Consider the following 72089-nt stretch of genomic DNA (forward strand, 5'->3'; position numbering starts at 1 on the left):
ATGGTACAGTGTCTTGCAATAGGCTGAATGGTGTCTCTGTCACAGCCACTCCCCTATAACTATCAATTTTCACTCAATTGTGGGGGGCGCCAAATCGCACAATATGCCAATTTCAACATAATGTTGCTTTAATTAAAAGCATAAGAAAAATATTCCACTAATCAGTTAGTTTAAGGATGCACATCGCTTCTACTTTCTCTAATGCTTGCCTTTACCAGGGTTGGGAGGGCCACTTTAAAATTGTATTCCAATACAGTTACTAATTACCTATGAAAAAATATAGTCAGTAATGTAATCCAAGTTTCACAATATCAAAGTAATGTAACTTTATTACTTTCAGTTACTTTTGGATTATCTCAATACCAAACATATGCAAAGAAAAACAAGAGGAAAAAAAAATCAATGTTGATTGGTTTGTATTTATATTGTCTTCCGTAGGAATACACACTTGTGTATTTGGTTTCATTGTCGCAATGCTGATATTGAGGTACTTGTTCAAAAATATTGAGATATTTGATTTTGTCACCTGTACTTTTGAGGAGATTTCAAAATGTCAAGATATATAATGTGTTTTGCTATATAGCCTAAAAATATTAAAATATTATTTCAATGCCATATCACCCAACCAGAAAATGGTGAATGATTATCATCACGGTTTCCTAAAGCCCAAGGTATTCAATTCACTATCAAAAAAGCCAAAGAAGCAATAGAAAAGCAGCAAATTGGTATTTTTGCTTAGAGAATTACTTAATCCTCACTTAACGAAATAATCCACTGACAAATTAATCAACTCTGTTTCATCTCTAATTATTAGTTTCAATCCAGGAGGTTACAGTGAGTCATCTCCGAACCATCTTCCTTTTGTCTTGGCCCCACACTTCAGAACCACTGATTCAGAACCCCTGCTGATTTAGCATCACAGCACTGCTCATGTTGTTAGTAGTATGATTACAATGTACTGCTCAACAATGCAATAACCACTCAGCAGGATTACAGCACGTATCACTTTCAGCGATGCACACAAACAGCCCAGTTAACTGGCGGCATGAGCAGCCGGGCCAAGAGTGTACATTTCCTCCAATTGGCCCTAAAATACCGACAGATAATAGGCTGTGGCGGTTGGAGCAGAAAGCCTTCCAACTGTTCCATATTTAGGCAGAGTAAGACATCTATCTCTAGAGGGCTATTCTAGTCGAGGCCATAGGAGCAATGAGTCAGAGACTGCCCTGAGATCTGACAAGCCAGTCGTCCACTACTGGTTTTCTCCTTTCCTGAGCACAGATCTAATCAGGTAGCAAAGTAACTGCGTAAGTCCTCTCGCATGGTCTGAACCTCTAATAGGGTTGAATGATATCGCTGGCGAGTTTCACACATTAAGAGAGGTGAACTGAGCTGATAGCTCCAGTCGATGGTGGAAGACGCACAGAGCCGGGGTTATTCTTTGAGGGACGGGAAAGGGTAGGAGGAAGGATGTGTTAACACATGACCGAGTGCTTTAGGTGGATGAGGAAGACGGGTAAGGATCTGGCCTCATTATTTCAATACGGGAGAGAGATGTCGTCTAGCGCAGGAAGGGGCCTTTTGAATTAGGTTAAACTCGGCACACAAAGTGGGGTTGAGACGAGGAATGTGAATCATCGCCGCGTTAGGAAAACGGTGCTGTGAAATTCAACAGCTCCGCTTTCATTGAAACTTAATATTATTATTGCTGAATTAAGATTTGTTTTGGTTTCCCTCACAGCTTAAGCCACAAGAGTGACAATTTATTTATGCAGGAAGGTTGGTTGTCTCTGTGCACACAATAAGCACCACCTTCTGTTTATCTACGAGGCTCTCTGACACAGACCTTTACCTTGCTATGCATAAATTAACTAAATAAAGGACTGGATCCCGGGATGTGCAAATTCTTTAGGAAACGCTTGTTAAAACGGTTCTGGGGAAATCAGCCCTTAGGTTCTACGTGCCCACTAAACTGAATTAATTGCACAAGTGTTGAAGTTAGACTCTCTAATAACCCTTGACGATGGAAATAGAGACTTCAGTAACAAGCAGTTACACTTGTTCCAAAACTGATTATATGCCTGCTTGTATTAATATTCAAGTGTGTATGTGTGTCTGTTACTGTCTGTCTGCAGCGGATCACGTTGTCTGCCAAGGTTTATTTTCATTATCTTGAGGTTTCATTTTGCTCACACACGATGTTTAACATATACGATCCCTTATTTTAATCGCAGGCTGGTTCCATAACACGGTTAGATAATGTTTTTGGAGCCAACTAAATCTAAGCCAAATATTATGTTACATTAACAGCTCTAAACAAAGAAAGTCAGCCTGGGGTCAATCAGGCAGAACAATCCGTATTAGCCCAGCCATTGTAACTTGCACCCTGTTTTCCCTCCACCAAGGAGCTTTGTCTTTCTTGTGCATCATAACAAGTGAAATGAATCAGTGACCTAATTAAAGGAGGACAAACAGACAGACAGACAGACAGACAGACAGACCCACAGTCAGCAGAATGCTCGATTGCTGCTGTTGCACATTATGTATCTTCAGATGCTTCATCAGCGCTGTGTGGGTGTCATTTCTTAATGTGGCCCATGATGCTCTTTGACACAACTCGCGTTCACGGTGTGAGCACTGACAAACACCCTGTTGTTCTCTGGAGGAGCTACCCGAGGCCTGTCAGAAAAGTAAACCAAAAACATCCACTCTGGCTGGTGTTAGTTTGGACAGGAAAAACACAAATACCATTGAAGCTCCATTTTTCTCCACTGTTGAAACTAGATAAACAACTTGTCAGATACCTACAGCCAACAACCGCAGGATTTGGACAACAGAACTCAAGTTTTTCTTCCTTTTGCAAACATTTAAAACAAATTATCCACTTGGCATGCAAATGCAACTGAGGAACTGTAGGATCACTTAGACACAAACAGATGCACTGATGACAGATGATTTAGTGATATTCATCTCATCCACAAAAATAGCAATCTCCTTGGAGATGAGCCTAAGTTGTTGGGTTTTTTTTGTTGTTTTTTAAACAGATGCTGCCAAAATGGCAGCCAAGCAAATCTATGTCAAATTTCTCCCACTGTACACGTATAGACACCGTCCCACGCTGACCATTTCTCCACCTGCTTCGTGGATTTCCTTGTAGACTCTTTTCTTAACTGCAGCACTGACATGTGAGTCAACATAATGTCAACCACTCCAACCTATAGAGCCTACATCCACTCGTTGTATCACAATGAGCACTGACATCAACACGGGAGCTCGCACACAATCTCTCTGCTGATAGCCATTTGGATATTGAGAGTAGTGATTCAAAAGGGGCCAGTTCTCAGCCACCCAGGCAGCCACAGGCAGCAGGGGCGCTTTGATTGTCAGATATCTGCATGGACCACTTATGATTAAGCATATAGCTCATCATCAGTATGGAGGCAGGAGAGGATTATTTGCTGTTTCAAAGAGGAGACTGAGTGCACTCTGTACAGTCGCACAGGAGTGTGCTCTCTTCCAGTTTAGGTCAACAATCGAATATTGTGCAACCTTCAGTAGTTGTCAGCAGAAGATCAAGGTCATGTGCCTCCTCAGTAAATAAGAGCCACAGCTTTCACTCATGAATCCGCATGATTGACGTATCCTGGGGGTGCACTGGCCTGCTGGATGCTCCTTTTTCTCTCAGAGTAGCTGGATTTACTGTGGATTTTCAGACTGCGGCTGACAAACCGGTGAGCACAGCAGCAACCAAATAAGCGAACTGCATTCCAATATACTCAAATGACAGCCACATAAAATAGGACTTTAAAAAAAAAAAAAAAGGAGCCGAGGAGGTGAACACTTAGTCTAATCTGTCATTCATCACGCCAAAGCATGCGATTAGTAATTGCGCCCTGCAGTGAGGCAGATACACGCGGCAACAGAATAATAATCATGTGTACACCTTGGCCGAGGAGCCGTCATGGGATAATGCGATTGCATTGATTATTCGCCGGAGAGGTAATAGGTATCATTGCTTATTACTTCGCCTCAGCGACATCTCGCATCCGAGCGACGCCCATCCAGCCACAAGTCGCCGGACCGTCTCCTGCACAAACACGGCAACTATATCACATTTGAGCCCGCTCGTCCACTAAGGGCCAGTCTTTTTCCGCGCCCCGTAAGTACAATGATCGCAGGCCACATTCCCATGGGCATCCGTGAGAGCCGAAGTCGGCGCTGCCTTACGGCTCCCGGAGCAGGTCACAGGTTGACATGCAGCAAAGAGGTTTGTCTGCGAACTAAAAATAAAAAATAAAAAAAATCAACATCACATGTCAAAGCGATAAAGAGCGGATCCTTACCGTATCACGAGTCGCAGCCGCGGTATAGGGCGCATATACACATCCAGCGCACAGATGAGTCAGGAATAACCTTTTCTGCCCTCTTTCATACAGTCCTCCCCCCTCCTCCTCCTCCAACAACGCAAGATCTCGGATAGAAATATATTCTTCCCAGTCGATGAATGATTTCACCGCCTCGGCTCCGGGTTTGTTGCAGGTTAATTCTTTTTGCAGCTGCCGCGGCTGCAGAGAAGCGACGTGGGCATAAACGACCGAAAGAAGGGATGGAGATAAAGCTGAAGGGTGTAATAAACCAAATAGCTTCGTGCTTAGTATCCCGATCAGCGCACACACGAGAGGATGTATCGCGTCCGTCCAAATGCACTAAGTCCAGTGAAGTGCTGGAGGAGGACAGAGGCGTCTCTCTCTCTCTCTCTCTCTCTCTCTCTCTCTCTCTCTCTCTCTCTCTCTCGCGCGCGCGCTCTCTCTCTCCCTATCCGTCTGTCTGTATCCCTGCCTCCCTCCCTCCCTCTCTCTCCCTCTCTCTCTCTCTCTCTCTCTCTCTCTCTCTCTCTCTCTCTTTATCTTTCCCGGCTGCCTTTATGTTCTTACTGACTTCTGCTCAAGTCCACAGACGCAGAGCGCAGCGGAGTAGAGGACCGTGGTCAACACACACGCGCGCGCGCGCACACACACACACACACACAAGCGCACACACAGAGAGAGAGAGAGAGAGAGAGAGAGAGAGAGAGTGAGAGAGAGAAGGGTCAGAAATGACAAACCAATTTGGAGGCGCGGTGGATGCTCGGTTGATCGAGCGCAGCCCGGCGAGAGGAGCGTTGTGCGTCGCAGGCGGGCGGGGAGCCGAGGGTGGGTGGGTGGGTGGATGGGAGGAGGAGGTGGTGGTGGTGTTGGTGGTGGAGGAGGAGGAGGAGGAGGCGGGGAGGGGGTGATGATTCCTGCCTGGGGGATGCAGAGACAGAGGGAAGGAGAGAGCGAGGGAGAGATGAAGAAGTGGGGGTGTCTGGTGGAAAACGCGGAGCTGGATCTGGATCTCCGAAATGTCTGGACCGAGGGCTCCACCTGCCGTGTGAAAACAGGGGCTCCCAAACTTCTCACGCCGAGGACGGCACAGAGACCCCGGTAGAAATCCACCGGACATGACTTTGACTCAAGAGCACCCAACTGAGAGGCTGTTGGGAGACATGACTTGGTGTGTGATTGCATAATTTTGCCTTTGGGTGACAACTGCAATATGTACAGTTGGTACGGTTCCATCCAATGTCACATTCCCAGCTGAATACAGAGGAAGAACAAGGCTCATAAAGACTTCACTGAATGACTCATATGCTCCCTGGACGAGAGTCTGGGATTTAGAAAGCCCAGTGATGGAATGTAACTGAGTACATTTACTCAAGCACTGTACTTAAATGCAATTTTGAGGTACTTGTAGCCTTCTTTACTTGAGTATTTCCTTTATCTGCTTCTCTCCACCCCACTACATTTTTAATGGCTTAGTTGCTTTGCAATTGCATGCTGCATCAGAGCCAAAGTAGCGCATTTTCAAATAAATCTGGTTCGTTTTATAAACAGTTGGATTAAAAAAAGAAAAGAAAAAAAACTGATTCCAAAAATCTGGATCCAATCGGCCAGGCTGGTGATCGGTCAAACCCGTAGACCGGATGTGGGCCTAAATATATTCCATATGTTTTTAAAGTATTTATTTGCAGCATCTTACTTTGGTTGAAATTTTTTTTTTTTTCTTAGTTCGAAGGTGTAAAAAAGAAAACGAACAGTTAATAAAAGCTTTCAAAAAATAAATATATTTAATATCAGATGCTGTAAGACTTTTAATTAGTTTATATTCAAGTAAGTTTGTGTGGGTAACTTTCACTTTAACCAGAGGGGTAGGCCTATGTTAACACAATGTCATTACTTTCACTCAAGTATGACTTTCGGGTGCTTTTTACAACACTGAGAAAACCAGACATTAAATGTGGACCGTAAAACAGTTCCTGCTAAAGGGGTCCTGTGGGGAAGTGGTTCTCAAGGACCCCTAATCCTGCATAAATTAGAGCACAGACCTCCATTTTATAAGATTATGTCCCAGGGTCCCGCATCCGATGAGAGTTTTATGCTTTTTAGATGTTTTATTATGGAAATGTATCAAATCCATGACCAAAAAAGTCCCACATTCTGTCATTGTGTTATATATGGATATAGTGAAAATTGCTGGGAACCCACAGGAACCCCATCGAGGACGCATGTGGGTTTCCGGACCCTATTTTAAGAACAGCCGCAATATGGGTCTACTGGGCAAAGCTAAAAATGAGAAAATGCCAAATTCACAGCAGCAATAAGCTGGAAATGCTTTTAGGGAAAAATGAGGTCTAAATGGCCAATGGAAATTAGCCTTTTAACAGATCTGACGACCCATTTTTCCATGATATGATTTCTTATAATATTCCCACATTATTTGAAACATCCTCAAAGGGTCCCTGTAGGATAGCTAAACAAGTCCGGGGTTTACTTGGCTGTCACCACAATATCCCCAAGATTTATCTGCAGTGTCCCAGTGGAATGCATTACAGGATTACTGTAGGCTACTTCTTTTTCATTAGGGATGAGCCCTCTGTGCCTGAAGATCAGAGGGTGACATGCGCACTGCGCGGAGCGCTCACAAGCCGCGCGGACACAATGCTGGAAAATAAAGCGCACAGCTTGCTTCTTGATATCTTGTCGTCTCTCTCTCTTTCCACAAGCTGTGATGACTTGTCCCGTCAGGAAAGTGTCGTCCTCGGAGTTCGGTGCTGCTAAATTCACCCTGCGGACCGGTGGAGGCGGTGCTGGTTGTGCTGTGCTTGGAGTGGGGACCTGTTGATAGCCCACCGGCGCTGCAATGGAGGTGAGATGAGGCTTTCAGCAACAAGCGATACTGGACTGTCCATGATGTCCGCCTGTTCGTCACAGTGATAGGTCTAATGCGCCCGGGTCACTTTTAAAGAAATTAAACAGACCGTTTGGTGGATTACATATCAAATTAGGAGCTAATTGGTCTGCGTAATTGCTGTAAATCATTCGTGTGTAATGATTTTTTTTTTTTTATTATTCTGAAGCCGTCAGTGTCGCTTTAATATCAACAGGTATAAGATATAGATTTCATTAGGCTGCCGTGAAGGGCATATAAATACTGCGATACCCCGTATGCCTATCAATGGGCCTTAATTACATTTAAGATGAGACGTTGTCATTTCCAGCCCATCGTTTTGCAAATCAAATCATGTCATTGGTATCGTGCTTTGATGCTATACAGGCTTCCCCTCAAGTCAGAATGGTCGGGAGGCCATGTGTCGCTGTTAATTAGCATCACTGGCTGATAAAGCCTTTTGGAGAAGATTTAAATCCTGCTAAAGAGCATTAGTGCACAAGCAAGGCGCTTGCAAACAAGCATGGCCTTGTGAGGGGATGTAGAGGTAAAATGATACATGTTACTGAGCATATGTAAAATACACATTGGTACAGTAGGGTAATAAAAGTGTAATTATGATAAACACAGATCAACAGTGGACTGCCAACTTTCACAAATGCTCAGCCACAAAAATGAAAATAGACCATGTGCATAAGTGTCATGTTACAGCAGTAAACGTTGTTGTTGATGTTGTACACGTTGCAGGTGCCAAACAGAGAACAATGACATTTAACTGAGACAGAAAGCAACAAAGAAACAATTCATCGGAACAATCTGTCAGGCTACGATGGAGATCATGGGTAAGTGATTTGCAGATGTAGAGGGCTGTTTAAAGCCAAACATGTTCCAGTATCCTCAGTGAGACTCGCCGTCAGAGGCTTACAATTAAGGTGTCAGGTATGGCGGCTGCGGGCAGACAGGAGGGAATAGTCACATGTGCAGGTGGCACAGGACTCAGAGTCTGGTCGGTAGTCAAAACTTTGTGGTGAAGAGTTTACAGGGTCTTAACCTTCTGCCACATACAATTACTGCATTTGTGGCTTGTGCTCATTAGCCGCTGCTCACACACAGACACCAAAAAACAAGGGCAACATGACCTGATGCAACATTTCAGTTGTTGTCTTTGTTTTTATAGTGCTGCAGAAGGGATGGCACGTCCTTCTTTTGCACTATTTAAATGTTCCTTGATGAAGTTGTCTAATAAAGGGAACATTTTGCTGCACACAAGTGACCCCGAATTTTTTAAACTTTGCCAGGTGAGGTGACAGCATTTGGAAAAACTTTGGAACTGAAAGAACTCACTCTCAGCAGGGTTATTCTTTCAGAATAATTTCCTGTCCACTCAAAACTCCAAAATGTGTTTATTAATAGTTATCACACTGTGGATCAGTGCTGACAGAGGATGTCATAATGGATCCTAGAGACAGATGTTGTATTTTAACGGTCCCTATTAAAGGAGCACTATGTAGTTTGGGGAAGAAATTTTAATCCCAACAGAAAGATCTTCACTGACTGTTTTTTTATGCCCAAACAAACTGAATAAACAAAACTGACCTTAAAGAACAACACTATTTCATACTGTGTTACTTTGTTTATATGTGGCGGACCCTGCCACCTTTCTAGCTTCAAACAGTGTTCTGGGGATCTTATTTTCCTCTGAGAACAGCTTGTTTATTTAGTTACGGAAAAAAATATACATATTTCTGAGTTTGCATCATCCCTCAGTAATGTAAATATTAAAACTCTGAGTTTGAATTTCATCTCCCCAATATACATATCGCCCCTTTAAGTATTGACATTTCATAGCTTATTATAAAAAAAAGTCTGGGTTTGTGTCAGGGTCACACAGCAGCTGCTTGAACACACTTAACAGGAAGAAATCCTGTGCCTGAGTGACACAAATGATATACAATTCCTCTGCAGATACTCAGCGTGCCTTGGAGGCTGTGGAGAGGCTGCAAGCCAAACTGAAGGAGAGAGGAGAGGCCCCCACGCAGGAGAAACTCTCCCTGCTAAAGACTGTCCTGCAGAGCCCCCTGTTCCACCATATACTCAGCTTACAGCAAGCTCAGCGGAAGCCCCCAGCGAAGGTACAGCGTGAGCATGTGGGCGTTTGGTGTATAGTGAATGGTGGGGAAGGAGCCGGAATCGTTCCCAAAATACTGAATGCAGGAACCAAACTGGATGAGTAATCAGCTTACCTAAGCTTACCACTAAAGCCCCGAGAAAGAGAGAGAGGGAGAGGGAGAGAGGATGGGGGGTGGGGGGGTGGGGTGGGGGGAGAGAAGTGGCTATATCATGTGGAGGAGTTTGCAGAAGTCATATGTAACCTTGTTATAAGTTTTGAGCCGATGTGTGGGATGTGGTCACCAAGCAATGTTCATTTGCACAAATCCGCTTCATCATGTGCAGTATACGGCGCACATGTTGGTATATGACGTTTGTTCCACCATCAAGGTATTTAACTTGTTTGTCAGCGTTAATCATCACGGCTTTGTAGTTGTCTGTTGCGGTCTACTGTAATAGGCTAATGCTATAAGCGCCACAGATCTACACACACAAGCATTATTACATTAGCTTTGTGTGTGGGAGCCTGTAGCCATTTGGCATCTCTGCGCTCCAGGAAACGCGGCACTGGATTATGTCAGAGGCTTCTGGATTCTTAGTGGGACAGGCATCGACACAGTTTTTATGAGATCAAGTTCTGGTTGTAAAATTCACAGGTTTTTATATAGATAAAGCGCTGAGAATAATAAGTGCGACTCAAAGGAGTGCGACGTTGCTTATTAGTATTTTGTTAGTGCTCTGTCTTTTGTTCTGTTACTGCTGTTTCAACAGGTGTCGAAGTTGCTGGAATGGAATATAGATCAGAAATCTTCTGAAACTCCTTTTTTTAACTTTGAAACAGCAAACCTAAAAGACAAGAAGGGAACGGTTTTGTGGTTATGTGGTATTGAACGGAAGCGTTTATCTCAGATCCTCGTGTTCCTGCTCTCCTATCTTTTCCTGCTCTGCTCCGTTTTAAAGCTATCTTTTTCTACTATTTTTTCTTTCGGCTAACACACATTTACCCTCCCTCCCCCTCCTCCCTCCTCCCTCCCACATCTTTCTTCATTGTCTCACAATGCCCTCCTTTCTCAATTTCTTTATCCTTTCTATTTCCCTCCATCGCTCTCCCACCCTCATCCCATTCCTCTCTGTCTCCATATCTCCTTTCTTCAATTAATGCCTCCACCTCTCTATCAATCCACTCTCCCCATCTCTTTATCGCCCCCATCCATTTCTTACTCCCTTCGCTTGGATCCCTCAATCCTTCTCCGACTCATCTCCTGTCTCTCTTTATCCCACTCTCTCTTTTATATGCGTCCTCGCCATTTTTACACCTTTATCCTCCTCTTCTTCTTCCCCTCAGTCCTACCAGGGGAAGGGCATTTCCAAATCCGTGTCCATGAACTGTGGCCCCTGCCAGGGCATGCCGCTGGGCCTGAGCCACAGCGACTCCTACACATGGGCCATCGAGAACCGAAGGCCCAGCACCGCCCAATCCGCCAACAGGGACGGCAGCGCTTGTTCCCTGGGCTCGCCGGATCTGTCCTACTCAGACATGTACACAGACAACTGCATTCACACCGAATCACAAGTATGTATAATATCCATCGCAAATGTGAGATCACTTAGGATGAGTTTAGTAATAGGGAGCAATTTATTCTTAAAGCGCTCCGTCTATGAACAGACCAAATATATTTTCTTTTCAATTGTAAAATGTAACACACCGCCGTTCAAAATGTCACATTTTACATTTGAGAATATTACACTGCATTATAAAACTCAGGCACAGGTAGATATAACATCGTCTGAGGGTTTCAGCTGATCGTATCAGGTTTGCTTTTGTTTTACACATGACATTTATTTTTTAGTACTGCACTCCCCCTCGAATCTCCCGCACCATGTCGATGGGGAGAAACCTGTCTGCTATTGCTCATGAGGTACAGTAAGCTCACATGTGACGTGTAACCGTAGAGCTGGTAAATGTGTGTCTGTGGGTGTAGGCTGGATCATACCCATTGTTATTTAACAGCTCAATAACAATAGATTTTCTCTCTCTCCTCCTTTTCTGTCTCCCTCTCTGTTCTCCTGACCTCTGCCATGTTAGAGGCGTCATGTGGAGATGATAGAGCTGACCAATGATGGGAAAGGGCTCGGTTTTGGCATCATAGGAGGCCGGAGCACAGGAGTCATGGTCAAGACCATCCTTCCTGGTGGAGCTGCCGGACAGGTAAATACACCCGCCAATCAATCATAAAGCCAAACCTTAACTAGCCAATTAAAGTTATAACTCAACACGCTTTCTTGTCGAGCATTACTGTACATGAAAAGATCATTACTGCTGTCATTTCTGTCCAGCAAATACAAAACCGCTGACATGTTTTGATTAGCTTAGCATAATCTAAACCTGGAAGTGGGGGAAACAGCTACCCTGGCTCTACAAAATACACCTATCAGTACATCTAAAGCTGAAGAACTAAAGACCGAAGTGTGGAAACGAGAAATTGTGTACCCACTAAATGTTTTTGTTGAAATGTGCCTCTGTAGGATAAGCGCCTGCGTAGCGGAGATCAAATCCTGCGTATTGGAGATACAGATCTGGCAGGCATGAGCAGCGAGCAGGTGGCACAGGTGAGGTATCATTTAAACAAATGTATAAAAGTAGATGATGAGCTGAAGCTGATCCACTGTTAGACCACAGGTGATTCCACAGAAAAGCTCAGGGAAGCAGATATGTGGTCCACCTCTATGTTAGTCTTGTTACCTGCCCCACCTCTATTAAAGAGCAGTGTACAGCCACTTTCCTGAGCCTGAACCATCCGGGAATGTTTCCCACACAGCTGATGAAACCTTCCAAATGGTACTAATCTACTGTCTCTTCAGAGCAGCTGTCTCTTTTTATGTTATTTATTTATAACTTGTCAAACGCTATCGCATTTCATCCGTTCAAAAATGACCACCTGGCCCAGGTTCTGCGAAATGCTGGTAGCAAGGTGAAACTGCTCATCGCCAGGGATATCATCAAGGACAACCACGTTTCCTCACCTGTACTCAGTCAGGACAGCTTGGACGACAAGGTGTGTGTGTGTGTGTGTGAGCATATGCTTAAAGCATAACAGCACATAATTAACGTCAAATGCAAACTTTATGTAAAATAATTGGCTAATCAGTGCCTTTAAATGTTGAAATCAGTGTCCTCTTAACCTTAAAGATAAACATTGTTTTTTTTTCTGTGTGTGTTTTTTCCAGCTCGGTGACTTGAATGATGACTATGAGTTCAGCGTGCAGTTCACTAAAAACAGTCGTGGCCTGGGATTCAGCATCTCAAGCTACATAGGTGACCTAAACTCAGGTAATAATATCTAGTTGAAGTTAAAAAATGAGCTAAAGATCATTAACGGTGCAGTATGTTAGAATTGGCAATCAAATTCGTACTTAAAACAAAGCATATCACCAAAGTAACCACTAACTGCTGCTAACTGTAGCTACACTTAGCTAGTTAGCTCAGTTAGCCGTGCAGCGGTAGCAGTTTGAACTGGGAGCTTGGGGACCAGGGGAGTGTTAGTGTTTACACCGCTAGCACAGGAACTTTGGACCGGGCTGGGGTTAGCTAGTTAGCATGCTAACTTCAGTAAATATCTGTGGAACACAATACATAGACATAATGTCAAAACTGCTATTTGTTCACATTCTGTTGACAATATTAGTTAATTTTAGGATGTTTTCAACTACAATGCTCTGTGAGAATTGTAGTTGAAAACATCCTAAAATTAACTAATATTGTTTAATTTTTATTGTTAATATTATGATTTAATACCTTTTATGTAAGGCATTATGTGAGTTTAGAGCGACAATACAATCAATGCAAACTTTTCCTTTGATTTATCTTGCTGTCTTCAGTCTACAGTGCTGGTGTGATAGTGAAGAGCATAGTGAAAGGCAGCACTGTCGATCAAGATGGGCGCATCCATATTGGAGACATCATCCTGTCTGTGAGTTCCACTTAAAACACAACAGATGGCTTTTTTTATTTTTTTTACTGCATTTCCTGATGACAAATACCTTGTTGTTGTCTCGAATATAGTCTCAGCTGAATCTTAACGATTTCAGCATCCTTAAATCTGCCCAGTTTGCAACTTTTAGTAGTTCCCTCCATGCCAATTAGGGTCTTTTTTTAGCTGATGAGGTGGAATTCTCCTGTCCATCTCTTTATCATCATGTTCCAATCTAGCTCTTTTTAAATTTTTGATTACTATTGATTCATTTTTTATTTAACTGCCCTTGCAATACGTCAAGACCATCCACTTCATCCACAGAAACAAAATGTTTCTGTCTCCATTTTCTCTACTCACTACTTTTACATGTCCCTCAGGTGGACGGGGTGAGCCTGCAGGGCTGCAGTGAGCAGCGAGCCATGGAAGTGCTGAGGAGGACAGGTCCCCTGGTCAGACTGAAGCTGCTGAGGAAGGCTGTCCGACTGAGTCACATCCTGCCCCCAGTTCCCCCTCTGCAGCCCCTCCGTCACTCCCACAGCTTCCACGAGGGCAATCCATACAGAGTGGGCCTCAACAAGATTCAAGAGACAGGTGCTTTGTGCTGAGAGAGGGGGACGTATTGACTCAGTGGTAGCATAAGAGGACTGGTTTTGAAGGAGCTGAGCAGGGGGAGAACATGTCATTTGGCAGAATGCACTAAAATAAACTTATAGGAATTATGCAACCAATCATCCAGGTACTACCTGCACTGTCTAGTTAAATCATGACCGAGTTACCTTTATGAGACATATTTTTGTGCTTCTTTTGGCCTCTTGCATGTTGTCATCTCTCAAATGCTCGTTGGGAATTTGTACACGTTATCTTTTTTGTTTGTATGTGTGATCGGATCCCGGCATGTGTGCTCAAATGTGTTTCCTCGTCTCTCCCAGGAATCTGCTCTCTGCGCGAAATCTCCCGGCGTGCAGCATACGCCAGCAGACGACCCCGACACGATTCCAGAAACGGTAAGCTCCCCTTCCCATGCTGCACTGCAGTCTGGAACTGGATCATGGGTCTTAGTCTGATATGCTGATTGGGCTCAGGGAAAAGCAATGTGGCAGCGAAGCACACTCTTTGATGGGAGTCTATTTATAGTGTCATGCAGTCATGTGTTTATCCAACTCATTCAGCTCATTCCAGATGATTTGTCTCTCGCTCCGCCTCTATATATGGCTTTATTTAGATGAGGATTTCAGGGCTTGATTAGAGAGCGCAGCCAAATAAGCCCTGATTGCTGTGAGGCTTTAATAGATGAACGAGAAAACATTAGTTTGCCAGGAAATTACAAGATGGTGGGTGTGAATATGTGTGCCTGTAGTGTGGGGGCGTGTGTGTGTGCAGTTGACATCCTGCTTTGCCTCAAAAAGAATTATGTTGTCTCCTCTTCATAAAACAGGTGAGGTGATGTTTTCATATGGGATCCTATTCTTTATTGATTGGATCATCTGGGGCTAGGAACGATGTGAATGGAGATGTGTATTTGTCTCTGTGTGCATATGTGTTCGTGTGTATGTGGCGTGAGGGTGATTGTCTTTTTATGTGTGCACACTTAACAGGTGTGAAACTGACGCCGGATGAGGAGGAGGACCTGAGGAAGAGGTGGCAGCATGCAGTCGGACCGCGATTTGAAGTTATTGTACGTCTCTCTGTAATGAAGATAAGCATTTCATATAAAAAAGCATAACACAATCTAAAAAAAAACATGAATATTAGGGCTGATTAGAATGTGATTTTTTTAACATTCAAAGCTTCTATTGAGGTTTTCAATAACAGTATATAATAACGATCATTAATACATCAAACATTTAGAGTTAATTTAACTTTAGTTAATAGTTATTTCACTTTCAGAAACCATTTACTTAGTGAGGCACTCTGTTGACCCGTAGGGAAACTCTTTTTCAGTGAAATTAAGTCGTAATACAAGACAAGATGAAAAAATACTTTAACAAATCAGAATTAACACCAATTAAATCACAGTATCAGCATTTCACAGATCCCTCAAGCTGTTGGATAAAGAAACATGAAACTTTAACAGTCACAATGAACACAAGTTATATCACAGCATCACAATATTGCATAAATCCCTCAAATTATAGGCAAAAATTACCCTCAGTACGTTAGGAGAATAAAATAATATTAAAGCTTTGAAGCTATACAGCCCTGCACGAGAAGAAACCCCCCCACTCACTTTACTTTGCTTCTCTTTCTTCATTTCCCACCACTCAACTTCACGTCACTCTTTCAGGTGTGTCATCTGGAGCGCTTCGGTGAGACAAGTGGTCTTGGCATCAGTCTGGAGGCTCGGGCGGGACATCACTACCTGTGCTCCGTCTTACCTGAGGGGCCTGTTGGCCAAAGTGGCAAGATCTTCACCGGAGACCAGATACTGGAGGTAACCCATGATACCGATCCTTTCAGCCTATTACTCTACAGCTCAGCCTTTAATAAAGATATGAGATGATGCAAACTGGAATAAGATATGATCTGAGTGGGACTGATTAGTTTCATCTGTGGATGACTAATAAAAAAGGCTCCCTTGTGGATTATCTTGAGGTCACAGTATCATAGTTTCTTACTACACTCATCTTCACTTAAGCCGTACACTACAGTTGACAGCTTTTCAGTAAACACAGCACGATTTCAAGTAAGAAAAAATCAACATTTTCCCTTAAGGCAGCAAAAACAGTCATAAGAAGGTGGGTGTGAGTATGTGTGGCTCTGTGCATTTGTGTTTGTGTTGCAGGGGGAGTGCTTGCCCTCCTCCCCCTCCACTGGGCAAGTTCACGCACCCACACGTATCACTCATCATGATGAGCTGTCTGATGAACTCTCAGACAATGCACAGTAGCTTTGCTCGCAACATAGAAAACACTGACGGCACACTGGCACACTTGTGTCCTTCGTATCTTCAGAGCGCAGAGCCAACATCTGTGTCGCAGCTCAACCCTTTGATCTCCCTTCAGACGACATCGGCGCGGCAGAGCCATTGTTCAGCGCCGTTTTTTAAATGAGCCTCGCTCGGTTACCGCTTTCAGCTTTAATTGTTCTTTCCGTGGCTTGATGTACTCTGGCTACTAATTGCATCACGAGACCCAAACCTGAAATATCACTAAAAATATCAGATTTTAGGGCTGTCTGGCCCATACACACACACACACACCGTCAAACTGATTTAAATAGAGGCACAAGTGTATGATAACGGCAGGTATTATGTATTTTTCAAAAGCCCAGGAGCTTGACTAAGACCATTAGAATATCTATTTTAGAAAATGCTGTATTATGTATCTTCCTGGCAGGTGAATGGGATCCCTCTCATTGGAGTGGCACATAAGGAGGTGGTCAATATTCTAAAAGAGCTGCCAATGCATGTTTGCCTGGTGTGCTCTCGCATTGTGCCCCCTACAATTCCTGACAGTGATGAGGAAGACGACGATGAAGTCCGTCTCACCCTGAAAGAGCTGCTGGCTGAGTTCAATGACAAGGTGAAGGCACACAAAGGATAAACCACATTAGGATTGTTACACATCCTCTGCATTCGAAACACTACCGACATGCCACTTCTCTTGTATATCAATCCCCTCTCCCTCTTCTCTGCTTGTCCCAGTTGGACCAGGGCTGTGTCATTCCCTGTCCTACAGCTGAGGACATCACCAAGCGTGGCGTGCCCCCCATGTCACCTCCTCTGGCCATGTGGGAGAGAGAGGCACAGGTGGTCGAGCTGGAGAAAGGCGAGTTGGGCCTGGGCTTCAGTATCCTGGACTACCAGGTCAGAGACATGCCCCTCAGCCCTTCCACAAATAGAACAGACTGAAATAGACTGCAGTCTGATAATGTCAGTGTCAGGTTGGATAGGATGAATGCTAACAAACTCTAAGAACATAGAGAAGCATATGGAAAATGAAAAGTGCTCTGACAGTTGCTGTTTTCAATTTTAGATCGAAAACAGGTCCAATCTTGAGCAAAAAGTCAGTGTAAAGGAATAGAAGTATTACTATACACCTGTCCTTTTATTCTGTTGTTTACCTGAATTAAATGAATCTCTCATTTTAATTTGCAGCCTATCTTATTTTAAATTTTCCATGTATATCCTCACCAAACTGTCCTTTCCAACCTTATGTCAAACTCTAGGATCCAGAAGATGCCACTAAAACAGTTCTGGTAATCCGGTCCTTAGTTCCTGGAGGTATTGCAGATCGAGATGGTCGCCTGCTGCCCGGTGACCGACTCATGTTCGTTAATGAAACAGACTTGGAAGGCTCCAGCCTGGATTATGCCGTGCATGTCCTAAAATCCACCGGATATGGCCCTATTCGCATTGGAGTTGCCAAACCACTGCCAGTATGTATAATTTAATATAGAGTACATTTACATTTTCGTGTGGGACACTTGAGAGAATTTATTTCAGTTTTTGTGACGTTAACACAGACATATTATAATATTTTTACTACTAGGTTACTACTAGAATAGGTTTACATGGATTAATGCTCAGAAAAGACATCAGTTTTCTCATACTGTCCAGTGCTGCAGCGCTGTATTCCCCATCTTTTTTTAACACTCCTGTAGCTCCTGTCCCTTTAAGGCCCCCCACCTGAGATTACACGGTCTACTCTGATTGGCCACTTTACACTAGCCTGAGCCAGCGCTAGTAACAACAATGGAGCAGCTGTGTTAAATTAATTCTTGCCAAATTAGCTGCTAGGCATAAATTATGCTAATGTTCAGAATGGTGATGTAGTGTAATGTCACAAAGTCCCAGAGTTAAAGGCGGGACTACTGACTACTGAGGAGCTTTTACCTTTCAAGATCATTTACATGCATGATAACCGACGTATATAAAAGACTGAAGGACAAAGAAAAAAGAAAAGGCCCAATGAATCGCCTTTGAATCTTCACCCAAAAGAGTAAATTCTTACAACTAGAAGTGGGTGATACAGATAAAATCCTCATCCTGATTTCTGTTATTTTGTGTTTAAATATCAATATAGATTATTGGATTTGAATCTAATTTACTGACTAAAATAATCCGAGAGAAGTGTTAAATACCCAGCAAATCAAGGTGCTTCATCACAGTAATACAATAAACATAAAGATCCACTACTGCTTTCATGAATTCACGCTCAGTGTCAACACCGCCAACAATGGCCCTAATACAGTGGTTCCCAACCTTTGCTGCACCAGCTCACCCAGCATACAGTCCGATGAACTCATGTATTCATCAGCACAGCCATTTATATTCCAAAGTGTTTATTTGAATGTATTTCAAAACTGGCTATTATATTTTATCATATAACAGTGGATGTTACAGTATTTTCACACCATTGAACCGTCTGTTTATTTCAGTTAGTTAGCATTCGTACTGCAAACACATGGAGTGGCAAAAGCTGGACCTTTTACCCATTTATCCATTACTTTAGTTTTACTATTTCAACAGTTTTCCTATTACTTCAAGCTTTCTGTCTCATCTCCTCTGCTCTTTTGCTTGCTCGTTTTCAAGCACTCTTAATTGCAGTAACACCTAAATTAATTATTTAAGCAGACTCAATATGTGGATGTGTTTTTCAGTTCATTAATTTGTTTTTTTCAAATTAGTTGAGCTTCTCCACTGTTTCTCCATGTTCCCCCTGGCAATAGCAGAGTACCACTGGTAGAAATAACTGGCCTAATAAACCAGAGTTATCAAAGGGATGAATATTACGGTATATAATGGTATGGCAAAGTCTTTGACAATAGACGCGTGTATGTTGTCATACAGTATATCATTATGTTGCCCAAACCTGTGCACATGTAGGAAATTTGAATTCTCAAATAACAAATGAATTATCATGGATTGCAGCACATGTACTTTTTAATTCAAAAGTGGATTTTTTTCAGGATTTTTAAAAATTATTTCCCAAAATGCTGTTTCATATTAATAGATAGTCATTTCCACAGATATACTTCAAACTTAGACTTTATTATCCTAAGGGGAAATTCTTTTTTACAGCACCGTACCCGTCAGATCAGACAGCACAGACAACAGACAGACATATGCAAGACAATTACTTAAATGTGTGTTTTTCTTGAGAGTACAGTATTTCTTCTCCCTTTTGTTGTGGACTGTGGCTTAGTAACAAGGAACAGAGAATCCAGTTACAGGCCGTCTGAATATTTAATGCAGCTGAGAGATGAACACAATGCTCGACCACACTACAGATGGAGAGAGAGGGGGAGAGGAGAAGAGGGTGTCTAATTTACAAGTCACCTTCTTTAGGCTGTTTGCTTCCATGTGAATTTACTCACTTTTAACCAGACAGCTCCCTTTACAACTTTTGGAATTTTGCATTCTCAGCTGGAGCTTTGTGGCGGCTTAACACCCATCTCAGAGAGGAGCGCGCGGGCTTCCTGCGACGACAATGAAAGCCACACTCAGGTCAGCCTGCTAGCTGAGGCAGAGGAGGCAAACACCAACAGCAACAGCAACACTTACAACTCTGAGGACAACAGAATCATCCAGCCACGTTACAGTACAACGGTATGTCATAAAACACACAAAGGACTGGATGTTTCTTTTTGCTCACTTTTGAGCGTTTGTGATCTGTAGAAGTTTGGTCCACAGAAGAGGGAAGGGCAGAGTCCAAAAGTTGTTTTAATAGCGCCAGTTTTCCTTGCAGAAAACACATCTGAAAAGTAGAAAATGTCACAGTCCTTGTTGACGTTCACTAGTGTAAAATGTGTTATGTCGTTCAAAAACATAAACTTGTTTGCGTGTTGTATAATCATGCACAGTCTTGTAAATTAGCATTTCCTTGCTTTAAACCCAGCAGGACGCATCATTGCAGTGACAGTTACTGTAACGCTGCAGCAGTCCATCACAGCAGAAGCATTGCTCATTACCATGCAAACCTGAGATTCAGTGGGTAGCCATTTTAGCTGCTCTAAAGGAGATTACTGTGGCAGCGTCTGCTCTCTCTGTTCACGTTCTATAGCGAGGAGCTTACAGCCGGCAGTATCAGTATCAGTGGGTCAGGTATAGCGAAAGTGCTCAGTGTCAAAGACTTGTTCCTCCATTGTGGCATCGACTCAATCCTGTTGAGGCGGCCTTTTGTACTCGCTTTTGCTTAATTACCAACAATTGCCTCTCAATGAAAAGCGCTTACTGCTCGCACGACATTGGCACCTGGTTTCGCACAAGGACGTACAGTGCTGCCTTGGTGTCTCCCACACGTATACACACACACAAAGAGACTCAGAGCAGCAAGTGTCAGTGTGTTCTCATCAAAGACAGGCTTGTTGCAAAGGTAGCTTCAGAACTTCAGTGCTGCTCGTACTTTCTGTGAAGGTTCAAAGACGATCTCCTCGTTGCCCTTTTTCTTTGGGAAGTGCCCGGGGGGACCAAAGGAGTCTACCTTCCTGCATGTTTTACATTTCAGAATTACTCCAAAGGCCTTCACCTTGGAGAGTTAATGGTTGTTTGAAGTAATTTTGGTGTCAGACCAGAAATATGATGGTGTGTGTTGATAGTAGTTTAGGACTTTAGTTCCATGTTACATCTGAAAAGTGAATTTGTTTTCTAATTGTAAGATTTACTCCAGGTGATGTGCATCAAAGTCGGTGTTGGGGGAAATCTGCAATTTTCCACCGTCATTGGTGCTCTTATATAACCCTACTGTATGGATTTGTTCACCAAGCACCACTCTTGACTTTTTAGCTAGCAGCATGACTCTAGGGATGGCAATGTCTGTCAGTCGGTTGGTGGATCGATCAGTAGTTCATCGATTGGTCCACCGCTTTGGTCCAGACTAAATTATCTCAACAAATATTAGATCAATTGCCTCACCCACCACCATGAGATTCACATTCAGATATTCGAGGATACCATCTAGCTAGGCAGTCTCACCCTTTCATCTTCATCTCGATTCAACTCAGTTAAACTTGAATTTCAACATGGTCGGTAAACATAGTTGTATAGTGGACTGTGACAACCAATCGCAAGACCAACAAACAGAAATAATTGATAATTCTGAGGCGCTATGAGTGCAGGATATAAGGACAGACAGTAAATATGGATTACATGTTCTCTGCGATAACCATTCTTTATTGGCACATAGCATTAGAATGCTAACATGCTGAACTAAGATGGTGAAAATGGTAAACATTATACTTGCTAAACATGAGGTTGTTAGCATTGTGATTGTGATTATTTGTGCGACATCGTCACACTCTTACTCACTCATGCCCTCTGCTGTCTCTCTCAGGAAAACCAGCTGCGTCATCGTTTCAGCATCATGGAAGACGACAATAGGCAGCAAGCTCCGCCTCTGCCCCACCGCACCAGCTTTGAGAGGACAATCACTGTTGTCCGGGGCAACCGTAGCCTTGGTATGTTCTCCGTCTTTCTCATGGTGATGGTGTCTTGGTGTGTGTACGTCGCCGGCATGGCGGTAATGACGCTAATAGGCGATGGTGATGACGACTGCCTTGAAGAGGAGTGGTGAAGTGATGTGCTCCTCATACCTGAGGGAGGAGATGATAACTGTGTGTGTGTGTGTGTGTGTGTGTGTGAGTGTGAGTGTGTGGGTGTACTGGATGTCTGTGTGTATTTGTCCGAGAGGATAGTCTTGGGGTCAGAATGGGGTCCAAGTAATGTGATAGAATTTTAAGAAATGATATTTAAAGAGTATATGTTGTTATATATTAAGTATTTATTAAAATGAATATTGATCTAAATATATTTGTTTTTGTACTCCAGGGTTGAGAGTACATTGTCTTTACTGCTCCAAGAGCAAGTCCAATGTTTGGCTGTTGAAACATGACAAGGGAGAAAACAACAGGGTGTTAGGTGCTCCTGCACTTTCATCTCAGGGCACAATGCAAAGCTAAGGTAGCAAACGCATTTGTATTCTGGTAAAGTGCTCCGATAAGGCACTGCACTACTCTAGTGTGTGTGGGTGTGTGTGTGCATGCGTGTGTGAAAGTTTATAATTATGTAAATGTTCTTAGGTAGAGAAGATCAAGGTCATAACCTATAGTCTATGTGTCACTGCATTCTTTGGTTTTCATCTGTTTAAAATATTGTAGGTCCTCTTGCCGAGATATTTTTTGTAGCATGGCTTTCCTGGAAGGTTTGCAGATTTTCTGTGATTTTGGTTTATTTAAATATATTTGAATTTGAAGCAAAGCTTCAGCTCTGGTTGAGCTATGGTCTGTATCTGTAAGGCCTGAATACTGGGGATGTTTTATGAGCAATAGTATTGTAGTACAATATTTATTTGTACTACTTTACATGCTTCCTGTTATTAGGTGCCATGTATAAGTCTACCCATTGTGTAACAATGAAGTTATGCCCAATTTCGGAGATGAGATACGCTAATATGTACAGCATGTACATTGTATGGTTGTTCTGAACTACAAGGACTGTATGGCTTTCAGAGCAGGTTGGTTAAGGAAAAAGTCTGATGGACTAAAATGAGGTCTTTTTATCTTGCCTTGCTCGTCTAAACACATGAATATAAACAGCCTATTTAGAAGTATTTTCTTGAATGATGTGAACCTGTTGCACTTACTGTAAGTCTGTGGTAATCCAACAATGTTTTGTTGAGGTCAAAACAAATAGATTTTCATATGGAAATTACCATAAATTATTATTAATGATTTTGCCGCAGAGTTTGTAATAGAAAAATGTATTTTGTTGCTGTGTCATAGTATTTCAACACCTTTTGGATGTCGAGACATTCATCATTACGACTTCAGACTTCCTCTCATGTCTTTTAAATGTGTGTCTTCTACTTGTTTTGTCAGCGTCATTAGCTGTGTCTCCAGTCGATTGTATTCCATGCACTATGATTGTATTGTAATTTGAATGTAATACCAAAAAACAATAAACTATTATTTGATCAAAACTAAGCACAAAGTCATTTCTTTGACCAACTTCAAATTATGTACGACCATAGTGTTGTGGATGTGCGTAGTCTTCCATTAGATAGCATTGTAGTACGCAAGCGCCACGGCAGCCTTCCCCGTCTGCATTGTGTCTATGTGTGTGCATGAGACGCATGCGCGCACGTGTGTGTGTGTGTGTGTGTGATGCCTGATTTACCTCCTTCTGCCTGTTTGCGTTAATGAAGCGTCGGTGTAATCCGCCTTGCATCCAATTTGATAATGCCAAAGTCAGGTGTTTTTGCGACTGGCATGTGTTACCCCCGAGTCACCTATGCCCTATGCCCTATGTCGGTGTGAGCGTGTGTGATTGTGTTTGTGCACCGTACGTGAGTGTGACTGTGAAGGATGATGCTGTGCAAATGTCAAGCATGTGTAGCCATGTTTGTGTGCTAATCTGCCTAGTGTCTGTCTTGATTATGCTGATTATGCCACTGTCAGGTGTTTGTTTGTGCGGCTGTCTGTTTGGCATGCATTCAAAGCAGCCTTAGCCAAGCCTCCACTCACCTGAGCTCATGTGCATGTGTCTGTGTACGTGTGTGCGTGTGTGTGTGTGTGTGCATGTTGGCAGGGATGTCGGTGAGTGCTATCAAGGATGGCTCAGGCATGCTGGTGCGTAGTGTGGTCCAGGGGGGCTCTGTCAGCCAGGATGGCAGGCTGGGGGTTGGGGACGCCATCTTGGCCATCAATGGAGAACCTACCTCCAACCTGACCAACGCCAGGGCCAGGGCCATGCTCCGCAGACACTCTGTCATAGGACCGGAGATGAGGTGAGGGGCCAGTCACTGTCTAACAGCATCACACTATGTCAAGTGCTTTGTTCTAGGTTGAAAAATAACAGGTGATCCGTACTGTTTATCATTGTGGAGCTCACACAGCTCTATGAAAGTTTTATCACACTACATTACTGAGCTCCCTCTGCCTCACCTGATCTCAATAATCCTTAACCTGTATCAAAAACCAGTGGGTGGCCAAGTGAGCAACACTGTGTGCGTTATCCTCTTTACAGTGGCTCAAGTGCTGCTTGAATCTTCTTTCCTAATTGTTGTAGAGAGCGGCTCCTTAATCAACCATCTGTAGCCTACAGTCATAGCAATTCACTTTTGCTAATTTTGACAGTAGCAGATACACTGTCGTAGAAAGGGGTACATTATGAGTCCATTAATGATCCCCAAGGTACAATCTACACTAATTTATCCCATTAGGGCTAAATGTTGGACTTCAGGGTAACTATGTGTACCTTTTGAGGGTCAAAAAGGTACAGGGTACTGTTTTTTCTAATTTTTTCCTTTTTACAAGGTCAGTTTTTGTCCCCTTAAATTATAGGGTACAACAGCTGTACCTTAGGGGTGACAAGCTGATGTAACCCTAAAGGTACAAATATAAACTTATTTTCTGACAGTATAGGGCTGCAACTAATGATTAATTTCATTGTTGACCAATCTGCCGATTAATTCCACAATTAATCGATCAATCATTTGGTCTATCAATTGAAAGAAAATGCTTATTATATTTCCCAGAGGCCAAAGTGACGTCTTCAAATTGCCTCTTTTGTCCAGCCAACAGTCCAAAACCTAAAGAGTCTTCATTTACTGTCATAAATAAATGACAAAGGAACGCAGCAAATACTTACATTTAAGATATTTATTGTTTTTTTAGAAAAAAATCAGCGAAACAAAAACTTGATATCGGCAGAATTATTAAAGTTACAAGGCTTTTCAGACTTGGTAGGGAAAGCGCAGGTGTTAGGAATGACACTAACGATGTCCTCATTCTAGTGTCCCAGCGAGTCGTGACGGTGAGTCAGCATGCACAATATCAGGACGCTGGAAAACAAAGCAGCTATGAAATCCAGCCATCACTCACTTCATGACTTACACCTGCACTCTTCCTCCATTTACTTGTCACAAGGACCCTGCACACCAGCAGGTGTTTTCACTTATTCTAGCTAATTAGACATCCGCCCAGGCTGACGCTGTAAAGAGTTGTGTTGGCTTTACATGAGCTCATCAAAATAGTAATCCAAAAATATAAACACTGACAGGGACCATCTCATTACTGAATGAGTGCTTTTACTTGTGATACTTTAAGTGAGTTGTGATGATAATCCTTACACACTATTGCTGATTTTTTTATTAAGGTTTGATTTACTTGTATTAGAGTACTTTTAAAAGTGTGGTATTAATATTTTTACTTAAGTAAAGAATCTGATTACTTCTTCCACCAATGGGTGTAACCGTCTGACCCTAAAGGAGTATGTCTGATAATGGTCAGAGAGATTTCACACACAGTCCACTCAGTCCACTCAGTCCTCAGAGGAGGTGTAATCAGGTACAAGCAGTGAAAACACCTGTAAGACAAAAAGGAAGCTCACAAAATTGAATGTTTCATACGGGACAAATTTATGGTGGTGTTCATCAGCACAAAACTCTACATCATTACACATAGAAAACATGATGTCCTTATGAATATTTGTCTTCTGCCATCTAGATGTAGATGTGAGCAAACAAGTTCAGAGTAAGAAGAACGGTTGTTAAAGCAAAAGTGACTTTTTCCAGAGATATAGATTAGCCGTTGATTAATGATTATGAACAACAAAAGTAGCTTACAACTATTGCCCATTGGCCCAAAAGAAGAGACTATGTGGGTTTCCTTGATGAATCATTTCTGCAGAACGTGATGGGTTATGATGCTTCTTAATGCATGAGATCCCCAGATATTAGTATTGTAACTGATAACCAGCTGTTTAATATATTTTTGAAAAATGAACAAAATACTACATGTTTAAATAATTACATTATCCTTATCTTTGCATATAATGCACTTTAAGGCCTGCTCTTAATCTTGAAAAAAAAAAAATGCATGACAGTGTGTACATAACAGCACGTCATTCAAATGCAACCATTCAGTGCTCTGCCTCACAAACATAAGTTGTGTACATTAGAATTTAGCTGACAGTGTGTGGCTAAAATAACACATAACGTCTAGTGGCCACAGCTCACGACACAAAACAAGGCCCTGCATTTGCCCATTAAAGTAGGACGTGTTCCCCATCAGTCATACACACTTTCCCTCATGTCATAGTTCAAACACGTCTTTGCCTGCAAAACGAGAAAAGACAGAGTTCTTAGAGAGAATATAGAAAGCTCCCTTGGGAATGCAGAGAAACAAAAAAGTAATTGAACACTGCTCACGTTTTCTAGATCTACCCATGCAGATCTTGACAGTCTGTGTGACTCGAATGAGTGAGTATATGTACACGATAAATACAAATATGTGCTCTCCGCCGTCACAAACATGACTTTCACTGCATATCGTCGTGTTTAAACGATCTCGTCTCACTTTAGATCTCCATTACCACCTTGTTTTTTGACACTGCAATCATAGTTGACGGAGGCGCTGCGGTCATGTTAAATTAGATTAGATGATGAAATTTTAAAGATTGCCTGAGGGGAAATTGGAAAAATTATTACTTGTTCTAACATCAGCAGTTATGGCTCCACATCGACAATGCTTGTTTGGCTGATTGGAGATGTGCCCCACCTCCACCACCTCGCTGCCCTGCAAAACACCCACTCACTCTCTCGCTCAACCTCTCTGTCTCTTTCTCCCTCTCTCCCTTGCTTTTAAAGGCACACACATACACACACACACACGCATACACAGCCTTTCAATGGTCTAACCTCCAAAAACACCTTTTTCCTGCGATGGGAAATATCTCTGAATAATTCATCACTCATCTCACCTTGAACAGTGCGCTTCTGAATAAAAGAGCGTTTTAAAGAGCCTCTCATAGATGCACACACAATACACACATAGATGAACACATGCCTGCGTTCTGTCTCTCTCAATCGCATGCACACACACACACACCTAAAAAACACTCGGCTGCACACACATGCTCGCACTGCCTCCTCCTGACAGCACTGCAGACAAACTAACAGAGAGTGGAGGCAGATGAGTTGCTTTGGCAGCCTCAGAATAAGACAGACATGGAAGGGTGAGGGCTTGTCACTATCAAACTGCCTCTGTTGAGACAAGACAGGCTGTCCACATGGCTCAGTCACAACAGCTTAGCGCAGAAGACCTCCATATTCAATCTGCCACCATGAGTGGAACAGAGAAATTGGCTCTTTCAGCGGATTCAAACAGCATGTCTACTGGTAGCGTCACACGAGAATGGAAGTGGGGGACGGGGGGCGGGGGTCTTTAATGATGTCCTTGACACTTCAGTTAAATGACATCAATTACACCATAGCTTAGATGGATCCAGGCTTATGCAAAACACGTTTCTTTATTATACTATAAATGATGTGTTTCTGAAACTGTCTCAGAACTGTCAGAAATGCATCATTTAGTGACGTAAAATCAACATTTTGTCAGAATTTTATTTCCATTTTTCTTTTCATCTTGTACCAGCCGCTGTACAAGCATGTTGTCGGAGTGGGGCACATCTAAAATTCATAGCTCGATTAAAAAAACTTTACATGTAAGACAGCAGCCTTGGTTGTTAGTGGTTGTTTATTGGTGTTTTTTCAGGAGATAATAGTTATTTGGAATAATAAACATTGCTTCAGGTATCCAGCTTTCCCCTCTTTTATTTAGTCAGGTACAAATGTTGTTGATGTTTTTATCCAGGAAGTTACCCGACTAAGAAAAAGCCTTTAAACTTTGTTTTTTTGTACAGACGGTTAACCCCCTCCCCAAAAAATAAACATATTTTTCCTTGTAGTGTTATTTATCTATCCAGATTGTTTTGTTGTGTGTTGCCGAGTTTTGGAGATACAGTATGAGCCTTCTCTCAAATATCATATCAAGCTAACTGAGCTAACTTAGCTTCGGTAGACAGAAAATAGTTAATACATGAAATAGGTCATATTTTCATTTATTTTTCATTTATTTATTTATTCTTATTTTTATTTGTGTTTGTGTTTTGAGCACCACAAGCCAAGTGCTATCTAGTTCCATTATATTTCAAGAGATGGCAGACTCAGCAGCTCACACCAAAACAATCTAGATGGTTAAAAAAAAAAACACAACAGGGGCGATGGAAAATATGTTGTTATGATTTTGGGGTGAAGTGTCTCTTTACACAAACAAGACAATATGTTAATCGGTGAGCTTTAGAGGTGCTCGTAGGCAGATTCAGGGAGTGCTGGCTGTAGCTTCATACTTACAGTTCAGAATATTTAAACCATAACATTATCCTCTCCTTCACTTGCACAGGTGATAATCCATCTGTCCTTTATAGAAACCATTCCAGACTGTAATTTGTCTTGTTCCTTGTCAACATATCAGTCATTGTTTTGTGTATCTGTGAAAACAGTGATGAAGGGAGCATTTGAGTCGTATTAATATTTAATTTCCACCCCGACCCCACATCTCTTATCCCACGGTCCCCTCCCCTCAGCATAACCTATGTCGCAGCCCACCAGGTGGACGAGCACCGAACCCGTCTGTGTTTACCTCCTCTGGCATCCATCGCAGGAGACAGCGCCCCCTCCTCACCGACCCCACCGAACCCGTCTCCAGATCCTGCCTTGGACCTGGCCCCGGCCCCTGCAAGATCCCCCAGTCCGGTCAGAGCTGAAGCTCCAACTCCGGCTCCAGCTCCAGCTTCATCCGCACTCAAACACTCGGCCTCAGTCAAATTTAAGGCTGCAGCACTAGATTCAGCGTTAGGCAGGACCTCTGCTTCATTTAAAGCTCCGTTCAGAGGCCCGACCATCACCCCGGCCCCAGACTCAAGGTAATGTAAGATCCAGAGGTCTCAGCCTATTATTTATGGTCACCTAATCTGTACTCTGGCCCCAGAGTGCAAGATAAACCTGTCTCAGGGTTTATTAGACTTCAAGGCTCCAGCTTTATTACACGTTAATATGTTTTCTGCAGAGAATTCGGACTATGAAATAGCTATACATTGTGCCTGATGTGAGTTCTTTGAAAATGTTATCCTCAGGCTTTTGATTTTTTTATAGCAACCAGGGGTTTTATTGCTGTAACACATCACACATTTCAGTTACCCAGCAGCTTAAGTCACACTAATGATCTGAGTTATTATCTGACGCTTTAATTAACCGTATCCATGAGGAAACAATGTGTTTCAGTGTGCAGCCAGCTCAGCGTGAGGCTCCTCCAGTCCGTATTTTCTCCTATCCATTCTTCTCCGTGGTAAAGGCAAAAGGCTTCTCTGAATGTTGAATCCCTGAGTTATATTTAGCTGTTCGCTTATGGATCTCAGTGCTGACTGTCAGCGAAAATGAATTGTTTCGCTTCTGTCTGTCCCTGCTTTCGCTCCATCTCCGTGCCTCTTCCTTTCTCCTCCCTCCCTCACTTCCATTTCTCTCTGCAGCCCTTTTCTTCACTCTTATCTTTCAGTACATTGTCTTTGTCTCTCTCTCTCTCTCTCTGCTGCTTCTCTCTTGACTCTTTGTGTCTACATCCGTCTCTCATCTCACCCTCCCTCAGTCATCGTCCTCTGGTCTTTTTCCTCTTTACCTCATTTTCTCCCTCCTCCCTGCCTCGGTCCTATCCCCCTCTCCTGGCCGCTCTCTTTCAGCCCTGGTGGAACCATTTGTTCTGCCCTCTTCTGTAACTTAACTGGCTATAGGCTCCTGCTGCGTAGATAGCACCACTATCACTCACCTCCATGGGCTTATTACAGCCCTCCACCGTTAAATATATTCATGAAAAATTCTGTCCTTCTCTACCTCTTTCTTCCACACACATACACACACACATATATACAGTGTGTATACTGTATATATATATACAGATCTACTGTATATGTGTTAACACACACACACACATTAAAGACACCAACTTACTGCGACCTCACTGGCAGAAAATGTGTGCTTTCAGGGCTATTTGCACCTAAAGCAGTGTATCTTCTCAAGGCCCGCCAATATAGGTCGCTAGCGGTGATGTGTCACAGTGTGTCAGGAATTGAAGAAATAACAAAGCACGCCAAGATACCTTGTTATCCACAGCACTTCTGCTAGTGTGATCCAGTTGGATGCTGTTTATTTAACAGAGAACTAAGGATTGATAAACTGATTATTTCTTGGCTCGTTAGACTGTAAAACGTCAGAAAATTGGGGAAAATGCTTGTCACAATTTTCCAGAGCTCAAAGTGATGTCTTCAGATGTCTTGTGTTTTTTTTTTTTCTCCAACCAACAGTCTGAAACAAAAGACATCAAATTTTCAGTGACACAAAACAGAGAAAAGCAGCAAATCTTCACATCTGAGAGACAGGAATGAAAGAATGTCTGGCATTCTTCGCTTGATAAACCACCATTAATCAATCAACATTGTTGCAGCTACACAAAAAACACTATTTGATCAGTTACGGTGTTATTAACTGAACTGCATATTTGTTCTGAAGATAATGAAATAAAAACATTGATGTACAGAGAGTTAACTGTTGAGGAAAATGGCATTTTAAGCACAGTTTTTCAGCTTTTTCATAGAAGAATTATTTCTACTTGCATGTTTTTTCACCATCAGTTGGCAGATTCCTAAATATCTACCTCACAAGAAGAAGGAGGAAGGAAAAGAAGATGGACAGATTATGGAGGAGAAAAAGGACGAGAGCAGCACTGCTGATGGGAAAGCACCAAAGCGGGGGGTGGAGATAAAGGTGGATGGTAAAGAGGATGCAGAAGAGGAATTTCATTCTCACATTATAGTGACTTGGGATCCACCCAGAAGGTTAGTAGATCACTGATGTAGGTAACAATGTCATTTCTTTTCTTCTGTCATTAGATTTTGATCAGATTTTCCATTTTCTGCCCATGATGCCCTTTATCCTCTCTCAGCCAGCGACGGCTTAACAAAATCCTCGTGTGCTCAGGTTATGTTCACAGCAGGGGTAGAGCAGCACAGCGCAGACTCAACACGCTCATATTTCTTAGGCCTGGAGAGAGCGACTACTTTCACAACCCGTATTTATCGCATTTATGACTGTATCCCCGCCTGGATAAATCACATAAGCTGCACTGCATGCATAGACCAGCTTTTGTGCATCTCTGCCTGGCAGGTATAATATTCTATTGTTTTGACTTAATCTCTGAAACTCTATCCGCAGCCCTAAGCAACGGATAGAGGGAGACTGAAAGGGGGAAAAAAAGCACACCCATTGGATTAATTCTCCTTCTTGAGCATTTATGCAGTAATGTTTCAAACCGAGTAGGTCCTCATCAGGCATACAGGAGAGGTACATTCATCATCACTGTACCCGTACTGTACGGAGGATTTTCTGCTCTACAATATGTGAATGTTCCTCGTATCCTGCTTTGTGCTCCAGCGTGCGGCTGTTCCGAGCACCAGGCCAGTCCCTGGGCATCAGCATAATGGGAGGCAGAGGCATGGGCCGGAGACTGAGCAGTGGAGAGATGATGAGGGGAGTCTTCATCAAGCACATCAGCCCCGACAGCCCGGCAGCACATAATGGCACCCTCCGGACCGGAGACAGGATACTAGAGGTATGTGTGTGCGTACTTGTGCCTGAGTGTGTGTGTGTGTGTGTGTGTGTGTGTGTGTGTGTGTGTGTGTGTGTGTGTGTGTGTGCGTGCGTGCATGTGCGTGTGTGCGTGTGTGTGTGTTGCACAGACAGGGGAGGAAACACACTTATTAGAGATTGCGGGAAACAAGAGTGTGTGTGTTTGTGTGTCTATACTGTATGAGAGTCTCTGAGTGGCACAGAGACCAAAAAGTGGTGAAAACAGGATTGTGTGTGTTTGCGGCATGTGCAGTAATCTGGTATTGTTTGTGGTCTCTGTTGTATTGAAAGATGACAATTTTATTCATTGACTCCTACTGATTATCTACTGATGGTCCAAGGTTCAAAGTTCAGTTTTTCTCATACAAGACAGGATACAAGTACTCTTGATGCAACACACACAGAAATAAATTTCTTTTTGAAAGTGGAAGCGATCCTTTTAAAGAGATAAATGTATTCCCAAACCTCTCACAAAAGAGTTTGTGAAATCTTTTAAGGAGCATATTATGTGATTGACACACATTGTGATTCGTTTACTTCATCAGGGGTGTATAAATTATCAACTATCATTCGACTTGTAGCGTGGGATTATGTTTGACAGTTAACATCAACAGTGTTTGCCAGTGACACAGTAGTTTGTTTTACTGTTATATCTGAAATTATCAACATTACACATTCCTATTTGCTATATCATGATGTAACAGAGGACAAAAATGTTTTTGTCCATTATCTGCTGTGTGTTGACTTGTCCAAGGTGTGTGGTGTGGACCTCAGAGATGCCAGCCATGAGCAGGCAGTAGAGGCCATCCGCAGGGCTGGAGACTGTGTGGACTTCCTGGTCCAGTCCGGACAACAGAGATCTCAGGTACCGCATCTCAGAAAACAGCCAAAAATAGCATATTACAACTGTGCACTGCAATGTATATGCAGGTATGCATACATTTAATTTACAGCATTATCATCTCTTGAGGCTCCAGATTCTTTCTCACTGAATCTCCGTACTGAACTAATGCAAAGGGAAGCAGCAGTGTACATTCTGCTGGACAACTCTATCAGAGGTTTCAGCAATGTTGAGCGTGGGAGTTTGTAGCATAGCGATAAAATGTCCTCCGGACACAAAGCAAATTGAGCAAAAGTATCTCTGACTGAAAATCTAGTGTCACATAACATAACACATTGGATACACCATTTAAAGTATCTGTGTTTCACAGTCATATACGCAGATATTCATCTGCCTACTCTGCATTGTGTTTCGCCCACAGTCCCCTATACTTCCCAACCACGAGAGACTAACTCCAGCACCGCTGTCCAACTCACACAGCAGCAAGGTAACGCTGCCCCAACAGATACTTTCAGCTTCACACTTCTGTTTTAATAGATACAAGTGGAGATAATGATAGTATATGATGTGCTCTGAACGTATATTGTATACGGCACTACAAAGTCAAAGAGCAGCAGCTACTTGTTTGTATTTTTTGAGGTCGTGACCGCTGCTTTAGATTCTTTAGAACAGATGACAGGCTGTGAAATCATTTTTCTCAGTTTCTGTTCCCACACGGTCACTGATGTTTGGCTGTGTATGGCTGTAGCATATAGAGAATGTTATGTATACGCTGCATTTTATATAGAGAGATGAATCATGGACACCCACAGGGTATTCCAAAAAGAAAGCTCTTAAGGGTTTTCTGAGGGGAAGACTGTTGTTTTGATGGTGATGTGTACGGGACTATATCTGTGTTTCCCCTCATGATCGTAGGAAGCAGAGACTCTCAGTGGTTTGTTCCTTAGTCTCTCCCCTACAAACCCCTTCACTCCCACCCCATTTAAGGTTGGTACATTTTTGTGTGCATGTGTGCGTGTTATCGTGGTTCTGCGGCATCTTAAAAGCAGCCTTGCATTAGCATTTGCGTTAAGCCAACTTCCAAAAACATAATTAACGTGCATATTTGTAGATAGAACCCTTGTAGTTCAAAGTCCCTTGCAGCTACCTTGTTTGTTTAAACCCTTTGTTTTTCTCTTTGGTGGAGATGCATAACTCTCTAAATAGACAGTACAGTCTTTTGAAGTTATTTTGCCATGCACTTGTAAGTTGGTTACAAAATAATGCATGATTCTGGTCATCTTTCATGTTATTTTTAGCTGACATTAAAGCTGTGTTCATTAATTCATCCTGTTCGTCAGTTTTTCCCACTGCTACATCAAGCGCACTGAACAAGCCCCAGGGGTAGTCCAACTCATGCCTGAAGGACCCCTGAGGCATCTCCAACTCTGCCTGTTCAATAATGTAAAAACTTCTCCCAAGGTACCTTCCCCGACACCAGATAGGATGGATCGGAGGAGCCCCACAACGGCCACAACACCAATCACAGCGGCAGCAGAGGACGGGGACGACACCGGCAGGAGTAAGTCAGCATCATAAAGACGTCACAGAGGCGCAAAGAGGGATCTTCCAAAGCCCTCAGGAACAGAACAGGAGCTGTGTGGCAATTTTAGTTAAGTGGCCAGCGTCACACTGTGGTCACAGGATGCCCTCTGGCCCATTGAGACTTTTTGCTGTACACATCCATTACAAGACAAAAAGCTGTAACACTACAAAATTTCATAATTGTCACACACATTCGAATAATGTACTCTTCAAAATATCACGTTATTGAAAATAGGGTACACCGTTATTTGTACCTGGGTGCACATTGGGTGTGGCTTAAAGGGAGTAGATGGTGCTTAACACACATGTGGGTGGGGTTAGCTGAAAGTTAACTTTGTTTTATTAATATGTTTTTCATTTTTTATTACAGACTGAACATTAATCACATACACACGTACGTTACGTACACATATGACATATAAAAACAAAACAAAACAACTTCTTTAAGTCGGAGGATGCTTGAAAATCATCTTGTAGCTAATCATGAAATTCACCATTGCACTTAATGCAGTATGGAGTTCAAATATGACCTTATTTTATCTCATAATCCCTCTAGTCCCCTCTATTTAAAAAAAACAAAAAACTTTACAGAACAGTCTTAGAATTGAGTTTCAGATCATGAATGTTTGTAAGAGTAGGAGAAGTATTAACAGAAGAAGTCTGTGATGAACTTTAAAGAAGAAACTTCAGTAAGCTACCCCATGAGGATTTCCATCACCCAGTTACAGATATTGACTCATTTTACTTCTTACTCACACTCCTAAATGTTACATTATCTGTACTTGATACTCGTTTCATTCGAGTACTTCCTCAACCTTAATTGAAAGCTATATAATATGTAATCCACCAAGAGCTGTATGAGCAAGTTATTTTCATGCCATTCTCATCTGAAGCCAGTTGGCCAGGCACGCACAGTTCGTCCTGGGAGAGAATCGAGACTTTAAGTTTCTTCAAAACAAAACACTGTTATTCAAGCTGTATCCATTCTTTGGTTTACTCAATGCACATACAGTATTAAAGGTGCGCTCTGGAGTTTTCGTGTAAACAAACAAAGTTTCTGTTTATGTTCAGCGATACTCATCAAAATCTACTGTGTGAATCCTTGAGGTCTAACAAATGTGTTGTGATTTATTTCTGTCCTCACAGAACATTTTCAAAGCCGATTTTTATGAAAAGTTTGAAACCTGCATTTTTTAGATCCACGTTTGCTAGCTAGCAGGCTCTTTCTTCACTGCCTTTGTTGGCGTGCTGTTATGTTGGCATGGTATCACCTCCCGCAGATCAGTGAAATAGTGTGAAACTCTTGAAGAAGAAGAAGAAAAAGAGGAAGTCTATGTGACCATAGTTATTTGCACACATGTAAATCTGAATCATGCAAATTTTTGAGTGCATATGCACAAGACTACGCCTGGATATAGACATGCTCACACAGATAAATCACCAAGCACTCAGAAACCCACACTCACACACATACTTTATCGATTTTGGTGATACAGTACATACGCACACACTCACACAAGCGTGTACTGTATGTTCATTATACAGACATCCTTCACCTTTCCCTTAACGTGACTGACATCATCCCTTCCAGACAAATTGCAGCAACACACACTCACACAAGCTCCTCCAGGGTGTAATGCTTTCCCTCCACATGAAGTGTCAGTCATTACATGTAGCCTTCCGCACTTTTTTTGGCTCAGCCATCATATCCTCCTCCTAACAGCCTCCTGTTTGTTAACTCTGTCTCTCCTAGAGAAAATGCTTCAGCGATATGGCAGCTTGTCCGGGAAGCTCCATATGTTTGAGCTGGAGAAGGACCCCGCAGCTCAGGGCCTAGGAATCAGCCTCGCTGGAAACAAGGATGGTTCCAGGGCCCGCATGAGTGTCTACGTGGCAGATATAGACCCTGAAGGACCTGCTGGTTTAGACGGGAGGATATGTGTTGGAGACGAGATACTGGAGGTAAGGGGGTCAGTGAATGGGGACAGTGAGGGAAAATCACTTTGGAGAAAAACAGATGGGAGGGTTTTTAGGGGCCAAGAAGGGTCAGAGTCCGAGAGAGAGACAAAATTGAGGGCAGCAAAAGGAGAGCAGTGGGTTGTGGGTAGGATGCATGGATGAGTACCTGCACAGTACATTTATCACACAAATTACCATTGAAGGATGGCTGGGTCTGGGCTGGATTCTTGCAATGAGCAACCGTGTAATAAAGATGATGAGCAAAATGGTGGCAGAGGAGTGGCTGAGAGGGGGAGGGGAGGTAGAAGGAGATGACAGAAGATGGCAGATTAATGTGGAGATGGATGGGATGAGATAGTACATGACGTGATTTTTCTTCTAGATCAACGGTCAGATCTTGTACGGTCGAAGCCACCAAAATGCCTCCACCATCATCAATAACGCTCCATCTAAAGTCAAGATCATTCTCATCAGGTAGGACATGCCGAGTGCATTCCTGGTGGCATTTAAATCTTTCCCAAACTATAGGTGTTCATAACCAGCTTCAGGATGATACCAGATTTGGTTTTGTTTTATTAGGAATAAAGCGGCTCTGGGTCAAATGGCACAGGGATCAAGAACAGAGTATGAGGACACGGTCGACTCCCAGACAGACTCTGCAGAGCCTGGAGGATTATCCAGAGACACCCAGCACATCATCCTGCCTCAGGTGCAGCAGCTTCAGTAAATCTTGGCATTAACCAATGTCAGACTTCCAGCAGCACATATGTAACATCTAAAGCAACCGGTTGAGTGGTAGCAGACCACATATTGGAGTAAAAACGGTGGTGACACCAGAGAAGATGACAGCAAATACAGACTGATGTAGAACCCTGCTATTAGCTTCACTAAGTCTTGGTTCAAAGATGGAGTTCAGATTTTGACTCAATGATGAACTGATTACAATTTGCTGGCCAAAGGTCAAGATCACTGTGACCTCACAAAACATGTCTATGGCATGTCTATAACTCAAGAATGAAAATTCTTGACGTAAAAGACACAAAAGGGGAAATTGTGACTATGTTTCACATTTGGTCGGGTACTGAATTAGTGACACTAACCTTGAAGCTGTGGTAAAGATTTTCTGCACTGCTGGGTTGAATATGTGTGTGAAGCATCCACCTCTCAGAACGTGTAGCTTTTGTTGCCTCAACATTCTAATTTGAATGTCGTCTACTGTCATGGCTCCAACTTACAAAGTAATTGACATACAGCAGAACAAGAATAACAAAGTTTAACAAAGTCAAGTCGGATCAATTTTTTTAATATCTTTGTATCAAAATAAACGTTTGCCTCAAGGGGCTTCACAATCTCTATCCTTAGAGCCTCCACTCAGATGAGGAACAAGTCCCAAGTACAGTCAACTCTGTCCTGAAGAGGGCTTCAGTTTCATGAGTCCGGTCTGTTTTTTTAATTGATTTAGACCACAGGGTACTTGTCAACCAGGACGGGGGGGTCTCCTGTCCCTCTGGTAGTTCACCACAAGCTCATCTGTCTTGCTGATATTGAGCCTCTGGGGATTATGTGGGGTATCGTGACAAAGCTCTCTGTCAGTCCTCTGTACCCCTCTGTAAGAATAGTCTCTAAATGAAGACGGCATGTTTCTCACTGGAAATTAATCACTGGGATCATCATACAGGCATACTGTTACTTCCATTTCCCCCCAAAAAAATACACTTAAAAAAAAATATACTTATAAACATTATCAATATTAAATACATTGTTCCTTTAAAATCAAAACATTGACGTAAACTGCAATTTGATTGGTTGGTAGAGGCATACAGCTGCGTGATAATTCTAGTTTTCCAATCTCCCTGCAGGATCACGTAGGTCTCGGCCTCTGCCTGGCGGAGGAGGAGTCCAAGGAAGGAGTGGTGGTCAGGTCCCTGATCCAGCACGGCACTGCCAGTAAGGTGTGACATCATCAGTAGCATCATCATAATCTTCAACATCTTTGTCAATGACACAAAAATGTTTTCTTTATAGGAATTTGAATGCTTTATGTAGCCCGCGCCCTATTACTGCATCTCAACCACTTTGCTGCCATTTGTTCTCTGTCGTATGTAATGTGCATAAATCGCAATTTCTTCATTTATTATGAAGAAGAAGTCGGGCTATAACGTTATTAAAAGTACTAAAATATTGAAATGTACTTGAAGGAAGTGGATTGGCTCTTGTCAGAGTGTTATATAATATTATTGGATTATTTTTTTTATTACTGACGCATTAAGGTCTGAGCAGCTTTTAATGTTATAACCAGGTAAAGTGGAGCCAATTTAAACCACTGTATTGATTGTTGGCTAGTTAAATCCATAAAAATGCATAATTTTTTAATAAGGTGGTCATATGTTTCATATGAATCATCTCTAAACTATATCTGTCACTGTAACGAGTAAAAAAGAGTCAAGTAGAAGTATCAAGTAGAATAAAATAGGAATACTCATGTAAACAGTTCACCACTGCATTTTATCCCAACCTCTCTCTATTTATCTCACAAGAGATTAGAAAATACATTTCCAAAATAACCTTTGCTTCATTTTTTTACCTCAAGCATTATTATTTCTATTGATTTTTTATTATTCCGTATTCTCAGGATATTGATTTTGTTTTGTATTTTTCTTACGAGTAGAATCATCTCAGTGACTTTAGCCTTCATCGCAGCGGACGTCCTCCTAATTGTTGCTTTGGATTTATTTCAGCACACAGGCTGCATGTAATTTCAGCTGTTTTTAGCATCTATCAAACCTTAACAGCTTGACTGTAATTTGGAGGATCAATAATCCATCAGAATAAAGAGGCTGTACTATATATGCAGCTGTAAACTGCGATGCAGTGGCTTTGGTCTCTTGGTATTTCTGGCAAAATTCAAACCAGATTAACTCTGAGATGACGGTCTCCATGTTTAAAACTGATGTCGTCATGCACTAATAAGCTTTCATGTAGGGCCCCAGGCTGCAGTTATTCAGATATTTGTCCAGAGGGTGTGTTTGATTTTTAATCTCATTTCCTCTCCATCCTTCTGTTACATATATTGTCATGCATTTTACTTTTGTGCCATCTTTTATTCATGTTTCTGTGTGTGTGCAGGATGGCAGAATAAAGGTTGGAGACAGAATCATGACAGTGGGTGATGAACCTGTGGCAGGACTGTCTGTTGACAAGGTAGAAACACACACACACACACACACACACACACACACAGAATGCAATTCAAGGTCAAGTGTCAAGATGATTTAATAATTTATGACTCACCTGTCTTCTCTTTATTCAGGTGTCCAGTTTGATTCTCAAACACCGGGTCACTGTCAAGCTCTCTATCAGCCGCTCCAAGAGTCTCTCCTCCTCTTCTTCTTTACCTCTGCCAGCATCTCTTTCCCATCCCTCCTCTCTCTCTCCTGCTTCCTCCTTAACACTCCCTGCTGCCTCCTCCTCCTCTTCATCCATCGATACTGTGCAGACCTGTCCCAAGGGGCGATCTGATTTGCTAGGATCAGCCCCAACACCTTCTGACCCCCTGAGCTGCCCAGTTGTGGCTGGCAGGGAGTCCACTATAGAGATATGTAAAGAGAATTTAGGCCTGGGCCTCAGCATCGTAGGAGGATACGACACTCTGCTGGTGAGGGCAGCCAATTGATGTTTGACATCAGCATTTCATTTTGTTGTTAATCATTTTTGAGTCATTCTTAATAATCGAGATGTGCAGCATCAAATTAGGCAGCAGGAGTTTGTGTAATGCATCTGCACAGGCATTGACAGTGAGAGTGGTGGTGCAGTATTGTGGAAACAACTTCTTATGTTTCAGTGCATGTTGTCTGAAATACTAAGTAGTAGAATATTGATTCAATTCAAGTGGATTTGACTCTGTAATAGTAAGAGTGATTTCTTATATTTCCACCAGGGGGCAGTAATTATCCATGAAGTAAATGATGGAGGAGCAGCACAGAGGGATGGAAGGCTGCAGGCGGGAGACCAGATATTAGAGGTATTATTATATATCAATATGACTTAGGCTGTTGTAATAATATGCCATTCCACTGTAGTTATATCATAAATCACATTGCAACTCCAATGCCATTGCTCTATTACACTTTCATGTTGTTTCCCACCCCAGCAACAGAGACCTATTTTTGCATGAACATGAATGTTGGGTTTGGCCATTGCATGTATCTTTATGTGATTACTGTCCGCTGAATGTCACGTGTCTCCAATTCTAAAATATTGCAAATGTCATTTAATTGCCCAGTTTTGACCAGCAGGGAAATCAAATATTAACAGGGATAAGTTTTTTTTTTCAAGAGTGACCATGCCAAAACGGCAGTGTAATTTTGGCAACAATAAACACTAACAACACAAACACACTACAACACAATGTCCAGTTAATGTGCAAGGTCAAGGACAAAAATCCAATTATGATACACAAACGGGAACAATTTTCTCAAGCGATTTCAGAGAAAGTTTAGGAGGAATCACACTGACCCAGGGTGCTGTTTTCTCGATCCTTTGAAATTGACTTAAAGTGGCTCATTGTAATCAGCCCTGACAATTTCAGGCCATTCTGTACATCATTCAAGAAATGTAATTCTGTTCTAAATCCAGGGACCTACATCTGTAGAATATCGTGAGAGAACAGCTCATATTGATTTAGTTTTTTTTTAAACATGTGCATATGTACACAGACAAGAAGGAACAAGCCCAAAAAGAGATTCATATTTGAACGAAGTGCTGTACATGTGCCACTGTTAGTCAGTCAAGTAATTCAAAACCAACAAATTGGCAGGTTCAGAAGTACAAACCCAAGAAAATAAGATACGGAAATAACACCAAAATCAGCATGCAGCAGCGTGCGCCGTGTACAAATCATACAGAGCAGCAGAAAGCATTGGTAGTTCAAAGCTATGCCATGCTTGTAGATTGATGCCATGGCCCTTAATGTATCCATTAATCATGATAAATAACTCCTTGGAATCTGTTGTTTGTGATACACAAATACATTTGCTCCAGTCTCTCCTAACCCCCTTCATCCAACTATGGCCTGCTTCCATCTTTCTCACTTCCTCCCAGGTAAACGGTATCGACCTGAGGCAGGCCACTCACGATGAGGCCATTGGCGTGCTGCGGCTCACCACCAAGCGCGTTTGCCTGTGTGTCTTCAGGCACCAGGAGGCCTACAGGGAGGAGGACCTGTGGGACGTCTTCAGCCTGGAGATGAGGCCTCGTCATGGAGAGGGGCTGGGGTTCACCACTGTGGGGAAGAGGTACATTCATAACGTTGATTTAAAAATGAGAATGGCAGTTATTTACATGATTTAGCATATCTTACAGTACTATAGGTTTAATAACATGGGACATTGTAGTTCAAATCCTAGATGGGATATAAATTTAGAAAGCACTCACTGAAAGTCAAATCACTGGAGGAGGTTGATGATGACGGTAACAAGCAGCCTTGTGTTCTGAATTTAACAGAAGTCAAACTACTGATTGTATAAAATATGGACGGAGTTTCCAGGTTGGAAAAGTGAAGTGAATGGCAAAAGTGTCTCAAACCTGCATGTTTTCCCAAAGGCCAGCAGGGGGAGATTCCTAGGTTGCAAAATGAAGTCCAATTGTATGTATTTTTACCTCAGTGAAGAGTTTCCTAATGGGTTTACGGTCTCAGTTGCTAGTTTTCAGTCTTCTTCAACACAGGATGATGTTCATTTCATAAATAATGGTCCCATTTATAGTTAAAAAGACAAAATAGCAGGGTATGTTTAAGGGCGTGGCTATCTTGTAATTGACAAGTCTCTACTACGCCATGTCCTAGTGTTCTCTGTCAGATCCAATCAGTATCCTCCTCATCTTCACTATCTCATCCAAATGCACTCCAAAAACCAAGATCGCCATAATGTCGAATTCAAGGCATTAAAATTATGTCCACATTTCACAGTGTCCTTGTATCCCAAGACATTGAACCATAAGTTGTTCCTGATGAGTGTGTGTGTGTGTGTGTGTGTGTGTGTGTGTGTCCAATTTTAAAGCACTTTGTCCATTAAGGTAGAAAAGCGCTATTTAAGTGCAGTCCATTTGCCATTTCAATTCTTGCACCAAAGATGAGAAATAGGTGAGAAATGGGTTGGCCATAAAAGCAAGTTGTTACGCAAACAGATGGGCCATTTCTTACCTGAAATTCAGACAGAATCCACTTGTATCTGCCTGTCAGAGTGCCAGTGTTGCCAGAATGTCTTTATAGTTTCAGTGAAAAAGAACACTTGCCAACCTTCTGTCAGTTTGTTTAAGGCTAATCAGGAGGCTCACGGTGTTATTTTCATGTACCTCTGTTGATGCAGCCTCTGAACCAACCAAAGCTTACCAAACAGGTTCACTATGGTCTTTTCAGACCTGAACCAAATTTGCAGGCAGAATTTAGTCATGCTTCACATATAAAACTTACTTCTGTTCTTCATTTCAAAATATCAAAAAGACTTTGAAGCCCTACTTTCATTTGGTGAGGCAAAAATAGTCCAAAAAAATGCCAGAATCTATCATATTTGCAATTTATTATTTTTTTAGCATCAGATGGTATCATTAACTTTTATAAACTTCAGAGGCACTTTCATTCTCTCAATTTTTTTTTGAAAAAAGTAATGTGGTTATTCTCGCTCATTATTAACTGCCCTAGTTCAGAGAGAAAAAATAATCTTAACCAGTTATTTATTATTTACTGTATGTGTTACCAAGGTTTTTGTCAAGGGTTTATAGTGATGGAGTGTCTTTGGCAACAACAATAGTGTAAAGGTAGTGGAGTGTTCTCGAAACTGTGAGGCCATCACCAAGTTAGAGGTCAGGGACTCTGTAGCAACAGCGATCATTATTGTGAAAATAATGTGTGATAGACACATAATGAAATCACACACCGTTACAGCATCCAATAATCACCATAGAGGTTACAGAACCAGGGCGTAGGGTCACACTGCAGCAAAGACACGGGACACATTATTTATTATTAGAGTTTCGGTGCAGATTTCCGTGCAGGTTTATGTATTTAAACAATCAAGTGTGACGCTATGCAAAACAGCAGGCTTACAGGTTTGCATAATTCATCCTATAAGCGTGGAACAGACACCGTTTTTGACCTCTGTTTTCCTCCGACAGTAATGACACGGGCATCTTTGTGTCAGATATCATCAGAGGAGGCGTAGCAGATTCAGATGGCAGTTTGTTGCTAGGTGACCAGATCCTGTCAATCAACGGGGAGGATGTCCGTGCAGCAACAATGGAACATGCGCAGAAGCTTCTACAGGTCTGACACGTTGACACTTAGACATTCAAAGTCTAAAACTAAACTAATCAGTAAAGGGTTTTACATTTTTTTATGGATTCATCATCTTATGTGAGACGTGTCACTTTGCTCACAGAGTTGCAGTGGCACGGTCCACCTGGAGGTGGCTCGTTTTAAAGCCGGGCTGCAGTACTCACAGCGGAGCCAGGTAAACTGTTCCCCATGGCTGTCTGTGTCCAACCCATGACAGGCCATCAAAGAAAATATGACAATGTAGAATGTTAGGTGTTAAGTTCACCTCTTCTTTAAATTATCTATTTTTTCTATTGTATTGAGAGACCACACTTTCTTAGATCAGCTTATTCATTTTAATATAGCCTGTAGTTCAACTATCAAACTTTTGCACTTTTTTAACAACAGCACTTTGTGAACTTAGGAGTACTTTAAGTTTTGTTTTATCCAGGGCGAAGACTCCGACTGTTCCACCCTTACCCCTTCAAGTGATGCATCCTTCGGCCACCAGAGGGAGACAGATAACAAAACAGGGCGCTCCTGTGAGTGCTCATCAAAAACATACTGTATATATATAAAAGTTTTTATTAGTAAGGCTTTAATCATTGACACTTTAACATTTTTTTTAGTGAGAGGAATGCTGTTCTTTGGGCTGGTTGTGCAAACATGTATCTCTTTCTCCTCCCACAGCATTTCAAGACAAGAAAAGTATCAGAAAAGTAATAATACAAAAGGTAACACATTACATTTTAAAATGATAAGAAAGAAATTGAGAAAGTTGGTATTTGGTTGTGACTCCTTATAGCTTTTGTTCTTTTTCCTCTAAAGTCCAAATTAGAAATATTCATATATATAATAACATTAGGTATTGGTGTCATGTGATACAATGGCATTGTCTTACATACAATATTACTGTGTTATTGGTAAAAGTATATCTTATCTTATAATGTGTGTGTTGTATCACCAAAGGGTCCACGTGACTCCCTGGGCATCACTGTAGCAGGAGGAGTGGGCAGCCCTCATGGGAACGTACCACTTTTTATCGCTACCATGGATGCCGACGGACTGGCTGCCAAAACACAGCAATTACAGGTGGGGAGTGGTGATGAATATATGCCTGTGTGTGTGCTTATTGTGTTCATTATGTGTGTTCATTACATTGTGGGGACAAATCTGTCATTATCATCACATGGTTTGTAACCTCCTGTCTAGGTTAAAAAACAATTAGTCCCCACCAAGGTTAACTTTTTATTTAAATGTAATGCTAATGATCTCATTTTAGGGTTAATATTTGAATTATGACTGTGTAAGCTGCACACTCTGATACATATTTATTAGCATATTTGCGAAGAGGTTATGTTTTCACCCGTGTCCGTTTGTTAATTTGTTGATTGGTTAGTTGGTCTTTCTGCAGGAATTACACAAAAACTACTCAATGGATTTCCATGAAACTCTGATGGACGATGGGTCTCAGTTCAGAATAAACCTCATTCACTTGTGGTGCAGATCCAAATAAATGGACAGGTCCAGGAATTTTCTCTCAGTCGCTTTTTTTCCCGACAGTTTTGTTTATTTCTCAGGGAGTAGTGCGTGGATCTTCTGAGTGCCATTCTAGTTAAATGCCCCAAAACACAAAAAGAAATGAAGGCCTTGTAAAATCTGAGAAAGGAAAAGAATGTTAGTTATGTAACAGTGTGAGTTAATGCTGAGGTACGTCTCCAGGGAGTTAATGTTCAGGAAGTCAATAAAAATGTCCTTGCAAATATAAAAGTAAAAGTTTTTGTTTGTGTGTGACAATCAGACAGGAGACCAGATCCTCAGCATCGATGACGTGTCCTTGGAGGGAATGACTCATGTTCAAGCTGGACTCTTGCTGAAGAACGCCACCGGAGCCATCAGTCTGCAGGTGATGTCGCAGTGTGACATGCAGTAGTTAATCTATAATGCCTGTGAGGCACTGAGCTGCCATGACATCAGCAGGTTTTACTTCAGTGTTCTCAGAGAGAGGGAGTTATGCACCATAACCTGCTTCCTCTAGGTCATTAGTACTTTTGTGAAAACTTAGCAAGACGACACTGTAATTTTAAGACAACAGTGTTTCTAAAACTTATTTGACACTGTTTTTTAACTTGTTCTTGTCATGTGTATAGTGTGTAGTGATGGACCTAAAACATCAAAATGATTTATGTTTTAATTATATTGTGTGTGTGTGTTTGTGTGTGTATCTAGGTGGTAGCAGGTTCTGCTGGGGTCAGCACTAAGGACCACAATGATGTCCATGCCCAGTCATCATGCCAGCCCAGCAGCCTGCCCCGCTTTCATAACAACCAGCGGTGAGAATCAGTTTCCTGACAGTCTCCTGCTGTCATAGGATTACTTTGGTACCCTCCTGATATATTCACTGAATAAGGACAAAGGCAGAACCCGGTCCCCTTGACATTAATGAGGAGGTGCAGACGCTGTGTGAGAAGAACTGGGACAATCAGTCGATTGAGCTTTATCGGCTTAATTTTAAGGCAGTTTTCAGCTAAAATACAAAAGACCAATTTCTTTCTTGATTTAATTGCAAAAATCACACTTTGGGTTTCTTGGCAGTTTGTCACTAAATAACACATTTGAGACTTGAAAATTTCAGAATCTGGTGACAAAAGTACTTTCATTACCTAAGTACAAGTAATTATTTGTAACCCTAGCTTATTTTTTATTCAAGAGACATCCGCATAGCAGCCTTAAATCTGCTGCAACCCCCTATGAATAACTGGCAACCCAGCCCCAAGGTTAAGGAACTTTGCATTTCACCTCAGACAAAACTATACAATATTCTGGGATTCATCACATTTACCCATGCAGCACATTAGAAATTCATCTCTTTTTTCTCACCTTTTGTCTGTCCTGGTGAGATGAGATGCCTCTTTTTACGCACACAAACACACTGCCTATTTCAGTGCAGGGGAGTTCAACGCTTGCTCACAAAACTACACACTAGCATGCCCAGCAACACGTTGTTTTGCCTTCTATTCCCACAGTGCTCGCATGTATAAGACCATCACCCTAGAGAGAGGCTCAACAGGCCTGGGCTTCAGCATCGTAGGAGGGTTCGGCAGCCCTCATGGAGACCTGCCGATTTACATCAAAACCGTCTTCAACAAGGTGAGAGGATGCACTCCAGGGAGAAGTCTTTTCCAGTCGATCCTGGGATTCATAAATTTAATCTCAGCACAGCAAGGGGTTCAGTTATACTGGCAGAGTTTTAATATATGAAAAGAGAATGCAAAGGTAGGAAGCCACGAGTAAAAACTGCAAAAGGCTTTAGGTTTTTAACAGCTGGTGATCGAGTAATAATAAAAATGTTTAATATTATGGGTGCCCATTATTGATCAACACATCAGACTGTACTTCAATTTTGCTGATTTATATAATGTACATACTAAAGGGCCAAAGTTCATGAAAAGTCCATATGTCTTGCTTTGAAACTGCCAAACCCACCCACAGAGCAGTGTTAACTGGTGATCTTAAGATAGGACCAAACAAAACAAAAATAATTGCAAGCACGACCATTCACTGCTTTCTTTCATTTCCTTTATGGTTATTACAGGATTGTTTTTGTTTCTTTTGCATCTCTCAATGTTGTGATACTGATGAAAACAGCTTGTGATCTCTGATCTGCACATGTTGATGAGCTAGTCTTTGTGCTCTGCAGGGGGCAGCCGTAGAAGACGGCAGGCTGAAGCGAGGAGATCAGATAATTGCTGTGAACGGACACTGTCTAGAGGGCGTGACTCACTCTGAAGCTGTGGACCTCCTGAAGAAGACCAAGGGGACTGTAGTCCTGACTGTACTCTCCTGAGACAAAGCTCAATGTGTCCCATTATGTCGTTATGTCTTCACAAAGTAGCCTATAAAATAACGTAACTGCTGCCTGTAGAAATGCTTCGTGCAAATCTGAGAAAGCAAATGTGGACAGTTAAAGTGAGACAGTTTCTCTTATAGTCATAAAAAGAGTAGAAGTGTAAATTGATCTGCATTTAGTTTGGGGAAGCTACCTCTAACTACAAACACATCCTGGGTATGTTTACATGCACACAGTATTCAAGGTATCAAGGTTAATTTATTTGTCATTTTACAAAACTGACTGCAAAATGAAATTTAGTTTAAACTCCTTCGTGCCACAAAGGAGAAAAACAATACAAAAGCAAAAACATTGACATTAATGCAAAACTATTTTTGGAGGGAATAGGGGTGTGGAACAATGAATTGGGGAGTCTCAGAGCCTGGGGAAAGACGCTGCTCTGTAGTCTGCTGGTATGGCAACGTATGCTTCTGTAAGCTTTGATCTTTTGAACTGTCTGGGGTCTGTTTGTGTGGAAGCCAATATTCAATTGTCGAGTGTAGCACTCAAGCCCAGAGTGTTCAGTTTTCCAAATGAACTTCACGCGTGAGATTGTATTGAATGCTGAGCTGAAATCAACAAACAGCATTCTGCTGTAGCTGTTCTTATTCTCCAGGTGTGTGAAGACTGAGTGGAGGGCAGTGGATATGGCATCCTCTGTGGATCTGTTGGTTCTGAAAGCATACCCAGTATAAACTCATATTCCTGTGAAAGTGTTATTTGACCTAATGGGATTATTTGATATGAATCTTCATATCCCAATCATGATTATCTATCTATTTAACCAAACAGGATTTTTTTTTAAAAATTATAATGGAAGCATAATAGCACCAAAGCTGATAATAATAAGTCAATACTGCAGTGTCCCATCTGATGATGATATATTGCCTCTTAGCTATCCCATTCAGGATATGTATTATATGGTTCAAAAAATGTAAGGCTTCTATCAGGACTCAGATTGAGTTTTTACAGGGGTTCTTTGGATAGGGATACATGTAAACATTTAAAATCACAAGAAAACTCCAAGGCACTATCTTTTTCAAACAATTAAAATGCCTTTATTGTCATGGTCATGTTGGACCTTAACATAAACTCTGACACATTAAGAATTATTATGCGTCACTGCCCATGAATCCCCAAACTTCTGTACCTGCCGACCGAACATATGAATGCAACAGAAACATCTCTCAAGAAACAATGTCACATGTATTTACTACTGTCTCCAGACTCCTGTTCATTAACTACTGTGATAAACTCCTAAGACACATAACATGCCAAGTGCTTCTGCCAATCTTTTGTATGGCAATAAGGTTTTAGGACATTTTGCTTTGAAAGACTTTTATTCTCCATTCTCATATTCTGCTCGTCAACAGGGTGTCATGATTGCTTGGATGATCAGTGTTTTGCATGACACGATGATGTTGATAATTAGCAATGATAACCACCTTATGTTAAGCAGGTAGGGTAGAAAAAAAGTCATTTTGTTGCATCTGTTAAAAGCAGCTGTTAGGTTAAATATCAGCTATGTGAGATTTATTTATTTATTTATGGTTTTCATAATCTTGATTTTTTTTTAGGACTTCAGTCAAGTATTGTTATAGTGTTATGTGCAGTCTTTATGTAGAAACCCTCTCAAAACTGTTTTATATGAATGTAGGTACACTGTAATATTTACGTTTTCTTCACAGTTATTTATTTTATTTTATTTTATTTATGTCAGTAGTCATAAGAGCCATAATACACACGCACATGTGTGTGTGTGTTTGGCATTGTGTAACATTGTATAACTGAATGTACTGAAAGTGATCTTATTAAATGTTCATTTGTTAGAGTTTTGTACACAAAACTTTTTTTTTATAGCTCAGGACTTGATTGTTTTGCTCATTTCCCTGAAACTAGCAGTCACCTCAAATATGGTCATATTTTAATGAGGGATGACAATAACAAGTCTCTCCTGTTATCTGATACTTTGTGATGACTCTCTCTGCAATAATACTAAGTCAGATAAGCCAATGGATCTCACATTGTTTGACTTTCAAAGCCCACAGATGCAGATAGAAGAATCTGAGATAATCTGAGATTCCTGAACTGTTAAACAAGGACGTCTGTGCCTGCAGTTAGATATTTAAGGGATAGATGCAAGAATTCTTTTTTAGCATCTTTTGCATATTTTAGCATCCATTTCCAAATCAGTGAGCTGAATTTTGCCTTGGAGATGTTTTATTACCATGGTTATGGTCTTTGTCTCTCTGTCTTTGTCAAACATGAATACATATTCAGGATCGCTCAAGTTTAGTGAAGGTGTCGGGATGAAGAGTGTGTCGCACAGTACATCATGGAATGACAGGGCAGCACTAAATCACGAAGTGGGGATTACAGTGACAACAGGAGAGGAGGATTTAGAGAAGTACAATATCATAGAGAAAGCTGAAGAAATTAGGCCAATGTAAGGACGGACGTGTTCAACCTGAGTCAGAGAAAATGGTGAGGGAGTGTAAACCTTTGCCACTTCTTTTGCTTACGCACCGAACTTTCACATTAATTACTGGAGTTACTGGTGACAACTTGACAAACAATACATTTGCACACAAATGTCTCATTTAGGAAATAGAAGGCATCTAGGGAGATCCTGTCTGGAGCCTGCGCATTAATCAAAGCCATCTGTTCACATTGCAAGCTTTATTGAAACCCCGCCATCGCAGGCTGCTTTATCCTTCTCCAGATGAACGATTGCCTTTCCTAAAGGCTGGCATGGAGAGGGTTTTAAGATGGGGAAATGTTGAAATGCTTTTTTTCGTGCATTTCCTAGAACATAATGGTGAAAAATTATACTCTCATGTCTGCTGCTTGTTTTAATGCTACTTTTTATGATGTGAACTTCAATGGGTTGCCATACAGCTCTTGTGGGAGTAGCAGGGGCCAGCTACATTGACATCTCTCTTTCTTCTCTTTCATTAAGCAAGAAAACTGATCTGCTGGTTTTCACAACCAGGCTCAAATTCCCTTTCCTTCAAACATTTATGAGTATGCCAGCAGGCCACAAGCAATGAGACCTTCTCCATCCCATGGCCCTTCCTATCCTCTTTAAAAACCTACAGTCGGGCCTGTCTACTGTGAATGCAAAACTGTATGCGTTTTTTCTGCAGTTGAGAATAGGATGAGTTTCATGAGAGCACACTTGACATGAAAAGCACTAATGATCCTTTTTCCCCGGAGGGTAGCGGTGGCCAAATGAATGCTGTGTGTGACTGTCACATCTATCCATATTAATAAATCCACAGGATTGTGTCTTTTAGCTGTCAGTGTAACCTGCTGGTACAGAGAGAACAGCCAACTGATGGTGGATCCAAAAAAATCTTCTTCTTCTTCTCCATCCATTCCCATGAGATTCCTTTTAAGATACCAGCTTGCACTGCAAAAATGCCAATCCTAAGTAATTCAGTCCAGTGCTGAGTCTTAAAATCTTGCGCTCCTTAAAGAAAGATAAAAATATCCCGGCAGGAATTAGTGAGGTCACTGTACATACTGCAGGTCTAGAGTAATTACAGTCAATTAAAGTTGTCAATTTAGATGCCACCAGCTCACACAAACAATGAGCTGGACTGATGGGGATTTTGGCACAGAGAGTCACACATCCCTATGTTATTCTGTTTTATTCAGAGGCATAGCCTGAAGCAAGAAATAATTAGAAACAGTCATGCAGTCATAGCAGAGAAGCACTGCATGACACAACGCATCATCTTGTTATGAGTTTTAAGCTATGACTCATTAAAACAAAGATCTGCCGATCATATAATACCACTCTTTTCTTTCTCTCTTCTCTTTTCTTATGACATTTCTTTCTTTAATCCATTATTTCATCCAACGATTTCTTTACATATCAGCCCTGTAGCAGTTTTCTACAATTGTCCTTATATCGTTGTCAGAGTTAAGACACTGAGGCAAAAAAATAATGGTACTTGCATTTTTCTAAGCCCACTAAGGTAAGTTACACCTTTGATGAAATGTAAACTGCACCTAAATATCCAGAAAAGTACACTGAGTACATAACCTCTCTGTCCTCAACGGTAGTCACAGCCCTGACTTTAGCCTCACATATGCAACCTGGGATCATAAGTACATAGTAGATGTTGCATGATTGCTTTACTGCGTAATTACGCAGTGGCAGGTGGCTGCTATTTCCATTCTCGCAATTTTCTAAGAGGCCACGATTCAAAGACTCAACGTGGCCTTTCCCAGCAGATGAAAAGGTCATTATAGGACAAAGAAACTGGTAATTTCTGTTTTGGAGTGGCTTTCTCCGCATAATGTAGCTCAAAAATCAAGCTAAAATCACACAGGCCTACATGCAAGAGCAAAATCCACTAAACAGTGTTGAGGTTATGGTGAACACATGACGTACCACTGAAGTCCTCACTGTCAGCTGTGTGCAAGCTCTCTGACCCTGCTCCTCTTTTGTACCACTGTTAAGTATGTGAAGAGTGTGTCATAGGTATGTAGCAGCTTCATTGTCGTAGTTAATGGTGCATATTGCCAGATAACCATTCCATCTAGAATTAAAGTTTAGTGAATGTTTATTATGGTATTCACATGGAGCTTTAAGGAGTGTGAGATCATACAGCTCGTTGTTGAAGAATTTGTCTAAATCCTGGTCATACTTCAGGGTTCTGGTCCAGCAAAACTTAAAGTTTTATAAAGCCGACCTTTGTTATTACCTACATGCAGCAAGATATACAGTCATAATTTATAACATAACAGTAAATTAAACTTCCATGTTACTCAGCCTCTCTGAAAGCAGGACAGCACATATTCTGGTAGAAATATGAATTTCTTGTTTTTGGTTGAGAGATGCAAACTGTTGATGTTAAACATAAATTCATAAGCAGTTACATACTGTAAATCACATTTTCTTTGCGCCTTTCTTTATTACATATAAATTAATGTATAATGTATAATGTATCTGCTGACATTCCTTAACTGATGTGAACTAATCACAGTCATAGTGACATGCTCATGTTTATGGTTAGAGACAGGAATTCATGATGCATCCTGCATTAATTCATGCATTTAATCATCATGCATCATGCATAAGTTAAACATGATTTGTTATAGAAGTGACCTCCTGTTGCAGTTATTTGTTACATCCACATGGGGGCGGTGTGTGTGCTGTTATGAACACACGGGCATTTGCATGGACTTGATCTGACTCATCGGTGAGAAGCAACATGAAAACTAAACGGTTTGATTTGCCTGTTAGCCTCGGGCTTCATACAAGCAAATTTGTGCCTGCAGCCAAAGGCCTCTAGTATTAAGACCTTCTGTGGTGTGTTCATACCATGCTGTGTATTCTTCACACAGTTAGTGACCTAAAGACCAGGAACACGAAGGGACAATGTAGGGGAGAAACATTCAGCTATATCGTCTACCAGCCATTTCCCCTTTCATTAAAAGCCTGGCTGCTCCAGGCAGTCTGACCTCTTGACTGCAGACTGATCACTTCTGCTGTATGTGTCAAAAAACAACAGGCTCTTACCAGCCTCGCAATTTATAGCGAATGCACTGATACGGAAACACAGACTCTGGGTTCAAAACCAGTTCAACTTTATTAGAAGAAGTTAGGGAATAAAAAAAAACAGAACAACTGCATTAAAATGTTAAGGCCTCTCTGCAAAGGCATGAATTTAGACAACAGACTGCGATTTGTCCAGCCTCCGGTCATCTTCTGAGTAGCGTCGGAAGGTCTCCCCTAACAGTGGCTCCAGGGCCTCGGCTGAGCGGTAGGAGCGGGCGCGCACGGCACAGGCGATGACGCCTCCCACCACTGCCACCACCAGCACCGCCGCAACAATGGCGATGGTGATGATCTCAGACAGGGTGTAGGCACGAGCTGTGGAAAAAGTGGTCATCAGGGATCATTGACTTTTTGTGGATATGTGTGTGTATGTGTGGGTGCTGCTACTCACTTGGCCACTGGACCTCATAAGAGTATCCCAGATTTTCTGGGGCAGGGAGAAACATCTCAGCATTGGTGACAGGAGGCCAGAAAGGAACCATGTTGAATCTGCGGTTGTGCCCAATGGGAGCGTTCTCCTCTGGGTAAACTAGTTCACCTGCAGGGTGAGGGAAAAAGTAGGTTTATCCGTCTCAAACATCCTCCTGAGTGGGTTATGTTTCTGTGTCTAGTTGAGCCTGTGCACACCTGCTTGGTGCCTGCTGAGCCACTCGTCGAAGATGGCGTCGGTGAACGTGTGCAGCAGGACAAAGATGGGATCGTTGGGCGAAAGGTGAGTCTGTCCGCCTGTCCCGTTGAGGAAGAGGTGAGCCAAGTTGTGGAGGCTGCGGATCACCGGGTCGTACATCCCCTGGGGGGCGCTGTACCCTAGAAAATAGGGAACACAAAAGTCATTAAATGAAAGCCTTGATTTACCAAAATTAGGAACAACAAATGTTATGGAGCTAACAATCTGTATGTGGGTGGAGGGTTTAGTGTGTGTGTTTATGTTCTTGGCTTGGTGCTTGTATCTGTGCAGTCACACCGCACTTCAGCAGCACTGGAGACTGAGCTCGAAGGGAGATGTTAAATCTTAGGTTCGATTCTGACCCGTGACGCACAACTGCACACCTTCAATCGTGTTCCTGAAGCTCTCGGAGGAGGTGGAGTAGTAAGGTGGAGTGTCGAAGGTGTTGAGCTCCAGACAGTCCAACACATCCTGGGGCTCTGGCAGCCTCTGCACCATGGGCCGAGCCACGTTGCCCGCTGGGTTCCTCCTAATGGGGCTGGTCTCTGTGCCTGAGTGATAAGGACAGAACCCACAGTTAGAGATAATATTGTCTGACTCAAGTGATCTACTCTTATAACTTGAACAACTTGTTGTAAAGCAATTTTTTTTTTGTAGTCGAGACACAGGCCAAAGAAGTGAGATGATTAGAATTGTTGTTTTATTCAACTCTAATTCTACGGAGGAGTCTAGACTAGTTTGATCAGCCTTAAACATGACAGGATGGCAGTTTTCTTTTTTAATAATTCACTGAAAGTCAACAGCAGTGAGTGAAACAGAAGGTTTTCTTTTTTCCCCTCTTGCACGCATGATCTCTTTCTGTCTTTTTTCCCCCTCTCCCACATGTACGTAAACACACACGCACACGAGCGCATAAACAGAAGGCTACATAACCGACTTGTCTGTCTGTTTGAAGATTATTCCCTCAGATCAAAGGAACCGGTAGACTGCTCGATTCCTGTCTTCAACGAGCACACGCACAAATGAGGCAACCCCCCCTCTAACCCATTTAAGGAGACGCTAGCTTGTCGACGCACGAAATACAGGGGCCTGTCATGACTCTCCAAGGGGATTAATGAGACAGATCACTCACACGTCGACCAATCACATGTTGTACCTGCTACCGAATTCCCTCAGCTTTTTTCTTATACATGCTGGATTGTTCAAAAGGGACCCACCCCCCTAATCTGTTTGTAGTAAAGTAAAAGAGGATTGATTCTATTATACCACAGACGAAGATGAAAAGAAATATTGTATGAATGAAGTCTCGAAAACTTTGTGTTTGTAATCTGGCACCAGCGTGGAATGAGATCCAATCCCTGCAAATCTGATCACCTAAAGTCCAGCGCATTACGGTGTCACACAGGGTTGCCTTATTCTGGTCTAAACTGCTTGACCCATTGGGAATTAACGCTTGAAAAGCTACTGTGTTCTTATGTTAGCCCCAGACAAATTAGGCTAGCTGAGTTTGAAAAAAAAAGGTTCAGAACCAAGCGTTTACAATACTTTGGGTGCAACTGGGAAGTAGAAGTTGCCTAACGAGTTGAGCAGTTTCAAACAAACTGTAGTAATAGCGGGCAATATCGAATGCAGCACAACAGCTGTGAGGTATTATTTATAGCAGCTTATGTTCTACATGCTCTCTTTATGAGCTCTTTGCCCTCTTTCCTGATGCAGCTGAGACTACGCTGTACATCAATGCTGTTCCCCTGCACAGTGCGATTGTAGTTTGTATTGTCTGCATCCGGCCCTTACTGTTGCAGACGGTGCCCATCGTGTCGTAGTCATCCACGCTCTCGCAGATGACCCTCCACTGGGAGAACACGGAGTTGGCGCTGAGGGAGCTCATATCGAAGGAGCTCCTGGCTCCCAGCAGGTCGTCGGTGCAGATGTCACAATCGCTGCCTCCGATGGCAAAGTTCCAGTAAGGCAGGGCGAAGGTGGCGTCCCCCAGCATGTCCTGCATAAAGGAAGAAGGCAGGTGTTCAGGGATGGATCAATATTTATATTTTACTGACTGAAGATCTTTGCACTTTCATTCCCCTCTCATTTTCTCTTTTACTTCTCTGTCTGTTTTCTTCCCTCTCTTCTCCAGGACAGCTCCTCACTCTGCCTCTTTCCTTCCTCGGCTTGTCCTGTCCTCACTTCCTCCTTCATCACTCCATCAGCCCCAAAAGCCTCCTCTGCTTCACTTTTTCCTTTCCCTCCCTTCCTCCCTTCCTGCCCTCCGCTCACCTGCATGTCTCTCTCCAGTTGCAGCAGATGAAATCGGTGCCAAGTGACAAAACCAGGGCCCTCGTGGGAGAAGTCAACGCCACCAAAGCTGGCCTGGCCCGGCCCCAGGAAGGTTTTACTGACTGAGTAGTAGTGGCTCCAAACAAAGTAGTTGTAAATGGTGATGTTCTCAAACTGCGGGGTGTTGCCATCGGGCCCGAACACTTCCTGGTACCTGCAGATGAGTGGAGCAGACGTGTTCACCTCCACATAGCTCTGTTTACCTTCTTTTTTGTCAGTGCAGAATTTCATATTGGTTGATTTGATGTGTGAGAGCTGAACTGCAAATTTTTGTTTCTGTGTGTAGCTGCTGAGGGCGACTTCTAATATGAGGCCTGCAGCTAAGATCCCAGGCTTGGCCATTAACACAGAAGAAATTAAATTTTTTTATTAGGAGGTTAAAAGGGTTCTTCTACCTGCAGCTGAGAATTGCTTAGAAAATTAATCTACTATAATCCTCAGATGACTTGGTAGGAGGTTATTCATAGATTTATGTACTGTTACTTAAAAGATTATGAATCCCACCACACCTGCCTAAACTGATAATTTGTTCTTCCACCTGCAGCTTCAACAGAAAGCCGCCATGAGAAGTTTGACGATTTCACTGATAATTTTCAAAACACAGCATGGGCTCACCCATAGCTATATTACAGCGCTTTTAACTGCCAGACTCAGCTAGACTGAGTCTGCAGATCCTTGGGCGAAACTGTCTTGATACGAGACCAAAGACTGGCTGAATAAAGATCAGTCTTCCTTTGAAATTACTTCATTAATTCGTGGAATATTCTGACTGTATTTTAATTATAATCGAGCCCATACAGAATGATATATGCTCATGTTTGTACCGTCTTGTGCAGATGACCAAGTCAGGGTGGACGGTCCTCTTAGCCTGGTCCAAAGCATTCACAAATGCCTGCTTCTCAGCTGTGCTCATCTGCATGATATTCCTCCTTACTGGAGCGAGGTTAATGGAGGAAGGGGAAGACAGGGGGCCAGGAAGAGAGGAGGAAAGATTATTAAAAATTAACATATACATGTCTTTTCCCTGACAATAAATGTTTCCGTCACTCCCTTGACTCATGTATTTCCCCACATCTTTGAGGCCCACTGAGATCTTAAATTGTACAGTAGGAGGCTGAATTTTTAAGTTGTCAATGCTGACCTGGGCCAGCATCCACTTTCTTACCCACAGAGATCCTCTGATCACAGTTCGGTCCAGTCAGCCCGTGTCGACAGCGCCCACAGTTGTAGCCGGTGAAATTCCCATTACACTGGCAAGTGCGGTTGAAAAATCTCAGTGGCCACCTCTCTCTGTCATCACGTCCAGCATAAGGGTACTGGGGACCGTGGCGCCGGTTGTCTGCAGCGATGGTCACACACTGCCCCCTCCCTGTGCTCAAACCACACTCATCCCCCACCGCCCCTGAAAGAGACGGGCAGCACTGGCCGCTCCGTAGCCCCTCAGGGGTGACGCACTCCCGGGGGAACTGGGCCAGCGTTTGGGTGGCACACAGGGTCACCAGCAGGAGACCCAATCTCCACATGCTGCCATCCACAGAGAAGGAAGATGAAAGAAGGGGACAAGTATTTTAGATACACAGAGTAGAGAAAGAGTAGAAACACTTTACGTGTTGAGAGTTGTTTTACATCCATCCATCCATCCATCTTTTTCTAAACCACTTATCATGTTCAGAGTTGTAGGGGGCCGCCATCCTCACACATTTGGCAAGATGAAGACAAAAAAATTCAATACACTGCAGACATACACTTCAATTAAGCTCAAGAACAATTCACTCGGTTTGTGTTCTCTTGTTAAAGCCGGTTGTCTTAACATTATTCTGAAACTTCACTTCTTACATGCCCCTGCAGGCAGCTTCAGTCGTTATTCATAATTCACAAAGCCATTAGCTTTCAACTCTTACAAGTTCAAAAATGCTTTCAACAATAGACGGCAAGAGATGATTTGCTTCAACCTTTTTTTTTTTAGTTAGATTTGCTTGTCTTTTGAAGCTTGTTGATTAGGGATGAATGAAGGAGTGACTAACAATTTGGCAGGAGCAATTATTTTACAACAAAACAGTGATAACAGCACCCAAACAAAAGCTACCAATTAAAAAAAAAAAAAAACTTGGAAAAAAAAGTGTATCTTTTGCACCAGATACTGCCTCTTATTGAATGCACTACTTAACCACGCACAACATTGAATCTGTGGCAGAAATAAAACTGTTTTGAATTTTTTTTTTTATTATTTAACTTTGCCAGTAGCTTAATTGTACATTTGTCTTATGTCTACAGTTCACTATGTGAAAAGGCATCAGTGTGAATCCCCTACCTCTGACTGTGCATGCTGCTCCTCTCTGTCTGCAGAACTGTAGCCCCCCAAGAGTCGGCCCATTCTTATTTCTTGGCTTAAATAGCTGCTGAGCGCATGACCAGGCCTTGTGTAAGCACACACACAGTAGACACACAGTACACATGGCTACACTTGAGGGTTCAAGCCCCTTCTCAAATACTCATTCATACGCCTTGTGATCATAACCCAAATGACGCCAGTTTTGTGCGTGTGTGGTCACACACACAATAAAAAGACTCAACTGTGAGATGGCTAACTATATGATGGCTCCATATCTGTGGAGGCTGTCCAGTGTCTGGGGAAAAAGTCTTGATAACCTGAGCACACAAGTGAGTCATTTACTCCCTGTAGTTACTCAATTTGTGTGCTTAAATTGAAAAGAAAATTCATCCTGGGGGGCAAGAACGGAAACACAAATATAACATTATCATTTTAATTTGGTTCTGCTCAAATCATAAATGACGATACAAAGGTCAGGAGTTATGTAGAATAAAAATCAAATCAAGTTTAAACTTCATCTCAATAATGTAAAATCTTTTTTTCTTCTTGTAGGATAGTATTGTACAACATAATGACATGCAGATATGGTACTATACAGCACTTCTGCACTTAGCTGTTGATAAAACAGGAAAATTGTCCATAGCCGCTGTCCCTTTCACATCGTGTTCAACAGCTTTGTACAGCATATGACTGATGTGGTTGTGTTCAGTATGAAAAACATTTAACAAATGAATTCTAGCCAAAACTACATTCACATCATTTTTTATCTCATTTACACACGCGCTCACGTACACGCTCGGAGGGTTTTAAAAGACAATCGTTCACCCCAGCGTGCTCACCTGTTAATGCACACTCCTTCCTCCACACATTCATACACGCCAGAGTTGTTACAGATTCTCTTTCTTTCAATTAACACTCACACGGACAGACACAAAGTTATAAACACCAAATACAATATGTGTTACATATACAGTAAGGTTGTCACAATACCAGAATTTTAAGCTTCAATACAATACTAGAAAAAAACGATACTCGATACTTCTTTCGATACCACGACCGAGAGACAAAAAAAATGAAATCATTGGCACACATGCAGTAATAGGGTTATATTTTTTCCCTCTTGTCACGAGTCACTGAACACATATTGTACCAAAATACAACATACACGTTTATATCCGTGCAGCCTCGGGCTGAAAATCTGATTGTTTTATAACTTTGGTACTTTGGTAACTTCGATACAGTCGAGCTACGTGGATAATGTATAGTCTAAACATGTGATATCAAAACAGCATTAAAGTATCAGTACTTTTGACAACCTTAAAGGTCCACTTTGTAAGAAAGTTGATTTTTGAGTCTCATTCCCAACTCGTCAAATACCGACGCTTTGCGAAGGAGACTGACCTGACCTATAATCCCAAAGCGTCAGTATTTGACGGGTTGGGAATGAGACTCAAAAATTGAATTTCTGACAAAGCTGGCCCTTTAATATACAGTAGTTATTACAGTCAGAATCCAAGGCAGTCTGTGTTGGGTTGGTTAAGGGACGAGAATTCGGGGTAATTCACTGGGGAAATTGGGAATTGGGTGCAGGGATGGAGAGTGGCTTTTGGGGGTTTTATTGGAGGAGACACAGCAGTTGGACCCCCTAGAGAATGGAAGTCCTGAGGTCTTGTGAGGAGTCTGGTCCTGGTCCAGTATTGGCCGACTCCTCTGTGGAGCTGGGCGGGAGGTCGGACATGGCTATCGCATGCTCCCCTTCGTGCTGCTCTTTGTTTTGGGCCAAGGTTGAAGCCACATCAGATGGGTCAAGCGCTGCTATCCTGGTAGAGAGGACAGTAGGGCAGATGGCAGCTGTTTAACAGTTGTAATGGAGGAATTGCAGACAGGGAAAAGACAAGGCTGTTTGATAGCAGGAATAATCACTGTCGGAGTGCATGAAATAGAAGCTATTTAACACAAATGAGGATAAAATCTGCTTTGCTTTACATGAAAAGAAAGACAGACGGACTCTGATGGGACACTTAGGGTACCACTAAAATTCAAACACAGCTTAATTCAATGAGTTCATAATGGCTGTTTGAGTGTATAGTGCTGCGAGCAAATGTGAATATTTTCACTGCAAGGTCTGTTTATTTAATGACTTCCACACCAGATGGAGGAGAACGCAAACGGTGGTGGAAGGAGATACGCTGGAAGGTAATGACACAACCAGATATAAATAGATCACTTGACATTATTGACTAATTGCAGGTGACGGTGTCCTGGATGAAATAATTTCTAAAAGTGCTGTGTGTGTTTTGCCCCAGTTGATTTGCCCTCAAGGGTATCCATGCCGCTGTGTCAAGTGTCATTCCAGATGTATGAACGTGCATGCTGAAGGCCTGCATCTCACCCAGAATGCATTGCGGTCATTCATTACTTCCTCTGCTCTGCTCATGTTGAACAAACCAAATCTCACAGGTCCCGCCACAGTACCAAGTTTTCTGGGTCAGATTGGGGGTGTAAAACATTTTATGTAATAATTTATTTTAGAGGATTCAAACCTTTTTGCAAATTAACTTGGATCCCCCTTTTCTTTGAATTATTAGTCCTGCTTAATGGCAGGTACTATGCATTTTAGATCCTTCCCTCTCACTCGGTCCCTGCAATCCAACAACCTCGTCCATCGGCTATCGTCTGACGACAGTAACGTTTTGGGGCTTCTCGTGAAAGAGCCAGAGCAGCCGCCAACGGTTCAGAGCTTGTGTTGCAGCCAGCAGATATCCAGATAGAGGCTATCCAGGCAACGACTTCCTCCTCCACATGCTGGTCATTGTTTGCAGCCCAATTAGCAACTTGAGACGAGGGAGTGGAGTTAGAGTTGAAAGATAATAAACATACATTTAATATGAATGCAGATAATTATTTCGCTGTTAAATGCTGACGGCTCCTGAGATTGCCGTTGCACCAATGCATTCTGCTGCTTTTGTATTTCTGCATTTATTTATTTTTTTTTTTGCATTTTCTGATATCATGAGTGCAACCAAAGACTGTTCGAAACAGAAAACAAACAAACAGACGAACCACCAGAACTTTCAATATCAAAATCTTGCCCCTTGTCTACAGATCCTGCATTCATACAGTATGTCTTGCAAGCATGGCATTTGGTGCTACATGTTCGCAAGTTCTAAGGGCAAATAAAGGAGGGCCTATTTAACAACTGCTGTATTATAGGTCCAGCTGGTCTGCCTCAGGACTCTAGAGCAGTCCAAGTCTGGCGCAGTCCTTCCTTGTGAATGTAAACCGTCAATTTGCCCTTGCAAATACTATACACCGAGTTCAATGTCATTCTGAGTATCCTAGATTAAAATGGTGTGTGAATCAAGCTACAGAAGAACATTTTAGGTTGCAAAATGTACATGATCATCTCGTGGCTTTCACAGTTCATGGACACTCGCTGAATTTGCTTGCCTTGCGCTGCGGCTTCTGGCATCCTTGTATGCACGAGGGGCTGCACTCGATGCCTTTATTGTTGAGATGAAACTGCTGCTTAAGAAGTGACTTTCAGATAATATTCTAAAAGTGACTTTCTGGTGTTTGTTGGCAGTGTTTTTTGTGTGATTCCCTCTCCCAATGACAACTGGATTGTCACTGCTGCTATAAAGTCTCTTAACAAGGACACATTTCAAGATGACTCTGTCTGCTGTTTAATAATTCAGCGTTGCTTTGTTATTGTCTGTGCTAGGCACACACCAGATTTCTCTTTGTGTCTTGCACACTCTTACTTGCACAAGCTACAAACACTCTAAGGATCAAATACACGCAACTTTAAGTGTGCACATGAGTTTTGTTTTAAAACACATTCTCTCCTAGTCCTCAAGGCCTCTGTGTTGTATTTTCTTTCTTTTTGTTCTTTTTTTTTTTTTACACACACCCCTTCCCTGAACATTCACATGGTCACTCCCTATGCACACACACAGGCTTATTATTGATCCAAGCCTGTTAGTCTGATTAGGAAAAATAGTTGTATTACCCAGTAATGCTTGGGGTTCACAGGACTCACACTCTCATGTGACCCAGTGAGCAGCCTCCTGAGCGCATAGCTTACAAAAACAGCCAGGAGGGAATCAGCTGAGAAGCACACAACTGGTGGTTCCTATGAACCACAAGCTTCCAGGTCAGTGCACCGCATTTAGCCGAGTGCCACTGGACGAGTCTGACATCCGACTCCAGTGTAAGTGACAAGGGGAGTGATTCTGTAGAGTTTGCTGGTGGCAGAAAATAAGACGTTAGGTAGGAATCTGGGAGAGGGAAAGAAAAGGCCTAGATACTCTCTGAGCTCAGTGAGATCACGTCAACCTTAAAATGAAATATATGGATGGTTAATTTGGAGCACACTATAGCTCGCAATCTTTTCTGTACTTGTATTCATGGTAACGGTGTGGCTCATAACCCACTGCCCTGTTCAAGGCGGGATTGCTGTGCCTTTACTGTATCTCGCCCTTTTTTATAAAAAACAAAACATAAAAAGCATATAACACGGGCGGTGAATGATTGTTTTTGCCAAGTGATATCATTGTTGAGGAAGCACTGCCGGACACGTATGTAAAACTTCAGACTAGACGCTAACGCTGTTGAGTTCATGTCGTGCCTCTTTTGCTTGTGGAACACCGGCATGCTATCCAAAATCACATCGGGGCGGCAAAGGTATAAGGTGGTATTGTGCGATCTCTGTATTACACACTTGTGAAGGAGCATCATTTTTCATCAGCTGCCATTTGCTTTCTGGTGCTGAAGCTGTCCCCTGTACAGCACAAGCCAAGCAAGTTAACATTACATAAGCTAACGTTTCTTGTGACTATTTCATTAGAATGAAATGACGTAACGTGAATAAACATCAATAAATGTGACCCAATGTAGCTTGAATAAACAAGGTTGTTCAACAAGGGACACAACAACCCCCATGATTCTGTGCTAATTTACACCATCATCAAACTCTGTCTTTTGTTATGGTTTTGACTGAGAGGCTCCTAGCAGCAAAAATAACTTGTGTGTAAAAAAGACATGTGAAGAAGTTGTCCTGGCACCTTCTTGCCTGTTTTTCCTCCAATTTATAATCTATGTGTATGAATCTTTGAATTCAGTTTATCTATGAAACCACTATAGATGTTAAATAGATGTTTATATGCGAACATACTGTTGAGTGTCCCCATTGCCTGCAGGAAGTGTGTCGTCACTGCAGTCGCCTCCCGTAGCTGCCTCTGGTTCAACACACCCTTCCTCACATGCCCGCTGTAGGGCCTGGGAACTGAATACACACACGTACACAAACAAACACACAAAATCTCAGATATTACTGTTGTTACTGACTGTTGCACTTCTACAAATTAACTACATGTTGCATTGGGCCATGTGGTAAAATAATAGAAAACGGGTACAGCATATTACTGAAAGACCATTGTCTTTCTGTGAGAGAAATACAGTCTCCTCATGTCATCGAGTGGAAATGTTATAGCTGCAGCTTGAGCAACTTCAGAAGCAATCATGTAGCAGCACTGCTTTAAGTCCCATCTGTGATTGTAGCGCTGTTGGTACTACAGCTAGCAATCAGATGGCTTATTTCGGCTATTAGAGAAGAAGCAATGGGATGCGGTGGGTTCTCGTGTGAAAGCAGACTAACAATTATTTAATTCCCATTCATAAAAAAATCAAGAGAGAAGAGGCGTCTGTTTAACAAAGACTGAGGCTGAACAAAAATTCATGCCACAGTATGGTAAGATTAGGGTTGTAATGGAAATCTATTTTTGTATGGGTACAATGTAGCTCAGCCTTCCCAAATGATATCAATGGATGGCAGACTGCAGGAAATAATACTGGCTAGAAGTAGGGCAGAAATAAGTATAGGACATCTGGACTGTACTTTGAGTCCACCAGAATTTTTTGGGCTATAAGTCGACTCTCAAAATGAGCCTTCCTGAAGCTGACGAGGCGCACAGAGAACAGCTCTACCTACCTGTTTTTGTTACGACATTTGAGGATATAGATAATGATCACAACGGTCTCCAAAACCAGGAAGACTGCAGCAGAAATAGCCCCAATCTTCCACGCCTCCAGGCTCAGCTCACTTGTCTCTAAACAGGTGCATTAAGGCAGAAGAGATCAAAAAGGGAGGAGGTAGAAGAGGAGGGGAGCTTAGAGGTGAATATACAGTAATTTACCCATCAGAGACAATAAATCTGATACACTACATGTTCAAACAACTAAATCAACTATCTCTAAACTGCCCATAAAGGAGCTACACTCTGACACCCCATTGCTTGTGATGCATCGGAAAAGTACAAAGGAAATACTCCTCATCCATTTTAGTGAGGCAGAAAATAGCATATTATATTGTGACGAGATGCTCCCAACTTTCTGGTCCCCAACAGCGAACAGTGTGTAGTTAGCCTGCTCCACTGCTTATTCAAATGGAACAACATCAACTCGGCCATCTGCAGAGTTTGTTGGCAGTGTAACTGTGATGATCTGTTTTCCTCTTCTTTATTCTCCCAAAGTTTTAAGCTGCAGAAAATCTGCTGTGATATATAAGCAAACCCATTTATTGTCTGATACGCAGTTCTGAAACTGAGAACTGGAGTATATATTATTTCTATTTTAAAGTTCAATTCCCCTTAAATGTTTCTTTAATGAGACATTAAAAAAAGAATCTGATCAAAACCAGTACATAGAGGTCCAATGAGTCAACTGTAATATATATTGTATTTTCCTTTAAAGGACCTATTTGTAAGATAGCTGATTTTTGGGTCTCATTCCTAACTAGTCAAATACTGAAGCTTTGGGTTTGTAGGTTGAGACGCCCACCAACCAAAGCGTCAGTATTTGACTAGCTGGGAATGAGACTCAAAAATCAGCTATCTTACAAATAGGTCCTTTAAAGGGCCACTGTGTATGGACGAAATTCAAACTCTGAATATGAATACTTAAAATATTAATGAGAAGCTCAGAAATATTTATTTTTTCCAGAACTGAATAAACAAGCTGTTCTCAGTGGAAAATGAGGTCCCCAGAACACTGTTTGAAGCTAGAAGGGTGGCAGGGTCCGCCAAATATAAACAAAGTAAAACAGTATGAAATTGTGTTGTCCTTTAAGGTCAGTTTGTTTATTCAGCTTATTTTGTCATGAGAACGAAAAGAGTTTAATATAGTTTGTTGAGGCATAAACAGTCAATGAAGATCTTTCTCTTTCTCTCTACATAGTGCACCTTTAAAATTTTTATATCTTTTTTTATTTTCTGTTTTACCTGTGGCTACAGCTATATCTTCCACCAGCTCATTGGCCTCCCCTGGTTCCTCCCCTTCTGCCTGAGGGCCTTCAGCTACAACATCCTCCACGAGATTATCCAGTGTAGGTTGGGCCACAACAGGGTCGTGTGGCAGAAGGTCATCAGTTGGGGTGATGATCTCGTTGCCATCATTAGATTTCTCATCACCGAGGGTATTTTCTTCGGTCTCCACCCCACCTAGTGATGGGCCTGTGGTGGGAGCCTGGTTCTCAGGGCTCTGCTCCATGGGGGCGTCAGCACCGTCTTCAGGCTCTGGGGCAGAGATCACCAGCGCTTCTAGAAGAGGGGTTTGGTATGTGACACACACATGAAAATGAAGCCAAGAGGCCAAGGTTTAGGGTTTGTCGAGTGGACCTATGGAATGTAGAATAATGCATAGATGTGCTGCAGCTGAGTGTAGCAGGTGGCTCATGATTTGTAAGCTAACGGTATCACAGAATGTTTGCAGTGCAGAATGTGTATTCAACACATCAGTCTTGCATGTGTCACAATAATCATTGGGCTTTAAGAGAATTTTAGAAGTTTCGACTGATAAATAATGCATGTCCATGTCAAGATATTCTCAAGTGCACTTCACCAAAAGCTTGTGGAAACATTTCAAATCCTCACTTTCCAACCAAACTGTGCAGCTAAAAACAGAGCAGTCAATGTTGAGGGCAAACATCGCCTGGCAAATTGTACTAAAGGGGCAATAATCTTCATTTAAGAGCTCTCCTCTTTTAAAGTAGGTTAAGATGCAAACAATGCGAGCTTAGCCAAAGCTGCTGAGTCGAATGTAACTGAATGTTTAAAGATAAATAGCATTGCAGTTTTTAGGTTTTTGTGACCCAAATTATCAGCAGGTTTTACATATTCAACATTTCAGATGGTTAAGAGATAAAGATGTGCTGAAAAGGAGCTCATGAATAAAATGGGATCTAGAGAAGATTTGTTGGGAATTTTAAGGTTTCAGATGTTGTTTGTGGGGTCAACGGAGGGCACTCGGTTTCATTTTCAGGCCATCGAAAAGAAGCTTAATTTATTTGTTCATTTCCAGCATTTTTGCACGTTTTGCTACTGGAACCACTTCTCACCTTGGTCCTCTTTGTCACTGCCATGTGAGGTCTCCAAAGCAATCTGCTCCTCCTCTCCTTCGACTCCTTCATCTACCAGTGCCACTGATTCATCCTTGATTACACTCTCTCCTTCTGCTTCCTCCAAGTCTGCGCCTTCTGCTTCGACCTTCTCAGTAGCTTCTCCCTCCACCACTAAATGGCCTTGTTCATCCTCCACCTCTGTCCCCTCACTGTCCTCCCCTATGTTCACTTCTTCCTCGTCCTCTACTGGCTCTCCTACAACAGATTGTGTAGTTTCCATTTCGTCACTATCAGCAGGCGGTGCTATCACCTCACCTTCCATGTCTTCTAACTGAGTTTCTTCCTCCAGAGCTTCTTCCTTTGCCCCTAAATCAATCTGCTCTACATCCGCCAACGCCAGGCTAGGGTCAGATTCTACCACAGTCTCCTGCTCCGGCTCTCCACCTACAACAGCTTGAGTTACCTCTACCTCCTGTGATTCTATTTCACCTTTTTCTTCTGACAACTCACCCTCCACCCCTGCCTCCTCCACTGCTAAATACCCTCCTGTCTCTTCTGAAGCAACTGCAGTTTCCTCTACAACCTCATGACTGACTTTATTGTCTAGAGACTCGTCAACAACCTCCACTTCCTCTGCTCCCCCGCCTCCAGTTTCTACACCCGCTGCAGTCTCCTCCACAGATCCAGCTGCAATCTCGACCTCCCCCTCGACGGCTCCTTTCTCCTCTTCAGCCACATCTTGAAATGCATCCACCTTGGCTACCTCCTGCTCCACTTCGACACTAGTATCTCCTCCTTCCTTGGCGCCGATATCTTCACCCTCAGCTTCCTCCTCCACTGCCTGCTCCATCACCTCTGACTCAGTCTCTCCTTTCTCAGCCCCCACCTCCTCAATCGTTTCCTGCTCTGCTGCCTCATCTGCTTTCACTTCGCCTACTCCTTCCGCCTGCCCCAGAGCTGCCTCCACCACCCTCTCCAGAAGCCCTTTTAGCACTTCCTCTGCCCCGCGACCCTCCACCTGCTCCGAGGCTTCCTGCACAGCCTGCTGCACCTCCTTCAGGCTAGGTGGGGCCACCACGGGTGCCACTTCTGCAGGGGTCAGCTCCGGTTCACGGGGTGAGGCCTGGTCATCTTGGAGGGTGACCGCTGTGGAGGACTGGATGTACGTAGACAAATCTAGGGAGATAGTATCAAATATTTTTGTTGTTTTGTTGACCAGTTGTGTTGTTAATTATATGCATACTGATGATGAAAGAATGTCGACCTTGATATATTTGTTTATAATGCCATATGGGGCGCCATAATCAGTGCAAATCACTTTCTTTCTGCATCCTTACCGTTATTTGAGATATAATGCAATTAACGCAACCATTCATTCTTAATTGTTCCTTTATTTAATGATACATTGATAATTCTGTCATTTATTCATTGATTCAAAATACAAAAACAGATGGAGCGTAGTTACATGCACATCACGTATAGGTGCAGATACATTTGTGGTTCTCAGTCAGTGTGCAGGTGTTACTCTTTTCAACAAAACACAAAGATTTTGTCACTTAGATAATAACACCTATTTGCATAATGCCACCCTACCTTCACATGTGCAGTGTTGTATCAACAAAACCACTAGGAATCCTTTCAAAAAGCAGTAGTCCATGTTGTCAGAGAAAACATAAAAATATATACTCCAAAACAATCCTGGTCTCCTGCAGGAAAACACTCTTTACTTCCTTTCGTCCCTTCAATCTTGCTCAAATGTCAAGCGTTACTGTGTACACCAGCACTAGACATACACTGAGTGTGTAGACTGCAGATGGTTGGACGGTAATTTGGGCCCGGGCAGGGCGGGTAATGTTAGCAGGTGACGCTGAAAGGAGGGAGGGTGAAAAAACGAACATCGCCATGTTAAATATTGCCACCCTGAGGTGTCTTCGTACCGCCAGGTGTCTCTATGGGAGTTTGGGGGGGGGGCAGTAAAGTCGCACTTCAGTGTTAAATGATTTTGAGACCCTTACAAGTGCTATGGTGAAGCTTGGGCGGCATGTCACACACACAATGAACTCTGGAGGAGCAATTATAGGTGGGCTGTGAGTTTGGGACGTGAGTGATGCTGCCATTAGGGCTTGGCGTAGAGCTAGAGAAAGTAGATCTGTATGTAACGCCAAAATGCTGTAGGCAAAAGTTCATAATGATATCACAACACAACATAAGGAGCAGACTACACTTAAGTTAGTAGTTTGGGCAGAAGATGTGAAAAGGCCTCCCATGTGGGTGTGTTACTTTTTTTTATGAATCACTTTATAGCTCTTTTTACCCTCTACTACACTATACGCCATACTTCTATGTCTCCAGTCTTGTGCACATAGCTAGCATTATAACGGCATGGCAATGCCTCATGGTTTCAAACTCTTCAGTTATCTAACAAAGACACCCATGTCTATCATGTTATGTAATACAAAGAATGTTTATGTTACATGGATGTCTAGCGTGTTCCTGTTCATTCTCATGATGGCTCGGTTAGTATAGGAATCCACGGAAATTGGAAGTATGTGTGACATTAACTGGGATCTATCTGTAAATGTACAGTGTCCCCCACTACGTGTTACAAAAGGCAATGAAAGTTTGCGTTTTTCTCCAACCGTTTATTTGTATTCATATCCAGGTTAGCATTATTTAGACATCCCAAGCATACACAACAAGACATGAGACTGAGCATCGGCGGGGTTTTTCTTTTCAATCGCAAAGTGGTCTTTTAACATTAGCAAATGTGATGAGATTGATACACCAAACAAACTAATATGGGGCTGAGGTGTTGCTGAGCAGGCCTTGTTTTCAGCCACGCAAGTATTGTGGCTCTAGAGATGGCAATGTCAGGCTGTCTGTCCACCAGTTTGGTCAAGACTGAACAATTCAAACAACTTGGATTGTCGTAAAATGTTTGTACAGTGAAGGAAAAATGGCCCAGTCTCTGTCCTGATAAAGCCACCTTTGTCTCAAAGGCAACCAAGGCCAATAGATATGATGTACTCGGCCTCAGACTTACAGACAGTCTGTTGCATGTGACCTGAGGATCACAGAACGTGACGCAAATGTTAGGGTATAACATAGGTAAACATAGTTTCTTTCTTAGATTCCAGTAGCGAGTAGAACTCTTACACTAGGGGGACCAGATGTGCCTGTTTTGGGAGGCCTGCCCCCAGAAATATCCCAGTTTTTAACTGTGCGTTGAAAACAGACTGCAAAGTAAAAATTTGTATGAAAAGATTTTTAAGAAAGACCAGGCAGCAGAGCCTACCGGTCAGCATCTCAAATCTGTTATGCTTGTTTTGGCCAACCGGGGGCGCTGCTGGCTAGTGCCTTCAGATAATTCTTCTTCTTCTACTAACTGCTTGCTTGCACTAGTTTTAGAGAAGGCTGCTGTGGACACCTCAGCAGGTAGCCTCAGCTGTACTTTGTATTGAGTGTTAACTAGCAAATGTTTGCTTGTTAACACACCAAAATAAGAGAATGGTGAATGTAGTTTAGCCCGAAACATTGCCCCAAACCTGCAGCCATGCTGTTTAGTCTTGTTTGCTGTCATTTGACAGAACTGCTAAATATTGAGACGGTATTTAGTCCATTACCTTAGTTTAAAAATGGAGCAATGAGAAAAGAGAAATGTGTGTTGTAGAATCACCCCAGGACAAAAACCTTGAGTCACAGTCGAGTCATAGTTCAGCAGATATTACACCATCCATCTTTACACTTTATTTTTCAGCTGCTTAATTCAATTATGATCATTTATTGTCATGCTTAATGTGCTGTAACATCAACTGGGGCAACGTGAATGGAACCATTTATACTTAACATAAATAGCTCTATTCATTGATGGCTGGGTCAGTGGGAAATGAGGATTGAGGCTTAAGTGGTTTAGTTCAAACTGTGTAAATGGAATTTAATGTTGCAAGAGAGCCCATTTGAAGTGTGAATTCTCATCTCTTCCCTCCAGGTAAGGATATCAATTTTGTCCACACAAACTTTATATCTGTCTGCCCTCCCCTTTGAGAAGAGTAACGTGCCTTTGGTAGATCATACGTTGTTGCCCTGTGATCTGCCCAATAACAGTAGCCCTTCTGGGGCCTTTCAATGAAATCAGCTGATCCTGAGCAAGCGCTGCATTGAATCTAATGCCGAAAAGACCAGCGTGACAAAACTATAAACCGCTATCATGGAACCAATGAGATTTCTTGACCTACAAACTTATTATGTAGCTTTCTTCTCAGTGGGAACACTGACAGCTATAAAACTAACTATGGAAATAATAGAGTCTTTTTCACTGTCAGTGTTTGTATAAGAACATGTCAGTGTTATTCTCTGTGGTCTTTGTGTTGCTTTTGAAGCCATGGGGGGTGCTGCACAGTGATCTCCGCTTCAATTCGATTTACTTGACAATTCAGTGCCAAATCTGCACTTCTGCATATCAAGGGTCCCAGTTCTCTGTCTCAAAACAAACCATAGATAGAAACAGAGACACTTCAGAGCAAAAAAACATGTCTGAACTGTTTTCCTTTGTTGCATTCCTTTGAAATCTCTCCTGATCTATCCCTCTCTTTCTCTTTCTCTCATTTTCTCTCATTCGTGACTGCAGGAGATTAGGTTTGAAAGGTTAATACGGTCACATGAGCTTCACATTGTGCTTTGTTCTACCAGGCAGCAGCACTTCATACTCAGCTTGTGACTGGGCTGGAGAGGCAGATTATTACAATGATGCGTACTGTATATTGCCTACATACACATACATACAAACAGCCACTAAACCCTCCTTACCTTTATATCTCAGCACACACATACACAGTACACACACACATGCATACAACTGCACACAAACTCAGGAACACTTACTACCACGCACTCTGTATAATGTCGGAAAACTATTTTAATGTGAGTGTGAGTTTCACACACAAACCCTTTTTAGAACTTTTTTAGGCCTAATTGCATCTTTGTAAGGTTGATCAATAAATCTAAAAGTGCTAAATGTCTGTATTTTATTAGGATGCGCAGGAACAAACTTAAAAACCATCAGTTACTGGTTAACAATGCTCTCTCCATCCTAAGCACCTAAGTAATAGGTCAGCCTTTGTCTTATTTAATGAAGCAAAATGACGATGGTGAAAGTAAAACTGGTGCACGGCTGTGGAGCTCCTGAAGCTGGTCTATGTTTAGGGCTGGGAGGAGCAGTGCTGTGTGTCCATAGGGGTTGCTGTCTGTATTTCACATGTCAATGTTGGAATTTCAGATGTGCTCTCCATGAAAAGGGGGCGGTGGAGGTGAGTAATCAACACTAACCTCTACCCTGGCCTGGTCCACTGTCCATACTCGCCAACACCAACTACTGATACACAGCAGAAAAATATGGCACATGTAGTCACTTTGAATTTG

General features: G+C 42.3%; 2 protein-coding genes across 2 annotated transcripts; one reads left to right on the forward strand and one right to left on the reverse strand.

Moving 5' to 3' along the window:
* Positions 1 to 8077: 8077 nt before the first annotated feature.
* Positions 8078 to 47326, forward strand: LOC140995813 (multiple PDZ domain protein). The gene is made up of 43 exons (XM_073465963.1): positions 8078 to 8090; positions 9214 to 9380; positions 10712 to 10930; positions 11208 to 11276; positions 11444 to 11566; positions 11884 to 11967; positions 12306 to 12413; positions 12586 to 12688; positions 13237 to 13328; positions 13709 to 13922; positions 14261 to 14335; positions 14927 to 15006; positions 15616 to 15762; positions 16667 to 16852; positions 16975 to 17136; positions 17499 to 17708; positions 19699 to 19881; positions 21605 to 21728; positions 23857 to 24055; positions 28696 to 28809; positions 28852 to 29034; positions 30793 to 30996; positions 31592 to 31769; positions 32541 to 32651; positions 33049 to 33114; positions 33543 to 33614; positions 34089 to 34188; positions 35965 to 36173; positions 36553 to 36644; positions 36750 to 36879; positions 39297 to 39371; positions 39481 to 39825; positions 40108 to 40191; positions 41271 to 41464; positions 43341 to 43488; positions 43604 to 43675; positions 43904 to 44021; positions 44179 to 44213; positions 44449 to 44571; positions 45281 to 45385; positions 45709 to 45812; positions 46506 to 46629; positions 47180 to 47326. Exons 1-43 carry the CDS (start codon positions 8078 to 8080, stop codon positions 47324 to 47326), a joined length of 5691 nt encoding a protein of 1896 aa, XP_073322064.1.
* A 5723-nt stretch (positions 47327 to 53049) lies between these two features.
* Positions 53050 to 58266, reverse strand: tyrp1b (tyrosinase-related protein 1b). The gene is made up of 9 exons (XM_073469336.1): positions 58253 to 58266; positions 57107 to 57465; positions 56766 to 56874; positions 55882 to 56095; positions 55402 to 55606; positions 53991 to 54158; positions 53568 to 53747; positions 53332 to 53478; positions 53050 to 53255 (listed from the first exon to the last, which is right to left on the reverse strand). Exons 1-9 carry the CDS (start codon positions 58264 to 58266, stop codon positions 53050 to 53052), a joined length of 1602 nt encoding a protein of 533 aa, XP_073325437.1.
* Between the last annotated feature and the right edge of the window lie 13823 nt (positions 58267 to 72089).

Source organism: Pagrus major, chromosome 1 (genome assembly GCF_040436345.1).
Source record: "Pagrus major chromosome 1, Pma_NU_1.0".
NCBI classification, from domain to species: domain Eukaryota; kingdom Metazoa; phylum Chordata; class Actinopteri; order Spariformes; family Sparidae; genus Pagrus; species Pagrus major.

Bases quoted from the DNA above. Each gene is read 5' to 3' on its own strand.
- LOC140995813 (XM_073465963.1), top strand. The intron at 11,968-12,305 runs GTGAGGTATCAT...CACCTGGCCCAG, and splicing joins GCAGCGAGCAGGTGGCACAG to GTTCTGCGAAATGCTGGTAG. The intron at 34,189-35,964 runs GTAAGTCAGCAT...TGTCTCTCCTAG, and splicing joins CGGGGACGACACCGGCAGGA to AGAAAATGCTTCAGCGATAT.
- tyrp1b (XM_073469336.1), bottom strand. The intron at 56,875-57,106 runs GTAAGAAAGTGG...ACCTCGCTCCAG, and splicing joins TGATCAGAGGATCTCTGTGG to TAAGGAGGAATATCATGCAG. The intron at 53,748-53,990 runs GTGTGCAGTTGT...CCTATTTTCTAG, and splicing joins CTTCAGGAACACGATTGAAG to GGTACAGCGCCCCCCAGGGG.